Consider the following 72089-nt stretch of genomic DNA (forward strand, 5'->3'; position numbering starts at 1 on the left):
TTTTTTCAGGAAAAAAGAAAACACTCTGCAGATGCATTAAACTAGAGCTTTAGAGACAAGATCATCTGAATCATTAATCCAAGGGCAGGTGTCCTTTCAAGGGAAAGGCTGAAGAAAATTTGCCACACTGCAGAAAACAAATAGGAGAGGCCATGTAAAGACAGGCAGACATTGGAGTTATGTAGCCAATGCCATGAGCCACTTGGAACTGGAAGAGTCATCTTTCTTCATCTATTGGAGGACATCAACCCTGTTGATACCTTGACTTTAGATTTTGGTTCAATGTGGTGAGAACATACATTTCTACTGTTTGAAACTGCATAGTTTATGGTGTTATGTCAGCCCAAGAACTTACAATGGTTATTCAGCATTTCATCAAAACAGAGTGCAGCACATTAGGATTATAAATTATAAAATAATTATATTACTGCATCTTCTTCAAATTTAATATACTTGATTTTTAGTTTTCAATTAATACCAAGGACTGGATGGTTCTGCTTTGGCTTTAATTAACACTAAAGTTATCCTATCTCCCTTTCAACCTTGAAATGTTCCAGTCCCCAAAAATATCCTCATAATTTGTATCATTTAAACAACTTTGAGAGAAGAATCATATCTATGAGAATTCTAGACTTTGAAATGATGAAAAATCTATGATTTGATTCCTCTCACTTTAAACACAATAATGCAGTCTCAGAAAATATACTGACTTGATAATAGAGACAATTAAATAATATCGCAATTTGACTGCAAAGCACAATTTGAAAGAGCTAGACTATCACACTGCTGGCTCTGTACTCAAGCCCAAGTGGGTATACCCTCTTGGACTTTGGATAATGTACATTCTGATAAGCTTCACAGTGGCTTTTTAGAAGCAATGGTCCTGTTGGTATGTTTGATACTCCTTGGTTTTCAATGCCATTAAAAGTATAATCCCAAGCTTTTTCAATTTTCATTCTGTCATATTTCCTGAAACTTTGGTTAAAACACCCATTAACAAACCAAATTCCTTTCATTAAGTACAAGGTCCTCTTATCATTATTTCACGCCCTGTAATCTTTTGGTCTTATCTCACCTCAAAAAGTTAAAAAGCTACAATGGAATAATGCAGCCATCATAGTCACAAGTATTTTTAATGGCATAGGAAAATGTCCTGTGAACAAAGTAGAATTTTAAAAGCAAGAAAATTAGACATATAATCCAAATGTTAGGTGCATATGTTTACATTAAAAAGTAACTGAACTTTTTATGAAAGGGTTATCTGTTGGAATTTTATGAATTTTACTTTGTTAGCTATATTTACAAATGTGTTTCTTTATAACCAAAAGTAATGTGATATAACCCATACAATAGCTAGAAGCTAAAACTATATGTGGTACAAGAACTTTAGGGTAGTTGCTTACTTCAGAAGTGGTTTGAAAAGATATAAAATTATTCCCGCAATGTTTTCATTATATATTCATGAACACTCACTATTCTAATTTCTCTCATGTTTATTCTGGTTTTTTTTTTTTTTCCTTCTGTCTGGGATTGACGTGAAAGGCAGAAAGGTATGGTGGGTGAGAGATACACCGTGTACAAAGGGGCCAGAGAATTCTTCTGATCTCACTGTGGCTAGGAGGGCCAAAAGGCCAGGCAGCTGATATTTGCAGATTAATAGAGTACTTAAGAAGGTCTCATTTCAACAAGAGGTTTTAGAGGATGTCAGGACAATATTTCCAACCAAATTTACTAGTTCATGAACAAAAAATACATGGCAACACTACTAACTTACTAACTTATAAGTTCCTTGAGGGCAAGGACCATACCTTCATAATTTATCTATAAAAATAAAAAGCTAGGACAATGCTTCATGCAAAGTGCCTAGTTAATGCTAAAGTACAGAAGTTTAAAAAACTTGGGGGAGGGGATATCAAATGGCTAGAAATACAGTAGCTAACAAACTTTAGAACATAGAGGAATGAGTGTCAGTGTGGTAAAAGCCACCTGAGTTTGATGAAATCATCGGCCACTAGAGGATAGATAGAGAGAGCATAGCATAAGAAGGGCCAGTTAAGGGCTGGAGACATGGCTTAGAAGTTAAGCGCTTGCCTGTGAAGCCTAAGGACCCTGGTTTGAGGATCGATTCCCCAGGACCCATGTTAGCCAGATGCACAAGGGGACACAAACATCTGGAGTTCGTTTCCAGTGGCAGGAGGTTCTGGTGCACCCATTTCCTCTCTCTCTCTCTCTCTCTCTCTCTCTCTCTCTCTTGCTCTCTTGCTCTCAAATAAATAAATAAATTTTTTTAAAGGGTGGGTTAAGGGGCCCAGAAACAGTGTGTGTGGGTTAGACACCTGTGTTTATGATTTTATACCTGAAGTGAAAAGAACATGTGTGAGCTGCTTTTCAGAAACAGGTTTGGAGGTGTGGCATGAATATACTTATTGATTTTTAAAGTCTGAGAACCAATGGACTAAATAATTGGGTTTCCCACTCAAACTATCTTAAGAAGGAATTGTAATTGCCCTTTAAACTTTAATGATTATGGCATTCATTGTCTCCCAAGCTGAGCATCTCTCTAATCTGTTTATATATTTCCATCCCTGAATATTTATAAATACCATTTATTTCATCTGCCTGCAATACAATTGACATTTCTTTTGAAAAGTTTTTGCAATGCTTCTGCCTCTAGGCTCCTACAGGTCCTGGTAATAATTAGAGCACCATTTCTCCAGAAAACAGATGACAAATATACTGTTATCACTTTCAGAAAAAGAAGCTGCATCTTAATAACAGAGAAATGCTGACACAAGTCCATGGTGGGAGCATGGGAGCTGATTAACAGAGCACAAGGGAGAAAATACTTTTTCAGTAAGATAACAACCTTACCAATTTCCTCCAATTCAAACAAAGGGAAGCAAAGCAAAATCACAAAGGGCACATGTCTGTGTGCCGTGTCTGTGCCTACATGTTTCCTAAGTACCACTCTACTTCCAAGGCATATTTCTCCTAAGCTTAAACACATTACAAAGTGGAAGAAAATTAAAATACTGACCTGTATATTTGAGTATCAGGCCAGCCTTAAACAGAAGCCTCTGTTGAGTCTCAGAGCTCCAAGTGTCATGTTAGCAATAATAAGCTCATTTCTACTTCTGGGGCCTTCAGATGGCCTTCACATGTTACTCTCCTCAAGTTTTAAGTGATTTTCAAGAAAGACTGACCAAGGACAAGCAGTTCATGACTTGTTGCAATGAGTGATTAAAAACATGCATTTTACACTAAGGACTTCTATAAGACTACAGTTCTCAGAGGTTTCATAGTTAAAGATATGCAATTCCTTACGTTATCTAAGCATCAAAGTCTAGTAGAAGAGAGAATACTGAAGAAAAAAGTGTTCCTTGAGTAAGAGGCTGTGAATGTACTTCTGTAATTCTGTGGTAAGTCTTACTTTAGTTCCCAACATCCTCATAGCTAAATGAATGAATCCCGTGATGCTAATCCCCCAGAGTTGGTAAGATTCAAAGATTCAAACCATGACTGCCAAGCTACAAATCTCTTGATTTATCCACCTAATGATCTTGGATAATTGCCCCATCCATACTCTGCCTCAGTTCCCTGGGCTGGGCAACAAAAACCCTGATATAATCATAGTGCTGAAATAGTGATGAGTGCGTCACAGGGTTGGTTTCATGAGGATTAAAAGAGGCAACCCCCACAAATGCTTAGCAGAGTCTTCAGCACATCGAAGGCACCCTATAAATGTAAATAAGGCTAACATTATATAAAGCAGCCATACTGTAAATAATTTTGAAACAGACTTTAAAATTTATATGGTCAAGAGATTCCTGCACCCACTTACCACAATGAGCAGAGAGCAGTTTCTAAGATGACTTTTAAATGAAAGATGACATGATAGAAACTTGCCAACATATGCCGGTTCAAATTTCATTCATTAGAAAATAATGTTCTGATATTGATTACCATTTTCTTCTAAAATATTACCTTTTATAAGCACTAAATCTCCAAGGTCTCCAGCTGAAAAGGTAAGAGAATGAGAGGCCACCATCACTGACTAGCTTGCTTCACAGCAAAATGCCACATCAGGAACTTATGGTCATGTTTCTTATCCACAGAGTAATTCAAAACCACATCATTTCCTTTTTCTGCTTCATTTCCTTCAACGTGAAACACAATTTTTTCTTGGACTTGGAATTAACATATCTGGATTAACTAAGCAAATTGTTACCAGAAATGTGATTTTATAAAAAATACTATTTCAGGGTAGTCAAAAAACATAAAACATCTGGATGGTGTTTGTTAAGACATAAAATAAGCTGTGCTATGTGGCATCCAGCTACATGTAAAACTGGGCCTGTACCTAAAAGTGCAAATAGAAATCATCACAGATCCCATCAGTATTGTGTTTTTATTAGCCCAGAAGGGGATAGTTTAGAAACTGACACCATGGCATTATATATTCTTGGATACTAATCACAACTTACTTGTTGTAAATGTTTTTGCTTGTCCAACACAATATTGAAACATTATTGAGGTGACTTTTATTTACCTGACAAGTCCTAAAATTTCTTTCTTTCTTAAAAAATATTTTATTATTATTAATTAATTAATTTGACAGAGGAAGAGGGAGAGAGAGAAAATGGGCACACCAAGGCCTCCAGCCACTGCAAACAAACTTCAGATGCATGAGTCCCCTTGTGCATCTGGCTAACATGGGTCCTGGGGAATCAAACCTGGGTCCTTTGGCTTTGTAGGCAAACACCTTAACCATCAAGCCATCCCTCCAGTCCCTAAAATTTATTTCATTAATTTTGTTTTGCAACCCTTGTCCCAGGCCTGTCTATACAAAGAAAAATAAAATCGAAAGACAGCTAAATGAGTATCTCTTTCCCTGATGAATTCAATTTGGAAATTAAGAATACTAGTACTTACATTCAAAAACTGTATTTTTCTGATACAGGTCATGTTGTGTATGTCTTCAGTATATATCTACCATTAATTGGCTGTTTTTATTAGTACCACTGACATACCAAAAGAAGCAAGAGAGTATAGAACTTTTAAAAATATATTCATGTGGTATCAAATTTTACATTATTTATTTAAAAATTAATACTCTCAATGTTTTATTTTTCATATAAAAACTATTTTGCTCAATGCAAAAATTGAACAAGAAACTAGTTTCTACTAATGTATTTTAGTGTGAATTTACATATATATGTACACAGAGACAGCTGCACACATGCAGGTCTGCAGAGCAGTGACTGAGCCAGCAGTTGTTCTTTCCAGTACCATCAAACTTCCTGGGAAAGTTTACCCCACTTACACATTGAGCCTGAGTTCAGAGCTACATGAGGACAGTGGAATGGGTTTCCTAAAGCATCTACTCAGACATCACTCCAAGATGTTAGGTTTTAGGCACTGACAAGGCATAAGCTAACTGGCTTTAGAGTCCAAACATTACTGGTTAACGGTTGTTTATCAGCACAGAGCAATGCTTCCATTCAGATAGCCCCACTAAGTCCCTCTTTGCCTCCACCTTCTTCCTCAGAACACAAATACAAGGCACTTTGCAGTGAATTTGCTTTGGGGGATGATGCCCCGGAATTCTCTTGGGTAAGTCCTTCTTTAGGTTCCGGAGAATTCTCTCTCCAGCTGGGACTTGAGTGCTGTTGGGAGACTTCCCAGATGGAAGGACACTGAGAAGGAAAGCCCAGAGCAGACCGTGAGAGGACTTCATCTTGAAGGCTTACTTCCTGGAGGCACCTGTTGGAAAGCACTTCCTTTTCTTTGGAATTCCGCCATTTCATCCTTCTGTTCTGAAACCAAATTTTCACCTGTTGATAAAATTGTTGGGGGGAAAATCATTTATTCTGAGTTATTTTAATTTAGTATTTTACTTATTTTGAAGAGCTTGGAACTCAAATCCAAGTCCTTATGCATGGCAGGCAGGTGCTCCACTTCTACACTACGTCTCCAGCCACTTCCTTTCTCATTGTCAACTGTGGTTATTTCTGTTACCCATTCTATAGAGTATTTCATTATGAAATTCAACCTGACAAAGTCCTTGTGGCTTTTCATGTAGACTTCTTCCAAAAATACCTCAGGTGACTGGAGAGATGGCTCACTGGATAAAGCCCTTGTCCCACAAGAATAAGAATCTGAGTTCAAACACCTAGCACCCATGTAAATTCCAAGCAGGCATAGTGGCCTGCCTGTAATCCTAGCACTCATGAGGCAAAGACAAGGGATCCCAGGGCAAGCTACCTAGCTAGACTAGCCAAAGTTTTGAGCCCTAGGTTTAAATATGAGACCTTGTATGGAGAGCAATCAAAGAAGAAGCTCAAAGTCAACCTCTTGCCACTACACACATAATGAACATACATACACAATATGCAAACACACTATGTACAACACATGTAATAAATATAAATAAATAAGTAAAATAAGAATTTTACAAAAGGTTTTTATATATACTTATGAAACAAAACAGGTATAGTAAATTAGTTATATTTTTGTATGTCTAGTGCCTTTTTAAATTGATGTAAAGTTCTTGGGTATTTTAAAACACTGTTTAGTTTGAGCTAAAGTATTTAAGAAATGCATTGACTAGTATAATATCTTAGTGTTTTGTGGGGTGTGTGTGTGTGTGTGTGCATGTGTGTGTGCAGTTTTGAACTCTAGGTGGATTTCATAGTTTGACACTCACAATAATAACAAGAAATCTTCATTTCACATCTAAGAAAATCAGGATTTGGAAAGATTAGCCAACTTAAGGTCACATTGCAAATAAAATGTAAGTGCTTTAGAGCCCAACCCATCATTGTCCACTTCTGGCACACAGGCTGTTTAACATGCAGACCTCACCAGGAGCTTTCTAAGACTAAATTAGCAGTACATTTTGTAATGCTTTGATAAATTGTAGGCTTTGTAAAGCTTCCAAGTTTTGATTACTCCCAGGTCTTATCAAATTATAACAATTAGGCTCAATAAAGAACAATTGATTATAATTATGTCAGTTAATGCTTGTGATGGTGGTTCCTGATTTGAACTGCACCTTCCCCCAACACACTCAGCTTTGACTCTGTTATTGAGCACCGCCTCATCCTCTGTGAACTCAATGGTCCTTGGGCAGACTGCCCAATTTACTTCCCGCCGCCTTGAAGCCCAGTCACTTTCTTTTTCTGAGTACTTTGCATTCTTACACTAAGTTTAGACTTCTATTTTTGTTTTTGATTTTTCGAGGCAGGGTCTCACTCTAGCCAGGATGACCTGGAATTCACTCTGGAGTCTCAGGATAGCCTTGAACTCAGGATGATCCTCCTACCTCTGCCTCCCAAGTGCTGGGATTAAAGGCATGTGCCACCATGCCCAGCTAGATTTCCATCTTTAAAACAAAAACTGAACATTTTTTACTAGGAAATAATTAGTAAAAATACCATAGGCTGCAGAGATGGATCAGTAGTTGAAGGCTTCTGCTTACAAAGTCTTCTCACCCAGGTTTGATTTCCCAGTAATTAAAAGCCAGATGTATAAAGTAATGCATACACCTGGAGTTTTTACTCAGTGGCAAGAGGCCCTGGCATACCCATACACCCATTCTCTCTCTCCCTCTCTCTCTCTCTCTTTCTCTCACTCTATCTTTCTCTCTCTCACTTCTTTCTTCCCCTATCTCTCACAAATAAATCCAAATATTTTAAAAGAATAAAATACACCAACCAGGGCTGGAGTGATAACTCAGTGGTTAAGAACACTTTCTGTGCAAGCAACAGTCTGAGAAGGCTAGACAGGCTACTTACTGGAAGTTGGTCCTTAAAACCCACATAAACAACTGGGTATGGCCACATGCTCCTGTGACTCCAGCCCCATGAGGTTAGCAGAGACCAAAGAATAAGACTCGAAAATGGCAGGTGCAGGATCCATAAGAGACTCTGGCTCAAATGAGATTGGGTAGAAGAGTGATGAAGCAAGATACTTGACATCCCACTCTCGCCAATACAGACAAGCACACCCTACCACAGCCAGTGCATGAGGTTCTACAGAGGTTCATGTGTATGCATCCACCACATTGCACACATGCCACACTTAAGTAAATATATATACATACACTTAATTATATATGCATACATAAGTAAATATATATCTATACATATGCATGTATATGTTTGTATCTATATGTATGTGCATGTATAGAGATGTATGTAGGCATAGATATAAATTCCTATATATACATACAATTTTTACTAAGAAATAATTAGTAAAAGACACCATGGGCTGGGGAGATGGCTCAGTAGTTAAAGGATATCAGCCAACAATTTCTGTTAGTAAACAAAAATTTATTGGATGGTCCTTCTAGATTGACAACAATTCCTGCATTCCTTCCACTTGAATAGCTGTAAAAGAAATCTACCCTAGACAACTGAGTGAAAATGACTTCCATCTCAGCTACAATCCTGGGATTAAGGTTCTTCCTAAGAAAACAACTCTAAACTATATACACTGAAGTGTTTGATTCTGTTCATGAATTTATATTATTTGCAGTTGTCACTTATTCCTAGAAGGCAGGCCAACTATTTCTAATGGGCTTCACAGAAAGAGTTATTTGTCCCATTAATGATTCTGGCTTTGCTCATCACAATCCTTATTTCCCTATTCCCCGTGTTTGTGTGTGTGTGCAAGAGAAAAGAAAAAGGGTGTTTTAGGTACATCTTAATTTAAGAAAAACATGAAAAGTGTGTCTTCAAAATCACTGGTTTTAGAAAAGAATCTGTACACTATGATATATTTGCATATTAATGTTCATTGCTACTCTATTTATAATACCTAGGAATTAGAACCAGCTATATATCCATCCACTGATAAATGGGTAAGAAAAATGCAGGGCATAAACATAATGGAATTTGACTCAGTTGTAAAGAAAAATGAAGTTGTGAAATTTGTGGGAAAATTGATGGAATTGGAAAGAATTATATTTAAATGAGGTAATCCAAGCCCAGAAAGACAAAAATTACATTTGCAGATTTATTTAATGTTTGTATGTGTGTACATTAGGGGATCAAAGAACAGATATATGATAGGAAATGAAATAGGAGAACACAGGACAATAAGAGGTAATGAGAAGACAGGGGGACAAACAACAGAAAAAGATGTAGTATGAAAGTAGAAAGGAGGCTAAAGTAAGACGAGGTCACAGAGGGGGAGGGAGGAAGGAGGAAAGCAGAAAAGAAACAAAAATTTTGTTGGAAATTTTGTTAGAAAAATCACTATAATAAAACCTGAATATATACTAGTAATATGCTAATATAATCACACACTGATATATTTTTTTAAAGGGATGGAGAGATAGTTTAGTGGTTAAGGTGCTTGCTGACAAAGCCAAGTACCCAGGTTCAATTCCCAAGTATCCACCTAAAGCCAGACACACAAGGTAGCATATACATCTGAAGTTCGTTTGCAGAGGCTACAGACCCTGGGGTGTCTATTCTTTCTCTCTCTCTTAAAAAAAAATAAATAAATAATATTTAAAAAGCACAACTCCTTTTGGGCTGGAAGATAGCTTAGCAGTTAAGGTGCTTGCCTACAAAGTCTAAGAACTCATGTTCAAATCTCCAGGTCCCATGTAAGCCAGATGCACAGTGACAATGTCACACATACACATGCACACATTGAGCAATGTCACACATGCACACGAGGGGGCACATTGGTCTAGAGTTCATTGCAGTAGCTGAAGGCCTGGTGTACCCATTCTCTCTCTCCTTTTCTCTCTCTCTCTCTCTCTCTCTCTCTCTTTATTCCTCTTTCTCCCTCCCTCTCTCTCTCTCTTCAATAAATAAATTTGAAAATTTTTATTAAAAAAGATTCAATGAATATTTTTCCATGTCAACAAATTTTGTCATATCATTTTAAATGGCCACACTTTATTTTATATATTTTATTATATATATATAATATCTGTATATGTAACATATAATTCCACATTTTTAAAAATAATCCAATGGTGTTAGGATAAATGTGTGTATTTAGTGCAATATACAAAAGTTGCATCTTTTTCAACATATACAAAAACAAATCCCAAGTGTATTAAATAGCTAAACATGAAAATAAAACTGCAAAAGTTCTGGAAGAAAATATATTAGATCATACTGGTAGTCTTGAGCTGAATATTTTCTTAAGAAGGTATAAAATACTGAGGCCCAAAAGAAAAATGTAAAACTGACAATATAAAAGAAATTTCTGGATAAATAAACATACTATAAGCATATGAAAAAGCCCACTATTCATAGTAAACAAGAAGAAAAGTGGGCAAATTACAAATAAATACCTTTTCTCTCCAGTACCACTTGATTTCTACTATAATTTACTTATTTTTAAAAATGTTTTATTTTCATTTAATTATTTATTTATTTACTTGACAGAGAGAAAGAGGCAGAGAGGGATGGAATAGGTGCACCAGGGCCTCCAGCTGCTGTAAATGAAGTCCGGACACATGCACCACCTTGTGCATCTGGCTTTCGTGAGTTCTGGGGAATTGAACCTGGGTCCTTTGGCTTTGCAGGTAAGTGCCTTAACCACTAAGCCATCTCTCCAGGCCTCTGCTATAATGTAAAATGGTTCTTGATTCAATGTATTCAAATATTGTATACTATTTCAAAAATAAATGTATATATGGTTTGTATTACCCAAAATAGAATGCAAATGCTTGCATAATGCTCACCTTGTGCCCTTACATTTGATGTACCTAATCCTCACAAAGAGCTCAGCAGCTCTTGTTGATTTTATTACTTCTCTTTTACAAATGAAGTCAAAACTCAGAATGTGTATGTGTGTATACACACATACACATTTAAGTAAAAATGTGATCTATGTGTGTATTTTGGCTTTTCCTGAAGGACAGTAAAATCACCTGTATAACTGACACAGAGATAAGGTTGAAACCCAAAGCCCCCAATCATACCCTCCCCAGTCTATCTGCTTTCTCCAAAGATAGACACTATCTTGGCTTCTAACAATACAGATGAGCTTAACATGCTTTTATACATTCTGTGAATAGGTCCAAGAGCTCCTATAAGGGTCTGGCAGGTTCATCACCTGGCTTCCTGAGGTAAGTGTATCAAGATGACCATCACAAGCCTGTCCTTTCTAGACATGGGATTCACATGAGGTCCCAGAGAAATATCCAACTTTGAGAACCACTGGTCTAGATCCCTTACTGGGCAGAATAGCTAACCCACCAAGGTGACACTCTGTATTATTATATGGTCTCATATTGTTATCTAACTTTTTGTGAGCTTCTGGCTTATTATGTAAATTCCTATGGTACAAAGAATATGATATAGTACTTATCAATATTTCCTTTTACAACCTACCTAGCCCAATGCATTCAATAGAACAGACCATCTGTTCTATGGAACTGTTAACACACAAAATTGCTCTAAGACAGAATTCTCATTTTTCTAAGGGAGAAACTAAGTCACAGAGTAGTGTGTTAAGGTTATGGACCTTCTAGCCACAGCAAGGAAGGTAGGTTGAATAACCTAGTTCAATTACCCTCCACCACTCACATACTGTGCCTACTACTAGAAAAAGTTGGTGGGGGAGAGTAAGGAAGCAGCCTGTGGAAATAGTCCATATCTCGAGGGAAATAGAGTTATCAGGAGACTCATACAGAAACAGCTGGTGTGAATATGATCCAAAAACCCAGGATGTGGTTAAATAGAGCATCTTTTAGCTCTTTTCTTCCTTTACCTTAATTCAAAAATTCAGGTGGATATAGACCTGGACCAGAAAACCAGCTTAGACACCAGAGTACCTGCTGCATTTTAATTGTTGTTGCCTCCCCCTTTATCTAAATGCCCTTATAGAAGCACACCCTGTATAGCTGTACATGATGCCTCAAGAATGGAAACCACAAACACTAACTCAGGCTGCCTAGGATAGGACCCCAGCTTCCAAACACTTTGGCCACATGACACTAAGTCAACATTCAATTCCCTACACTGTTTCATCTAGAAATCAGACATGATGGGCTAGGAGGATGGCTAAGTGGATAAAAGTGTGTAAGAATGAGGACCTGAGTTCAACACCAACACCTACAAAAATACTAGGTGGATGTGGCAGGAAATAGAACAGCTCCTCAAGGCAAGCTGGTTTGCTAGATTAGCCAAATCAGGGAGCTCTAGGTTCACATGAGAAATCCTGTCTTAATAAAGAAGGTGGAGAGTAATTAAGGAAATCAACCTCTGGCCTCCACATGCATGTGTGCATGCACACAAACACACACATACACACTGATTGCAGTGGTGACAATTATAAGGAAATTTTAATAGAAAAATGCCAGTCTCTTATGTGCTACTTACTCATAGGTTTGTCAAACATTAGAGTATTCCACATGCTCAAAAGTCCATAAGGTCTCATTCACCACCATATGACACATTAGTGAACAAGAAAAGTATGTAGATGTTGCGGATGTGAAATGACTTGATGGCACATGACAGAAATGCAAAACATAGAATAATGAAATCCATTCAGAGGTATTCATGAATCACACTTATGTTCTGTTTTGGATTGAAAATGAAAAGAAAGACAGAAAAACGTTTGTTGCTTTTGAAATAAATTGTTTTCTCTGTTTCTCTGAATACAATGTAACAAATATATGATATGAATGAAAATCTTTTGCTTTTCTCTTCATTTCAAAGAATTAATTCAGCTTATGGCAAAAACTGAGGCATTTTGCTATATAGACCTATTCCAAGTAGGAATTCTCTCACCTTTATCTACCTACTAAAAACTCTATGAAAAGCATTTGAGAACACCTCAGGGTACAGCACCATGCCCAACACAAGACATATTTGCAAGTGGGCAGATTTCACTGCATTCCTGCAGACATTAGGAGCAGGAGGTATTTTCCTGCTCAATAGTACCTGTGACTCCTTTAGTCCCAAACTGATAGCAAGTTTCCTTCGGTCTGTTTTGCTGATGTATTTCTGCTTCTGAAACATTTTCTCCAGAGCCTTTCTCTGGTCCTCGGAGAACACTGCTCTTCTTAAAATTCCTCTACGAGCTTTGGAACTAGAGTCCTGGGTCAGCAGAGGCAGCATATGCTCTTCTCCTAGAGGGGCAGATGAGAAATACAAAAGGCCAACTTGGTTAGAGAAGAGAAATCTCCTGTCTTTCCAGGACCATAGCCCCTCCTACTTGATACCCTGGCCAGACAACCTCCCCCCGGGGCTGTACTCATAGTAATACTGCTTAACCTCTTCTGTGTACTGGATACCTTTGAGAACTGATAGATGCTGATCTTATAAAAACTGCCCCAAGGATTCATTAATATTACATAAGAAGCCAGGTGTGGTGGTGCATGCCCTTAATCCCAGCACTCGGGAGACAGAGGTAGGAGGATCGCCATGAGTTCAAGGCCACCCTGTGACTATGTAGGAATTTCAGGTGAGCCTGGACCAGAATAAGACCCTACCTCAAAAAAAAGAAAAAAGAAAAGAATATTTCTATGTCTAGTCCAACCTGTGGGTACCACAAATCTGCTTCCCCTTTGTATTTCACTTGGCCCTTACCAAAATCATATGCCAAATCTCTCCCTCAGTAGTGGAAATGCTCAGAGGGACAAAGGACACAACTCAGACATCCCCAAGACTTTCTCAACTCAGTCCTGACTCTTTCTTCTGCATTTGCATTCTGGCATCCTTACCTATAAATTCACCCAGTCTACCATCACTGTAGCTAAAAGTAATCAAACTTAGGGGAAAATGGAAAACACCCAAAGGTAAAGAACTAAATTAACTATCCAATTGGTAAAATCTTCAAAGAACCATGAAATATAAGGACTATGAAAATTAGGCAGCAGCAGAGAAAGGGCTTTCATAGAATCTTTTAAAAGCCTGACACATAAGATACAAACTATGTTTGCAACGAAGTAAAAATGCAGAGGAGAAAAAGTTGAAAACCATAAACTAAACATTCAAATAGGCTATTACAGACTTACAGACAAATAATTCATATCTACTGCCTACTGTAAAATAGTAAAATAGCTTTGGCTCTACATTCTAGTGGAAGCAAGCAAATACTGCAGAAACTTTTGGGTGATCACTTGGCAGAGTTGCTGGGTTGCTGCTGAGTGGTAAGTGAAGCTGAATCTGATCCATCCTTGGTACTCACACTAGATAGATAAGTGGAGGCTCACAGGCATGTATGGCAAGATGAGCACAATGAAACACACCACAGAGGCATTTAGAGTACCAGATGAGCACAAGAGAACTGAGAGACTAACTAAGCAGCCAATATAAATTGCCAGGCAAAAGTCTCAGAAAGATGGGAAGAGGTATGAAGCCAGGTGAGGGCAAAGTTGAAACAGTTGAGTCTTGGAATCTCGCACCATCTGGTATTTTCAGCTTGGAGGGTATAAGTGGGAAGAATATAGGATATAAACTGGAACGGTAGATTAGGAGCAAGGGTGACTGAAATGAACTTATCTTTTAATTTGATTTTCATGAAGACAAGCAGAGCAAAAGAAATGTATTTCCTGAGTTAATAAACATTTTTACACCCATATGCAAAGTCCACAACAAAGTTATATAACTATAAAGTGGCAAAATATGCATTTTTAAGTAGAGTATAGTATATGTATACCTTTGGGGTAATAATGGAAGAGTTAAGGAATCACTACTGTGGACCTAGCCTTGCTATCTGCTCCCTGTTCCAGTCCAGGCTGTATTCCCACTGTACAGCTATCTACTTCCAAGGAAAGCTATATGTAACCCATTCCCAATAAGTCCTATTGTTGACATTTTCCACATTAAAAACAAATCCATTGTCTAGTACCTCTCTGGCTTTTTTTAAAAAAAAATTATTCTACAGAGAAAGATTGAGAGCGAGAGCGAGAGCGAGAGCGAGAGCGAGAGCGAGAGAGAGAGAGAGAGAGAGAGAGAGAGAGAGTGAGGGCATGTTGGGGCCTCCAGCCACTGTAAATGAACTCCAGACACATGCACCACCTTGTGGGTGGGTACTGGGAAATCGAACCTGGGTCCTCTGGCTTTGCAGGCAAATGCTTTAACCACTAAGCCATCCCTCCAGCCCCCTCTCTGGCTTTTAAGGAAAGTGAAGGCACTAATATAGAGATATAGAGCACTAATATAGAGCACTGAATCTAAACCTACTCAGACTTTTAGTAAAAATATAAAAGATTCTTCCAGGATAATGAACCTAGAGGCTACCAACAACCCTCTCACAAAGAAATTTCTACTATCCTTCTAATGGATTCAATACCTTCTCAGAACTGAGGGTCATTTGTTTAATCCATGTCTTTCCAATGGGCCAGCTAAAAAATAACATCATCCCCCATTAACTGTTTCCACAAATGTATGTTGTTTCAAACACTATCTCCTAGGGTCAGCTTGCTTCCAATGTGGGAGACAGGTGCTGTTCTGCAGGCTTTCGTCTTCCTGTACAACTTCAGGAGTTTCTTTCCCAGGATCTGCTCTTCCATGAGAAGCTTCTTTGTCCTACTTTTCAAATATGCTTGTGAGTATATGCATATGTGCTCATGCACAAGAGTGTCTAGACAGTTTCTGCAAACTTGAAGTTTGAAAAGAGGAGACACCATTTCCCTGCCTTGTCCTACTCAAGTTGAAAACTATATCCTCTAAGTGCATATGATCTAGGGCTTGGACAGCAACATGATCATATGTAACACACAGCCTGATTGGCTATACATGTTTCCCTTTATCAAGAGCAAATTTTACTTCCTCTAAACTCTACTTATTGGCCCTAATTCTGCCCTTCACATATTGTTTCACAATAAATAATGTAACTAATTTGAAGAAAACTCTCATGTTCTCCCTGTCATTTATCTTTGTCTGGCCAAGAATAGTCAATTTCTTTGAAAAGTCCTGATAGTTGTAGAGGTCCGTCACTATTGCAATTGCTGGCTTTCTGCTAGCCTGGTCCACAGAAGAGTTTGTTCCATGTGCCTTTTTGTTTGTTTGTTTGTTCATTTTTATTTACTTATTTGAGAGTGACAAACAGAGAGAGAGAGAGAGAGAGAGAGAGAGAGAGAGAGAGAGAGAGAGAGAGAGAATGGGCATGCCCGGGCCTCCAGCCATTGCAAATGAATTCCAGACTCATGTGCCCCCTTGTGCATCTGCTTAACTTGGGTCCTGGGGAATCGAGCCGTAACTAGGGTCCTTAGGCTTCACAGGCAAGTGTTTAACCACTAAGCCATCTCCCCAGCCCCATGTGCCTTTTAAAGAGTCTTCACAGCTGAAGAGCTGCAGACAATCTGATCCTTTCAGAGTCCATGGGGCTATGATCTTCCCTGTCTGCAGCATAATCCAATGCCCTTGTATTGTTCTGTAGACACATACTTAGCTGATTGTGCAACACGTGGGAGGAAAAGGCTTATTTCAGTTTACAGTTTCCAAGGGAAGCTTCATCATGGTGGGAAAAGTATGGCAGAGCATTAGCTAACTCATGTCTTCATATCAACAGCAGGGAAGAAGTAACAAGAGTGAGTTAATAAACACTAGTAAGTGGGGCTGGCCTACAGTGACACACCTCCTCCAGTGAGGTACCACCTCTCAAAAGCTTCACCATCTGGGGATTGAGTGTGAAGTTAAATCACAGACACATGAGGCTATGGGGGAGATTTTACATTCAAACCACCACAAACTGCGTCTTACTTTGCTCTACCCTGCCTGTCCTCCCCTCCCCTATCCTTCTCTTTTACTTGGGAATTCTCAACTTGTGATTCTATAAGTAGCCCTATGTGCTTTCCTGTTATGCTTGGGTAAAGGCCTATAAAAAGGCCAGGAAAAAGAAACCCATTTCCCTTGGCACTCAGCACCATCATCTTTCAGGATTAAGACATGGGCAGAAAAGAAACTGCATTCTAGGAATGGAACTCCAATACTTTTACTGCCTCTCTAGAACTGCTGAATAGAGCCATCAACTTGGAAAGTCTATTGTGTTGAGTCTATAGCTTTTTTTGTTTTGTTTTGTTTTGTTTTGGTTTTGGAGGTAGGGTTTCACTCTAGTCCAGATTGACCTGGAATACGAGGGTGGCCTCGAACTCACAGCAACCCTCTTCCCTCTGCCTCCTGAGTGCTAGGATTAAAGGCAATCGCCACCATGCCTGGCGAGTCTGTGACATCTTTAAACATTCTTCTTGGTTGAATGGCTATTATTTATCTGTGGAAATGCTCCTTCCTTCACTTTTGAGAAGTCAGCATCTTATTGCATGAACTTGATGATATTTAGACAATATAATTAGGCTTCTTTATTAGAAAAAATGCTGCATCCCTCTGAAGATTTAACATAGTAAGTTAAGTTAAATCTTATAATACATATGTATAACATGCATTTTAAAACTTGCATGTAGTCTTTCCTAGATTTCCACAGAACTCTTACTTCCTTCCTCAGTTCTTCATTATTTCACCTAAGAGCAGCAAACCAAACAGCCAGGTCAGGTGGCAACAATAGTAATTGGAGCACATCCCATCCTGGACAGTGAAACCTACAAAGTCAAGCTACACTCACACAAGAAAAAGTTTCTTGCATGCTGCCTTCCACAAAATCCTAAATTCAAATTTTGTGAGTATATCATGTTCTCTTAAGTTTTAGCAAGTAAGGAAAGATGGCAAAATAACTCCAAATTATAAAATGTTAGTATATCTTCCAAGCAACAGAACAAGTTATCCTAGAAGCATATTGCCTTATTCAGACTTTGCTAAGCTTACTCCAAACTGAAGCTTTGTCTTTTAGGCATAAATTTCTTAGATGCTCAAAGACAAAATAAAATAATTGTTTGATTAACTCAATTAGCTAACCCACCTAATTAAGAGTCTAAGTTTTAGATAGCTTTTTCCAAGGTCATCATCTACAAAATTTCTAGAACTTCCTTCTTCATTTTAGCTGAGAAACGTGTTATTTTGAAAAGCACTTTGTGGATGTAATATCAAAGATTTTCCATGCAATGCTTTGGCAGAGGGGAAGGCTTTTACCAGTGCCTTTTAATTTTCTCCAGTGTAAAGACTGTGCTTAAACAGCCTATTAAACTATTTACTACATGTGAGAAGGGCACTGAATGAATGATTGTTTCCACATTGCAAACAAAGAGTCAAATCGAAATCTGAAATGTCAAGAAAAGCCAAATCAACATTAAACAAATGAATCATGTTAAGAGTGAAAGGATTATTTCCCTTGCTTCGTTACAAATGTGCTGGCCGGATCCTGAGCTTATGGAAAGAGTGAAGTCATGCACCACCCTTTTCATCAGTTATTAAAACTTTCAGTATAAACCTTCATTTTGGCTGTCCAAGCTGAAACTTAACACCAGTTTACTTGAATAGTACATTTTCCTTCTTTTGTTCAATGGAAAATAATTTATCAGCTTGGGCATAAACACTATTCTTATTATTTTTTTAAAAAAAGAAAATCTAGTAAATGCCTTTACTGAAAAGGATTGCGAAGACGTAAACCTCATTAGCTGTTGATGTAAAACTCTTTATGAGACAACATAATTCCACCGTTCTACTCCTGGTTGCTGCCAATATGCACGAACATGATAAACAAGAAAATAAGAAATCCACTCCAGAATCATAACTAATAATGTGAGACACAGACACTTATTAAAAGCACTTGTAGGACTCTAACGAGTCTTAAAGGGCCAACTTTAAGAAGGCAGACAAGCTAAGTACTGCATTTTTCAGCCTTGATCTGAGCAGCACTGATTTTCAGCTGGCATGTTTATTGCTTTTAAATAGATCAACACAGGGTTTTGAGCCTCTGGGGATGAACAGTGTAACTGGCACTGGTTATGCAAAAGGCACAAAGTGGGAAGGGCCAAGAAATAAAGGGAAAAAAAATGAATCCTGCTGAAAGTAATCACTCAGGAAGTTGAGAAGGAGACATTTGCTAAGGAATGTCATCAGCATTACTTTTCTGTGAGCTGTTAAACTGACCCAACTTCTTTCTTATTAAGCTTAGTGGTTCCAAGTAGCACTATAGAAAGCGTGCGCGCGTGGGGGTGCGCGCACACACACACACTCCAGCATTCACATGTGAACATCCGCCTGTTATGTATGAAGCTTTTACAACTATTTCCACATACCTGAACTGTACCACCAGAAATTTTCTAAAGCAAAAGCCCAATATTACAGTGAAGCGAAATAAGTGAAAATAAGTGTGTAACCACCTTTAATCTCCACCCAAGAATCTAACACCAAAAATTAATCTATAAAGATGCCACTATGCTATAGTACCAGAGATTTGGGGTGAAGTCTCTTCAACAGACGTCTTGGCCTGCTATTCTAGTGTCTCGTGATAAATGTCTCTTTAATTTGCACAAGTTTTCATCGCCCTCATAGCAGACCACCTTGAAGGAGCGAGTAAAAAGTTTAGTCATGGTTTCTATTTTTCTATTTGAATTCAATACATTCTCGTTAAATGGACAATTAATAGGTCACTTCCAAAATAGTAGTGTATCAGTCCTGGTCAATAAACAATCCCCACAGTTGATAATGGGCCCTATGTATTCAGCAAGTTCCTGTATACACTCAGCTCATCCACTAAATCCCCTTTCAGGTGGACAGGGTTATATGGGAAGATGAGCTAGAATGAGTCTATAAAAGTCAGTTTCATTCACTGCTTTATTTTTCAGTCAAGTGCTTTAAATTGTATCCAGAAATTCACTTGGAATGTGAGACAGGAGAAAAGACCGGCACACAGGCCCTGCTTTATGGCCATACAAAAGGGCAAATGACCCTTGCCCAAACCTTTTCCATGTGAAACCGTTGCTAAAGTTCATCTGCAGAGTGAAAAATCGTGGTGAGGTCGCGTGTGGATGAGTCAAGAGAAAGTGATGATTGGTCACGGGTCTGTCACCCATTGTGGCCCAGTGCCAGCCATGTAAAGTGCTCTGTGGGAAAGTATCAGCCCCCTAAAGAGGTGCTCAGAGGCATGCCGCTCCTTAAATGACCAGCATTAGCTGCCTCACTTGCCAGGAATCCGGGGTGCAACTGCTGCATGAAACGTTCATAAAACGCAAGCGCAGAGGCATGGGGTCTGGGCTCAGCCGTGGTGGGCTCCGCTTCCCAGTGCGTTTCAGCCTTGCTCACTCTCCACCCAACTGCTTCACCATCAACTCCAATCTCTGTCAGCTTTTTTTTTTTTTTTTTTTTTTTATGCTTTTCAAGGTAGGGTCACACTCTGGTTCAGGCTGGCCTGGAATTCACTCTGTAGTCTCAAGGTGGCCTCGAACTCACAGTGATCCTCCTACCTCTGCCTTCCGAGTGCTGGGATTAAAGGCCTGCGCCACCACGCCGGGCTCTGTCGGCTTTTTATCTGAACTAAACATCCCCAAACCAAGGTGAAAGTTACTTCCGGTTTGACAGTTGCTTTGGCTTGGGAGAGGTGTGCACCCACACTGCGGTTTACAGGTTTCTTATTCAGCCCCCAGACACAATTACATAGGTAGGTAGGTAGGTAGGTAGGTAGGTAGGTAGGTAGGTAGGTAGGTAGGTAGGTAGGTAGATAGATAGATAGATAGATAGATAGATAGATAGATAGATAGATAGATAGATAGATAGATAGATAGATAGAGATATAGATATAGCCAGCATTTATCTCTTTTTTTGTGTTCTTGGTCACTTTCACTTTTTACAGACACTAAATGACTTTCTGTGTCACCTTTCAGCTGAACAGAAATGTTTCATAGTACCTCAATTCCTTCGCCTTCTTTCCTTTTTTCTCCCTTTAAAACAGTGTCGCTACAGGTTTCAGAAACAGCCAGTCCAGCCCTCCGAGATCCTTTATATCAAATAGAAAACATGCGTCTTTCCTTAATGTCAGCTCTGGGCTCCAATGCCAGTGGGGACCACGCACAAGTGTGCACTGTGCTGAGGTCTGAGAAATCTCTGAAGCCTCCTGCATAGGGTCGCTGTGGTTTTTACTGAGGAATTATCTCCTTGCCACTGCGCTGCCAATTAGCTTCTCCGAGCACATGAACCCTGCTGCTGGGCTTCACTGAATAACCAGGGCATTGCTGATGAAGCATTAAGACTTACTTGGAAAAGCAGTGGGGGACGCAGCGCGCCGGCAGGACCCACCACAGCATGCGGAGTAGAATGGCGGAGTGCTCACAAGAAAAGGCTTGGAGGGAGCTGTAGAGAAAGCATTGATCTCTTGATTAACCATTTCCTTTACACAGCATCTAATACTCCATTTTCCTAAAAGTCACAGAGTAAAAGCAAACTCAATCCATTTTCAACCTTCCCTCATTTGTAACTTATACAGAAACTAAAGTCCTTTCAAAGTACCCCTTAATGTGTCAAAGTTCTTGTTAAATAATTTCATCAGAATTTGGAAGATGGGGTGGAAAGACTCATACTATGAGACACCAAGCTTACCAGTATGGCTGTACTTATAAATAATGAGTATCTGCTACTCCTTGGTTTAAGATATGTTGGAGTGACACTGCAGAGCACATCTGAGATGATGAAAATATCTATATCCGCCGAGGCCAACATGGTGGCTGCCAGCCACATGCAATTACTGAACTCTTAAATGTGGCTAACCTGACTAGGATCTGAATCTTTAATCCAAATTAATTTAAATTTAAAATGACTCATGTGGCTAAAGATTACAATATTAAACAGCACAGTTCTGAGTGTTCTGTTCATTGAGAAAAGTGTAAATTTTACGTGCTTAAATTTAATTTTTACATTCTGTCACATGACATTTTCTGAAGGTTATCTCAAAGTTATAGTTAGCTATAGTTAGATTCTCAAGTTGGTAACAGCTAAGTTATTGAGCACTTCCCATAACAAAAGTAGTATTTCTGATCATAACACATGATTTAAAATATTTAAGAATCATCACATTTTTATCTCAAGAGAAATCCAGTTAACCTGAAAGCTTCTATAAGTGTTTATGCTGTGGAGAGATGCTGTGAGATTCTGTTCTCTGTATCTTGATTTGACAATGTTAATCAGAAAATCATGAAATAAACAAAGGTATGTAAAGGAGACCCACCAGTGCCCAAAAAGTCCTGTTTTTTCCCCACTATTCTCAGAAGTTATTCTAATATTTTGACGGTAATATCATCATAGAAATAATAAATTACTTCAGCTGAATATAATATCTTGAGAAAAATTATGGATTTCATTTATAAAAAAAGGATATGGTAGAATCTGACTAATGGCTGTCACTTATTGAGAACTTAATAAGTGCCAAAGCTTTAGTTAGGTGCCTTAAATGTACCATGTCCTTTAATACAAAGAGTTTAATACAATACAAATGTGGGTCAAGATTTCCTAAAGGTGAGCACTTGCTTTTACCATAATACACACAGCAGCATGTATGCCTAGCACATTCTAAGTAGTCAGCTTTCAGTTAACTGCACAAAAGGTCTTTGAAACTAAGACCCAGGAAATTTCCCTGGTCTTCTAAGGAAACAATGATAAAATATTAACTCTTTTCTGCTTCCTAGCACATACTAAAAATAGTATGAATGATTGAGTTGCAATTTCTTCCCTTTTATTAATCATATAAAGGAATATTGTTTGGATTTGACTATATACCTTTTGAAGAACAGTAATTTCAGACTTGCATTCTTGTCAGTTGATAAATATATACTTCCTTTCTCCAATTTCTTTATATGGTATGTCAAAAGGAGTATATTACCCACAAAAATTTTATAGTATTTGTAGAGTCCTAATAGCCTTCAAATTGCCAACTAATTACAAGTGTAGTTTCTGTACTATCATAGAAAGGAACTGTTTCAATTTTTTTTATTTTTTATATAGCTAGATTTCTAAAAAGAAATAGAAGTGTTTTGTTTTATTGCTATTTTGAAAATATGGCAACTAAGCAAAGGTATGAAAAAGAAAACCATTTTGGTTTTCCAAAGTGCAATAAAGTTGTTTTAGCTACATCATTAGGAATTGTTCTAATACTGACCACAAAACTACTATAGAAATTATAAATTATTCCATCTGAATTCTGTATCTTACATTGTACTATAGAAGGATGGCATTATATAGGCAGATTTACTTTTCACTATCATAGCTTTATGAATACTCTGAAAAATAGAAACATTTCAAAGTATAAAATTTATATCACTGTTTTTATCCACAAGCATTTCTAATAACTCATTCATTTCCCCCCCAAAATAAACATCTTATAGACAATTAAACCATGGTCATTGTGCCAAGTTATTGATTCTAGGTAGAAGAAAAAAGATTTAACAAGGTTGCATATACATACATAAAATTAAGTATTTGCCATGGCAGCTCAAAATACCAAAAACAAAAAAAAAAAAAATGTGCTTCTTCATGTGTTTTTTGCTCAATATACAACACAGAAAGTAAGGCTACACAGTAGTGATAGCATTGAAATTATAATGTGAAGTATAATTAAAGTTCAAATTCTCATCCTCACTAAAATCTCTACCAGTCTATTTCTATGGCTCTAATGATAGAAAAATAATGAACAAAAAAATAGCTTACTTGAGACATGAGATCACTTAACTTCATTTCTGATAAAAAGTGGTTAGAAGCTGTATGATTTAATCAGAAAAATAGTTTTAAATGAGTTGTCTGTTATGTTGTTATATAATAGTCCATAAGAACTCTTAAAGTAATCACATTACAGAAATATAATCAAGATTTACTGTAACAGCTTTAGTCTGAGCCACAAAACTGTATTTCATACTGTGATATAACTGGATTCAAGCTCTGTTGTGTGGAATGCTCTCAACAACTTAAGTCATCTCTTTGACACACATATTTACACATATTTGTCAATTCCTGATTTCTATACATAGATACACCTTGTTTAAGCTAGTTTATGTGGAAATTGCTGTGAAATTCCAATTAAGTGCTCCTTTTCTTCAACATGTTCTTACTGTGACATAAGTCAAATGCTAATCCATCTGAGTGTATGATTGTAGAAGTGCTGAATGGTGACTGGAAATAAACATTAAAAATAACACAAACCATTTAAAATACACATTTCACATTTTAACATTCATAAACAGCACACTTTTTTAAAAGTAATGATTCAAGGAACTCAAGCTTGATAAAAGCAAACTGGCAAGTTGAGTTGACAGATGTGTGAAAATCTTTGTGAGCTCTTGAGAACTACTTTGGAGATAATTTGAAAAGGCAGGAAAGAAAGGAATGATCTAATTCTAGGTCACTGCATTCCAGTCAAGGTATCACCTATCATGGTGGGAATCATTCACAGTAGACTTAGTGAGCCAAAGCTACAGTGATCATATTTAAGGAGTGATAACCATATATGAGGCACTGGACTCCGTATTTATTCAATACATGCTACCTCATGCATTCATTGATGCATTCATCAACACCGAACCTCACATGGGAAGATATCTGAAATTTTATTAGTTGCTTCAGAGTATATAAAAATCAGACAAGAGAAATAACAAAGATGGCGGTATACCGGTGATAAGCCAGAAAGGGCAAAGATTTTTACAGGTTTCTGCCCATTATCAGATAAGAGCTGGAGAAATGAAATAACCCCCAAGATTTCCATGAGAGAAAAACAGATGGCCATTACTGTTTTAACAAACAACAACAAAAGCACAGGTGGTTTATTCTCAAGCATGTTCAATGGCAGGGTTATTAGAGTCTGTTAGTGGAACATTCCAGGATCCTCCATACAGTATCCAACCCCATGGGCCACTCTAACTCCCTGTGACTCTGGGAAACTTATAACCTAAATGAATTTTTAACATTTTTGAAAATTTTTAATAGATATTGTCCTTAATTTATTTTATTCATTTGAGAGAGAGAGAGGGAGAGAGAGAATGAGTATGCCAAGGTCTTTAGCTGCTACAAACAATCTCCAGATGTATTTGGCTTAGGTGGGTCCTGGAGAATCTAATATAATTTCAAACTTTTTATTGACAGCCTCCACACATATACAATATACTCTGCTAATAATCCCATTCTACCACACTCCTTATTCCCCCTCCCTTACCTCCCTCCACTGAACCTCTTCTTCTTTACAATTAGCTCCTCTTCTATTTTGTTGTCATCACAAAATGAATTAAAATTTGTGTTACTAACACAGAACTTGCTTAAATTCAAATGACAAAGTCTCACATTAATAATAAAAAAATCAAGGACTTTCCACACTTCTTATTCAGTCATAATATTGTTCAATTAATTTGAACATTCAGTTAAAAGCTTAGAGCCAATTTCATGGTAAATGGTCTTCAAAAACCTTAATTAAATACATGGTTATGTGATTAAGTATCCTGCAGCCCTCCCCCCTTCCCCAGAAAAAAAAAAAAAAAAAAAAAACAAGCCTAGCTACAGAAAATTTGTTTTCAAAATTTTATTGTATAGAAGGCAACACTTCAATTGCTTTTGTTATTTATTCTTCTTTATTGATAGAGAAGAACAATGAGAATCTGAATGGATTGAATATAGTTTACACAAAGCTATGGTACTAACATAAGGTGACTTTCAAAAAAGACTACAAAAATAGCTAAGACCTTCAAATAAACTTCAGGAGATTGGTAGTCTGAATGTATATCCTCCATAGGCTCAGGTGTTTTATTAAAGCTTATTACTTGGGTCTCTAGCCACCTGGCTGGAAAAAATGTCACTAAGGATAGATCCTGATAGCCACCCTAAGGTATGTTTGGGGGAGGCTGTGACTTCCAGCCCAAATGTGTTCAGAGCATTCTGAGCTCTAGTGGGGTCCCTGCTGCTCACTGCCTATTCATGCTTGCTGATTTTAGTTTTTAGACACTACTTGTTTGTTCCTCTCTGCTTGGATGTATGGAAGCAGCTTCTTCCACCATTGATGGAATTTTCCCCCAAATCTATAAGCTTGAAATAAACCCCTTCTTCCCATAAACCCTGTCTGATTTGGATATTTATCCCAGCAATGTGAAGCTGTCTACAACAGTAGTCCATTGCAATCCTGTGTAGATTGTGTAGCATATTTTAAGAAGAATGAGGAGAAATGAATAGAAGCTCCAAAATATTTTACTAAGATCTTACTAAGACAAAAAATAAAAACAAACAAACACACAAACAAGCAAAACTTTATAGAAAAGAATATTAGGAAGATAAAATATTTTCACAATGATAGTCTAAATGTTTTTCAAGTGCAAGTTACATAGGGACTTGAAATAAAAAATGTCTCAACTCTGACTTCAAAATAAGACATACTTGAACAGCCTACCTAGAGTAGAGTGGATCTAAAGACAAACCTTTAAGAATGAGAAATATCTATCTTCAGTAGTTAGACTTCTAAAAGTCAATTCTTGTGGATGGTTAGATGATTCAGTGGTTAAGGTACTTGCTTGCAAAGCCTAAGGACCCAGATTCAATTCCTTAGTACCCATATAAAGCCAGATGCACAAAGTGGTGCATATGCCTGGAATTCATTTACAGTGGCTAGAGGCCCTGGTACAACCATTCTCTCTCTGTCTGCCACTTTCTTTCTCTCTCTCTCAAATAAATAAGTAAAAATCAAATACTTTTTAAAATCAATTCTTTCCAGGTTTGGTGGCACATGCCTGTAATACCAGCACTCTGGAGGCAGAGGTAGAAGGATCATCAAGACTTCGAGGCCAACCTGAGGCTACATAGTAAGTTCCAGGTCAGCCTAAGGAAACTAGACCAAGACACTACTTCAATCCTCCCCGCCAAATAAAAATCAATTCTTTAATGAGAAGTGTTTTATGTCATTGTGCAGTCAATTTGGAAGTAAGTAATTTATGTCATCCAACTGCAAGCTTTGCCTTCAAGCAGCAGAGAAATAAAGTAAAAAACATGGATTCTTTACCTTTCTGTCCCTCTGAAAACAGAAATCAGTGTGTGTATGTGTTTCTGTGTGTGTGTGTGCATGTGTGTGTGCGTGTGTGTGTGTGTGGTAATTTAAAGACAGAAAAATAGAGGTTTTAATATTTCAAAACAGCTCATGAAAGGTTAATTCAAAGAAGGCCTCAATTTGTTTGATGCTGTCCTTTTAGTTCATGTTGATTACAAATTGCCATCTACCAAGTGCCAAGTATTGAATGTGAACAGATAGTTTCCACTCCATAAAGAATTTATGTTTGTTTATTTTTCACACTCATTAATTTAAAAATCTGAATCTCCTGGTTAAAAAAAAAAAATTCCAGTGATCCAAATTCAATTTTGTTTGATCAAACCTGAGGCAAGCCTTTAAAAAATGAAATTTAATAATTTCATTCATTTTACCCATGAATACATGTTAGAATTATCTAGGCTACTGTGTTTCAGAGGTACACATGCCTGAGCTTCTCAACAACTGGGCTAAATCACACTATTTGGGAGTGGGCTCTTAAGAAAACATTAAAAAAAAAAAAAACCTCCATAGGTCCACTCAAGAGGAGATAAATGAAAAGAAGGTAAAACAATGCCTAGTACACAGCAGGTGCTTAGTAGGTGTTAGCCTTTCTTCCTGTCAGGACTATATATAATTAGAGATCAATACCAAGGCAACATAGAAAAGAAACAATGTCACCCACACTTCTCCTGAACTATGCAAGCAGGTAGCTGGGCTTCATGTTGCCTGCCTGCAATCCCAGCACTAAAATACATGAGCAAGCAAAAAGGAAAGAATATAGTTAGAAAGGCTTGTTCAAAATTAGTCTTTAAACAAGACAAATTACCTTACTTTGGACCTCCATTTGGAAAGCATTCATAATAGCAAAAAAGTTAGGAAAGGTCACATGCATCAAGGTAAGGAGGTAAGGGTAGTTAGGAGTAGGTCAGGATAAGAATTCCAGTCTGGCGAATGGGAAGGTCAAAGGCATGGATGCTATACTTTCATGTGATTGTGATCAAGAAGGATACTGTGTGTGTCTGCCTATGTGGGTGATGCAAGGAAAGTTACATTTAGCAAAAGTCACTGGGCAGGGGTGGCTGGTAAGCAGCAGAATAAGAAGATCCAAAAGGACGAGGCGTGGTGGTGCACGCCTTTAATCCCAGCATTCTGGAGGCAGAAGTAGGAGGATTGCTATGAGGGTGAGGCCACCCTGAGATTACAGAATGAGCTCCAGGTCAGTCTGAGCTAGAGTGAGACCCTACCTTGGAAAAAAAGAAAAAGAGAGAGAGAGAGATCCTAAAGGAAGGCTCCCACATCATCATGCTGTAGCAATACTCAGTAGTAAGCATCTGTTTGGACACTCCCAACACCATCTCATGAACCCTCACATCAACAACTAAATAGGGTCTGGCTGCCTCTCAAACTGTAAGACACTTGCTCCTTATGACCATTCTAAAAGTCTAGGGACACTATTTTGCCTGCTTCATCCTTCAAGCAATTTCCATTAGACAACTCTGGAAAAAGTAAGTTATCTGAGGGAACATCTTGCTCCTTATTATAATATATAGAATGGATTGGTACCTAAGGCTCTCAAAACACAATGCGGATGTGGTGGTGCATGCCTTTAATCCCAGCACTCGAGAGGCAGAGGTAGGAGGATCGCCATGAGTTCAAGGCCACCCTACCAGCCTGAGCTAGAGTGAGACCCTACCTCGAAAAAAAAAAAAAAAAAAAAGCTTCACCTAAAGTCGTCTGTGGCACTTGGGAGAAGGCTCTGCTGTTAAAGGTGCTGGCCTGCAAAGCCTGCCATCCTGGGTGTGATGTCACCCCCAGTATTCATGTGAAAACAGATGTCCAAACTGGCACATGCATCTGGAGTTTGCAGCAGCAAGAGGCTCCAGTGAGCCTCTTCTCTCTTCTCTCTTTCTCTCTCTCCACGAATAAATATATAAAAATAATTTAAAAAATAAAAGCCTTTGTGAATGCTGTATAATTTATTCCTACAGTGGTCAACTCCAGAACATGGGCAGAGCAGGAACTGTGTCTGACACTGGTTACCCTGATTTCACCCCATGGTGGGTTTTAAATGGCTACAAATTATCTCTGGAATTAGGGATGGTTTTGGTGACTTGCTTATCCAAGATACATTGGCAGTAGTGACATTTGAGAACTTTTAAGTTCTAATGTCATATTTAGAAGTTACAGAATGTCTTACTTGTTTCAGACTGTCTCTGGAGTTAGATAATACACACAGTACCAAGATAGTATGGGTTTAGGTTTGTTTTTCTGGCTTCTCAGAATTCTCCCTGTCAGAACCCAGATACTCGGAGCTCAAATGCAGTTGAACAGCTTCAGGGAACAGCCAACCTCATCTTCCATGTGAGCATATCCACCCAGTGGAGCCTTAAGGTGTCTATGGTGCACACAATAAGCAAACATCTATAGCCTCCTGATAATCCATATGCTGTCACATCCAGTCAACCCACAAAAGTGAGAAAATAGTAAACTTATTTTGAAGCCCCTAAATTGTTGATTTCTTACATGTGTATTTTAATAGTGGTAAAACAATCAAAAGAAGTCTTTCATGTCTTTTTGTGTCTCTTACAGCTTTATGGGCTTTTGAGGCATGTGTTTGAAAGTCAAAGCTGATAGAACCCTCTGTTCACACTCAGAAAATAGGTGATATCAACTGTTCAGGGCCAAATTATCAGGAACATAGCATTTACCTTTGAATCTGGACCTTAAATGCACAGACATACTCCTAAAACCAGCACAGGGAAGGAATTTTTTTCCCCCAACTTGCAAGGGATGATTTGGAGGAAGAACTGACAAACTTCATTCAAAGGACCAGGATGTGAACATGTGCGACTCTGTGAACCCCACGGTACCTACAACTACTCAGTGTCTATTTGAAAAGCAAAAGCCATGCATAAAATGTGTGAGCCAATCTGTGTGACTGAGCTCCGGCTTTAAAGAGCCAGACTGCTTTCTGACCCACTCTAACTAGAGTTGGTTCAATGTACCTCAATCCACTCTTAGGTTAGTCTATTAAAAAACTTGCCAGCAGTCACAGTTTTGTTCCCTTGTTAACATGCATAAGCTTTCACAAAGAATAACTAATATATTTTAATATATAGGTATAAATATAGATATTCACATATATTATTATATAAAGTGTTAGGGATTTAAAGCTCAAAAGAACAAGAAGTTTGGAGAGTTCACTAAGACTTGTGGAATTATTTTCCATATTCTATTTCTAATGGTCAAGTAGAACTGGTAAAATGGAGGAAGTTGTGGTATGGTAGAAAAATGGAAAGTAAGCTCATCTCTGGAATATTTAAAAAACAAAAATTAAGTATTCAGCAAACACACAAAGGCTCCATTTTTCTAACTTTCTTTTCTTTCCTTTTCCTGGATGCTATAATTCTGAAAGAAAATTCTAGAAACTTATAGAAGCTTTTTGATCTTTGACTTCAGAGAGAATTTTAGTGCCTTAAGTTTACTGTTCACATAACTCACAAAAAATAGGCCCCTGAAATATTCACAACTAATAGCTAGTTGACAAAATGAATAATACTATTAAAAAGGAAATCAGTTATGGTAACTTTATAAAAAGTGATGAATCACCCAGCATTGCCAAGTTAAGTATTGACTGGAGGCTAAAACGAATGAAAGGGAGAGATTTCATTAAAAGTGGAAACCTAACTGAAAGTAAAATAAAACACTTTGGAATAAAATATACAAGGGTCCAGCAAGCATGTTATGTGTTAAGGCAAAAATCCAATTTCTTACTAAGAGTGTATAAAATAGAAACATGATCTAATGAAGTCTTAAATGAGGATTCTAACAAGCATTCCTAGATAAAAATCATATTGTTTCAGTTTAAGATTTGCCTTTTTACTCCTGGCAGATTCCAGGTGTGTTTGAATGAGAACTTATTTATACTTATTTAAAATTATGTTTTCTATATTTGTGTATATGATATGTATATCATATTTATTAATTAAGAGAAACTTTAATAAGGGTAAGTCAAATTCCCTCAGAAAAATTAAGATAGCTTCCCTAAGCCAGGTATGGTGGCTCATGCCTGCAATCCCAAAACTCAGGAGAGAGAGGCAGGAGGACAACAGGTTTGAGGTTTGTAGCAAGTTTTAAGCCATAATGTGCTGCATATTGAGATCCTATCTATAAAAAATGGGGACAAAGAAATAAAATATTTTCTAAAGTTATGAACAACATCAGCCACAAAAATTTTAAGGTTGAAAGCAGGTTAACAGAGGAATAAATACAATATTTGCCACCCACCCTAATTTAGGTATCCACTTGCTAAAATATTTTGAGATTTCAATTATGTGAAAGCTTTTACAACCAAAGAATGACAAAGAATTTGTGATAACAATTATTAAAGTGTGCACAGACAAGAGCTCTTTACTTTCAAGGTGGCATAACAATGCAATACGTTCTTACCACAAAAGAGTTTTCTGGTGGGAATAAGAATGATAAGGAGGCAGAACCCTCAAAAAGGACTACAACTGAGTTCAATGCAAAGATACAGAAGATAGGCTGGAAAGATGGCTGAGCAGTTAAGGTACTTGTCTGCAAAGCCTAAGGACCCAGGTTCAATTTCCCAGAACCCAAAGTGATGCATGCATCTGGAGTTTGTTTGCAGTGACTAGATGCTCTGAAATGGCCATTTTCTCCATCTCTCTCCCTCTCTCTCTATCTATCTAACCATCTCTCTTTTTCAGAAAAAAAAAAGTGACAGATGAAGGATTGAAGGTGTATTGCCTATCATACACAAGACTGTGGGTTCAACCTTGGAACTGAAAAAAAGAGAGAACATCACCCATCAATATCCCTTTAAGTTGCCCAGAACATACACAATCTTTTTTTTTTTTTAATTTATTTCTGAGTGACAGACACAGAGAGAAAGACAGATAGAGGGAGAGAGAGAGAATGGGCATGCCAGGGCTTCCAGCCTCTGCAAACGAACTCCAGACGCATGCACCCCTTTGTGCATCTGGCTAACGTGGGACCTGGGGAACCGAGCCTCGAGCCAGGGTCCTTAGGCTTCACAGGCAAGCGCTTAACCGCTAAGCCATCTCCCCAGCCCCATACACAATCTTTATTTAGTATAACCTTGAACCTTCTGAATCTTTTACTTAAATTCTATATAAGTCCTCTCAAGTCCCTGAAGGTAAAAGTTGCATAGAAAGTTCTAAAATGTTCATACTTGCCTGCTGGATTTATTCCTGTTTTATTATTAAATCTCAACAGCTTCAATATAAGTTACCAGATAATGATTTACTTGTTACAGAAAAGTAAAGATCTAGTCACTGGTGGGAGATAAGTAGATATTAAGGTTGGGGCCAAGTTGAATACACATATCTTGCTTCCAAAACAGACAATATTTTGCAGTCAATCAGTACTAAAAGTAAAGGGTCTGGTGCTGGAAAGATGGATCAGCAGTTAAAAGCACTTGCTTGCAAAGCCTGATGGCTGGGATTTGAGTTCCCAGAACCCCTGTGGAGCCAGATGCATAACGTGGTGCATGTTTCTGGAGTTCCATTTGCAGTGGCAGGAGGCCCTTTCCCTCTTGTTCTGTCCTCTCTTCTCTCTGTCTCTCTCAGCTTGCAAATAAATAATACATAAAATATTTTTTAAAAAGTAAAAGCTTTTATTGCTATTTATCCTAAGGATTTCTAACACCTACAGGCATTGATTAGTTTAGAAACTATAATACAATGTCTTCACAACTGGCTCATGGACCATGTAAGAGGTATTGATATATTGCCTACAAAGATAATGTTAAAACATATTGTAAAACACACACAAATATAGTAGGAATATGGCTGTGGTATTATCTACAAATCCCAGGAGAAGGGTGGGGGAGATGACCAGAGCAAAGACTGCATGAATGTTCTGACACCCTCCTTTTGTCACCCTAGTTTTGAGTCTGTACAAATATTACAGATTCCAGGATTTCAGTTCCTCAGAACTAATATCCAGAGTCTGCTTAAGAAAAAAAAAAAAAGACAACCTCTGGCTTAAGTCAGATCTTAAAGTTACTGGAATCCACTTTGAACACAGACCCACCCCCCACCCCAGAGCCTAAAATGTACAACAGGCTATTTTATTTCACACTGTCAGTGTACCTCAATGAAGGAAGTGTAAATAACCACTTCAAATGCAAAACATAAGTGCAAGTAGCTTCAGACAGAGCCAAGAGCCCAGAATTAGTAGGTAGACAGTGTGGGAACTGAGGGGAGCTAAGAATTCAGAATGCATGTCTGGTGTTGATAGGAAAAAAGAAACCAAGCTGGGTGACAGAAAAAAAAAATACCATGGATCTTATATTTCTGTGCTACACTGTATAATTTACATGCAAAACTACTTTAAAATTTAATTTAACTCTAAGTACATACACAAGCGAAAAGAAGACACACGAAAGCAGGAAGAGGATTAGCTGGGAAGAAGTAGGGGTTCAGTGGAGATGGATGGTTAAGAGAGAGTAATGGGAGTGAACAGATTCACATTTATTATATACATGCATGAATTATCAAAAATAGCAAAATAAAAAAATCCATGCATTGAAAACTGGATTTTTAATATATACTAAAATAAATTTTTTCTTTAAAAAACTTTCTACTCACTTATCCAGAGCACACATTTGCTTGTCAATCCTTTTACATAAGCAGAAGTACATTTAATAAAAAGCAAATCATTTCATGACAAATATTTCCAAAATATTTTCAATAACAAATGTTATTAGAAGCAAAATTGTGGTTGCACTAATTTGAAGAAAATTGATAGCATAATTTAATAGTCAATAGGAAAATTCATGGGATTCTCATAAATGAAAGCTAACCCAAGGAGGAGCCTGAAGATGTGGAGCAATTGTTTTTCTTTTTCAGGAGTTCACCAACACTTAAAATGATACTTTGGGCAAAATCAAAATTAATAAATGAAGTACCTTTTCACTGTAGAAGATAGGGAACAGCTACGTTACTAGTCTACTGGGTTTAAAGAAGCTCAGAGCTGTGGAACCTGTGAAGCCGTGTAGACTATGGACTCCAGGCTTCACAGAGCAAGGACAGCCATGGCTTGTTCAGTGCTTATGCCAATGGCCTAGGGGAGAGCCTTGTATATGAGAGAGAGCAGGCATTGGCTTAATGACTGAACTATATGGTATAACTAATAGTATGGTACCAAAATAATGAAGCAAAAATTCATGTGGTAGCACAAATTTAAATTTTAAATATGCTCTACTCTACCAATGTGCTTAAAAGTAACTGGGTTGAGTAATTTCTTATTCACCCATTCACTTGGAGTACTGAGAAAATTAAGGCTAGGAAAAATAGCTATAATGTTAAAGTAACAGTTTATGATTCTCTTCAAAATTAGGGTAGAAAAGGCCAGAAATGGTTCTTATGGGCTGGGGAGAGTTCAATTGTAAAGTGCTCCTCTAGGATGCATGAGGTCTTGGGCTCAATTCCCAGCACTGACCCCTTCCCCTCAAAAACTTAGCATAACTAGGCTCCTTCAGTGCATTTCTTAAAGTGATACATTGTTATCTTTCTGGGGTAAAAATAGCTCTTCCGCTTCTTTTATGCTCTCTACAGAAAATCAGTCATTATTTCATCCTCACTTAATATCCAAGTGATAGCTAAAACTGTTAGCACTCATTATAACTTCATAACTCTCCAGTGTATGAAAAAAAAAAAAACTGCTACCATGTTTAGGAAAACAAGAATCTGTCATTTAAAAATAGGGTAAGGTTCAGAGAAATACGTTCTTTTTTATAAATTATAAAAACATTAGTGTAAATTCTGGTTTTAAGCAATGCATTTGTGATTACTGGCTATTTCTTCTTAGATGCGTTTCTAGCTTTAAATACTGGATGAATTCTTCACAAAAATGCATTTTGAAGCAAAGGGTTGCTTGTTGAAAAGAAAATTAATCTAGAAGAAAATGTAATCTCAGTGAAAAGTGAATAAAATATTTGGCAAAAAAGCATTTAAACTATATTAGAATATTTCAAGGGAAGATACAAATTTTTATGCCCTCTTAATTATTCCAAAAATCATTTTTTGCATTTGAATGCTTTAATAATTGCACAAGAATGAATATGTTCTTGAAAATATAAACTGTAGTTGGTAAACACTTTCAAATGCAATCAAATGCAGCATTTGAAGTAAAATGAATGTGTCTATAAAATTATTTGTTATTGAACGATCTTACTCGGTTACAGTTGAACCTCTAGAAAATCTGCAGTAATTTTTCATGGCTGAAAATTCAATCATGAACATTTTATGAATTCTTTAAAGAAAAAACTATGAGCACAATTCCAATCAAAAAACTGGGCAAATCCCATTTCCTAGAAAAAGGTATGATAAATTATTCACTAATTATTGTTCATGCTGAACCTGCAATATACATTTCTAATTTTCATAATACTTCAAAGAGAACAGAATGGTCCACACTGTGGATGCATATAAACATAAACCTTGCCTTAAGTTTAAGGTGTTCCATTCCCAGGGTGCAAAAAGATTGCCTAACATTTAGGTTTTAGACTTTGTGAATGAGACTAAATAATTATATTTGTATTTGTACCATTCTGTTAGCAACCATTTCATGCTGAAAGACCAGGCAGGTTCTAAACATGTTAAATTCTGTAGAGCCATTAGCAATAAATTTGCTCCGGCAGTTTGTTGGGACAATGGAAACTATAGGAAAAACATCTATTAGTCATTCCAGACAAACTCACCAGGATTAACAAGAGTTCAGATCGCCTAAGGTTGCAGAAAATCATCATCGTCATCATCATCATCATCCAATTGGATCTTGGTTTCTGAGCATCTCAGAGAACTTCACAATGGCTAATTTCAACAGCTCCATCAGCTTTATTTAACATCTTTTGCATCCTCCTTCCCAATCCCATTATTAGGTTTTATATGGTAAAATACTGCCCTTCTTTCGGTAATTTTTTATTTTTGTCGTTATCATTACTACTATTTGGTGAACTTCCTACTTGAGTTGCCAATTCAACTATTTTTCAACTCAACACGAGGTAAAAGTCAGCCTTGATTCCTTTGTGTCTTAAGTGATCCAGAATGGAGAGTAAAGCAAACCAAAGCTTTGCGCGTTTCCTTCCAACGCCCCACGTGCGGTACTACCTCAAGCCCGGGCCGCCGGCCCCACAGCGGCCGCGGGATGCTCTCCGTGCCAAGTCCTTCCCGGATGGCCCGAGCCCGACGGGCTGGAAACGCTGAACTTGGGAACCCCCACGCGAAACGCATCCATACACCCTAGGCGTCTCCTGAGGCTACCCTGGCTGACCCGAGGCGCCTTCAGGCTTTCCCCGTGGAAGTCACCAAGCCCAGGTAGCCCGACCACCTGTTGCAAGAGTTCAGGACCAAGGGAACTGGTGCTTCCTCCTCGCTACCAAAGTGGCCTCGCCACCCCGCAGCCTGTCCACGGGCCTCGGGCAGGCCCCAAGGCCCCCGCTCCTGGTGCAGCGCACTGAGCACCGCGGGCCACTCCAGATGGTTCGGGGGTCGCGGGCGCGGCTGGGAGGGACAGCGGCTCACCTGGGGCTGAAGGCTGGAAGGCACCGTCCCGGTTCCCCGGAGCCGGGCCCGGCAGCCGCGCGCTGTCCGCCGAGGGGCCGAGCATTTGGAATGCCCACCGCGGGCCGTAGGGCGCGCCCGCTGGGCTGAGCTGCTCGGCGGCAGCGGGGCACAGCTTGAGAGGAACCGGGCTGGCGGGCAGCTGTCGCAACTGCGCCCCGGCGACTGCGGGGCCGAGGGCGGCGGCCAGGGGCCCGGGCGGCGGGGCCGGAGGCAGCGGGTGCGCTGGGGCCCCCCCGGCCCGCAGCAAGTTCTCGATCAGGAAACTCTTGCCCAGGTTGCCAAAGCCCGGGGCGGCCGGGAGGTTGAGCAGCGCCGAGGACGCCACCACGTCCCAGTAGGCGCCGGCTTGGGTCGCCACGGCGCTGGGGAGCATGGTGCGCCTCCGCCGGGGACCCCGAGCGCCGCTGGCCGCGGGGGGCCCGGGACGCCGCGCTCTTGGAGCCCTGTTATGGATACTGATGGGATGCGTGTCCCTTGGAAGGGATGGGAGGTGGGAGGGTGACGGGCCCCGGTGCGGTTCCCTGACCCGCGGTGATGGCTCTGGGAGCGTAGGGGAACTCTATGCAGATCCCGGCGGGTTTTTTCTACCAGGACGGAAGGTGTGTCCAGCCCATCCATTCATGTCACCCAACCCACAAAGTGACAGACATAGCCTACAATAAGGGCAACCCGAGAGTCCGCGCGCTGACAAGGGGAGGGGACTCTAGCCAGAGGAGGTGGGCGTGGAGGCAATGTGAAGCGGGCGCCCTCATCCAGCCCTCTCTGGGCGGGCTGAGCTGGAGCCCCGCAGCCTTGGATGCGAGGTCCTGTGGACGTGGACGTCTGGTGGAGCTCCCCAAGGGCAGACAGCGCGTGGTTCCACCAAGAGGGTGGCAGAAGGTGATCTCAGAAATTTCTCAGTTTACAGAGATTTATTTCCGGTCACCTTTTAATAAGATTTGTTGTAAGAACTCTGCAGAGAGGTTCCTATAGTTTTTTTCGTTCTAGGAGATATCTGAGGTAATTAGTTTTATCTAAACATTTTAGTCAAAATTGATTTTGCCTAACAGATGGTTAGGTCCAAAACCTAGGGAAGAAAACTACCACGACGCCCCCTTAGCCATGTGCAGTGGGTGGCTTCTCTACAGAGAGATAGGCATTAAAGCGTTACATTATTCGTAATCACACCTTTTTTCCTGAAATTTTAACTGTTTTAATGTACTACTAGGTTATGGAGATTAGTCAGATGAAAAGCGTGGGGGGGTGTCATGCTTGTGTATGATTGAGGTTTTTATCTACAGGACAACTTACGTTGTAAACTATTAATGTAGTGTGAAAATTATCACTTGTCAATTAATACCAACTCTGTGTCCTTAATTTGCATTAAATTAATAATATAATATTAAGGGCTGGATCTATGGTTCAGTGGTTAAGGTGCTTGCCTGCAAAGCCTAACTACCCTGTATAGATTCCCTAGTACCCACATACAGCCAGATGCACAAAATGGTGCATGAGTCTGTAGTTCCTTTGCAGTGACTAAAGGCTCTTGGCATGCCCATTATCTGTCTCTATCCCATTCTTTCTCTCTGCTTGCAAATAAATGAATATATTTAAAATAAATAATATAATATAATAATAAAATTTTCTAAATAAATTATTTAGAATAAGATTTCTAACAGATGCCTGCCAACGTTGAAGTCACATGTATCCTTTTACTCTTTACCCTAGAAATAATTTGGTTGTTGGCTTCAACTTACTTAAAAATTTGAATGAGAAGAATAAACTTGGTTGATTTATTTTTCATTTGCATAGCTATGCCCAATGCATTATAAAGATCTACCCTTCTCAGACCAGCATATGTAGCTAAATTCATAAAGTTGCAAATAGTTTTCTAATCTGATGGACAATTTTATCACTTAGTAGTAAAAGGGGGTGAAAAGATTGGCAAGACTAATATACATTACCAAGATTCACTCATTGGTTTAGTCAACAGATCTTTTGAACTTGTATTTACTGAGAAGAAGAAAAATCTGGCTCTTGTCTTTAGAAATTCTGAGCTTTAGTGGCAGGAGAAAAGCAAGTAATGTCTGAGAAAAGGCTTTACATTTGTAAGGAAACATGTGGAAGAAAATTCTGTAGAAGTGTAGCAGTTACCTTCTCATTGCTGGTACTAAACACTTGACCAGAAGCAGCCCATAGAAGGAAAATGTTCATTTCCAACTTATAGTTTCAAGGGGAAATTTCATCATGTCTTAAGGGAAGCAGGGTATGGCAGGAGCATAAATCTGGGCACCACATGTCCATATCAGTAGGGAAGAAGGAGAGAGAGTGAACTAAGTGTGGCCAGAAGAGCTGGGCTATAATACATTAATATCCATCCTCCCTCTTCCCCCCCCCCCAGCAACACACCTCCTCCAGCAAGGCTCCACCTCCCAAGGGCTCTACCAGCTGAGGGTTAAGTATGAGCTTAATCACAAACACATGATGCTATGAGAGACATATCACATCAAACCACCACAAGAATTTTCACCAGAACTAAGTCTCAAAAGGTGAATACAGTAGTAGCTGGGTATAGAATATATAAAGCTTCATGAACAATTGAGTTTAATTTGTGTTACTAGCAAGAACACAATCAACTTGCAAGAAGCTACATGGCCAAAGAAAAATGCCTATCCCCCCACCCCCGCCCAATAACTGTTGACCATATATATCCTTGGAAGGATTAAGGCTTGCACTCTGTCTAAGATACCTAATAGGACCATTTTATGAATTATTCACAAGCCCTCTTTTTCATGAGCTTCTCATGCCCTGCCTTGTGGGCCCTCCTAGTGAGCCCTCCATCCCCAAAGGAATATTAATAGGCTCAATCTTGTGAAGGTGTGTGGAAAACCGTAGCTGTTCTGATTTCATAATGGCAATGGCCATGTCATACCCCAGGACTGAGATACACGACAGAGAGTTTTGTAGTAAAAGGTAGAGATAAATATATTTAAATGAAGAAAGCAAATCAGTTCTTCAGAGGGAACTGAAGGTAAAGGAGAAATGGAGTATCTACATAGATCAAGCAAGACCATTTAAATTAAACAGAAATGGAACAAATTTTTCCCCACATGAGATAAAATGGGGATTCATAGATGGATTGCTAGAAGTTTGTTGATGATGAGAAAAAAAATTGTTAGTTTTTGCTTTTGACTCTAATTTTCTTAGTGAATAAACTATACAGAAAAGAGGACCCTATGTTGAGATATATGAGTTTGAACTCCAGATAGATAAATAGATGATAGATAGATAGATAGATAGATAGATAGATAGATAGATAGATAGATACATGTAAGTAGTGAATTTTATTCATAGTCTAAACTAATGGGTGCTCTTGGCTATACGAGTTATTCTCTCCTCTCTTCTGAGTTTAGTAACAGTTATATGATTTGCTTTTGTCCACAGGACAGAAAGTGGATACTTCACAGGAAAGGAAGTACTCTTGAAAAGGCACTTGAGTGCTTCCCCTTTCTTTCTTGGTGTTACACACTTTTGGTTAGAATAAACATGGGAGATGATGAAATGTTGTCACCTGGTATAAAACTAAACTGTTTCAGGATCTCAGCTGATATCTACTTAAGTCACCAGCACACAACAGTAAATTCAACCAATGGACTCAAACTCATGAGAAACAGTAAACGGTTATTATTCTAAGCTAGTAAGTTGGAATAGCTTTTCATTCAAAATGTACTGATCTTTCATGGAGTCCTTACCAATAAAATGAGAACATTTATCCTGAACTCTTAAAGTATTGTGATATTCAAATGAAGTTATACCTTCAAAGTATCTTGTTCAGTTCATTAGTTGTTTTATTCATTGCTTGATAAAATACCTGTATCAGGGCTGCAGAGATGGCTTAGCAGTTAAGGTATTTGCCTACAAAGCTAAAGGACCCAGGTTCGATTGCCCAGAACCCACATTAGCCAGATGCACAAGGGGGCCCAGGCATCGAGTTCATTTGCAATGGCTGGAGGCCCTGGTATGCCCATTCTCTCTCCCCCCCTTTCTGTGTCAAATAAATAAATAAATAATATTTTTAAGATACCTGTATCAGTTACATAATCATTGTTGGGACAAAATCAGAAAGAGCTTAAGGAAGGAAAGGGTTGATTTTTGACTTACAGTTTTTTTTTTAAATTTATTTATTTATTTATTTACTTGAGAGCTACAGACACAGAGAGAAAGACAGGTAGAGGGAGAGAGAGAGAATGGGCGCGCCAGGGCTTCCAGCCACTGCAAAGGAAATCCAGACGCGTGCGCCCCCTTGTGCATCTGGCTAACCTGGGACCTGGGGAAGCGAGCCTCGAACCGGGGTCCTTAGGCTTCACAGGCAAGCGCTTAACCACTAAGCCATCTCTCCAGCCCTTGACTTACAGTTTTAAGAAGTCTATCATGAGGAAAGCACAGCAAGAACAGTCAACTGGCATCATATCCTCAAATCAGCAAGAAGTAGAACAAAAGAAAACAGGAAGTAGGGTCGCCCACTAGCGACACATCTCTTCCAGCAAGGCTCCACCTCCCAAAAGTTCTACAACCTTCTCAAACAGCATCACCATATTCAAATACATAAGTCTATGGAAGACATTTTTTATTCAAATGAACACAATACCTGACCAGAAGCAACTTAAGGAAAGAAAGCATGTATTCTGGTCTGTAGTTTCAAAGAGATACATTCTGGCTTCATGAGGAAGGTAAGATAGGAGGAAGATAGCTTGTCACATGCAACTAGAGTCAGGAAGCAGAGAGTGATGAGGAAATGAAGCTAGACTATAAAACCTCAAGGCCTACCCTCTCCCCCAGGGACACCCTCAATAACCACTTATTGCCCTTCCCATACCATTAATACACATATTCTTCCCCACTAATTCCTGTTTTACTTGCATGCCTTTATATTAGTCCACCGAGTTAAATTAGGTTAGCTTTCAGGATCATGGGTAGAAGGTTATTTTCTATGGAATGGCAATTTACTAGTGTCTATATCAGTGATGAAACTTGCTGCCTCTTTCCCAGCAACTCTTAGCTGCCATTAGATAGTCTAGGAGATCTAAGGTCCCATATATCCTTCCCCCACTGAAGGTAAAGTATTGGCAGGCACAATCTTGCACTAGAAACCACAGCTGCTGAGTTTATAAGTATAATGACCATGTCATAGCCAGATGATAGCATTTTTCAGACCTTCCCCACATTTTCCTGCTCTTTCTGCCCCCTCACTGATGAGGTTATTTGAGCCTTAGAGGCATGGTTTAGATGTCCTGTTTGAAGCTGACTGCATATTAGTCATTTATTCTTGACAATTTCACTGGCTATGTATCTCTGCATTTACCATTGCCAATTGTAGTTAAAAAAAGAAAAAACCCTTTGGTGATGAAGTCTTCAAGCAGTACTAATCTGTGGGAACAAATATAGGTATTTACAAGGCAGTTTTACATCTGTACATTTAGTATAACCACAGTAATACCTCAGCCCCAGGGTCTATGTCTCGAATCATAAGAATTTTTGCCAGGTTTACAGTAGCAGGCATGAAATATGCCTGTAGTGTGAGCCTCAAATTCCATCAGAAAGCAGTAGATTACTCCCATAATTTTCATGCCATTATTTCATCAAAGGATATTTCTTGCCTGGTAGGTTGGTTGTGGAAGGCACAGTGTCCACAGCTGGGTAGGACTGTTGACAGCTTTTTTCTCCAGTTTGTATAACACCATCTAGTGAAGTTGACCAACCTGGAGGAAGCTTACAGCTCTATGGAACATTTCACATTCAAATCACAGCATCCAAAATTTTCACTTAGAAGAGAACCATTGTTAGCATGAAGTTCAAAATGAGTATATTTGCTGAGCATGATGGAATTAGTATATCATCATTATATCAATGACAGATGATAGATGAAGCAGGTAACACTTTAATTCATGGGTCTATTTTACATCTGCCTGATGAAGGCCAGAGTTACTGAACATCCTGCTTTTAGGCATTGCACTCTGAATTCAGTGATGTGACTTGAGAGGCTACAATCTTGAACATGTGAAAGCACTCTAGAGTTGCCTTGACCTTCCTTGGATCCATACAGTCTATGGCAAGAAACACAAGGTGACCCAGAGATAAAGACACACACCATGTGTAACAAAGAGGAACTGATCTGGTCAAGGTCATGCTGGACCAACCAGATCCCAGATTCTGAAGTATGCTTGCTGAAAATTGAAGTAACACTTGAATCTATCATGCCTCTATAGGAACTGCAGAGAGTAAAGATGCATATTAACTAATTCCTTAGGGATACAATCTCAAAACATTAAATGTCAGGCATTCAAGGCAAAAAAAAAAAGATTTTTTGACAAATGCTAAGAAAAATAAAAGATGGAGCCATTATATATTAAAGATATCTGACTACTGGGGATATTCAGAGCTAAATTAGATATGTGTATCACCCATTCCAAGACTCAGGGACTAGTTTAGAAAAGGGGGATAAAGCCAGGTGTGGTGGTACACGCCTTTAAATCCTGCCCTCAGGAGGCAGAGGTAGGAGGATTGCCATGAGTTCAAGGCCACACTGAGACAACGTAGTGAATTCCAGGTCAGCCTGGGCTAGAGTGAGACCCTATGTGGAAAAAAACAAAACAACAAGAAAAGGGGGGGGGGATAAATAATATAAGAGCCAGAGAATGGGGAGAGGTGCTATAGAATGCTATCTTTGAGAAACTATATTGCTGTAGTATTCATAACCTCACAGCAACTGTCATTACCTGAACATGATCTGCACAATATTGACCCTATTAACACTTCATCATGAATAGTAGAGGAGGGCAAAAAAATAGCAGTCAGATATCACAAGAGGGATTAGTGAAGAAAAAGAGTAGGCTCAGTGAAGGGTTAGGGAAGAAGAGACAACAGAAGGTAACAGGAGGGGATTATTGTCTAAAATATATTTCTATATAATGAAAATTGACAATAAGAAAAGTCTATTTTTGAGATAAGATAACTGAAGAGTCTCACCAAAGAAATCCAGAGAAACAAAAGAGGCAAAATACACACAATTCATGTTTTTCAAAGAGACAAGATCTCTAAGTGAGCTTATTAGGCCAGATGAAGTCCGGTAGCAGTTAGCTTCTCATTGCTGGGGGAAAACATCTGACTAGAAGCAGCTTATGGAAGGAAAGTGATTATTTCAGATGTACAGTTTTGAGGGGAAGTTTCCTCATTGTGTGGAAAGAAAGGCAAGAGCAGACAGCCCGTGTCAAATCTCCACATTAGCCGGGAGAAATGTGAGGGCATAAGCTCCGGAACACCCAGGGGGCTGAGTTAATAATCCTCAAGGCCCACCTGCAGTGACATCCCTCCAGCCATGCTGCACTTCCCAAAGGCTACACAAGCTAGGATAACCACAAACACGTGTGACTTACGGGGGGACATTTTGTATTAAAACTAGTCTGAGGCCAGCCTGGGACTACAGAGTGAGATCCAGGTCAGCCTGAGTTACAGTGAGACACTACCTTGAAAACACCAAAATAATAATAATTTAAATTAAATTAAACTACCACAGTTCAGACACAGAAAAGCCTTCCCTGTCAGATAGAGTAATGGAGAAAAGGGCTTCTCCCCACATACAGCAGCCTCAAGATCAGAAAACATCAAGGAGGGGACCAGTCTTGCTAAACTTCATAAAAACACCACCAGTCAACATTCCACAACCTCCACCCCCCAACACACCAGCACCAGCAACACCTAGACTAAAAAATAAAAAAAGAAAAGAAAGAAAAAGAAAAAATCAAAGCCTCTGCCAATTACCTCACCCACACAGAACAAAGACCAGATGAACTAGAGACCTGCCCCCAAAAGACAGTCAATACATCCAAGCCAACAGTGTCCTACTGACAGAGCCATCTTCATAAATCCACATAGGTGAAATATAAACTCATTCTAAAAGATGACTGCACTGATCTCCACCTAGGCAATGCATACCCCAAAATCTGATTCTATAAACTTGAACTGAAAGTGCTAAATGTGCTTACCAAATCAGGACAAGTAATTAAAGAAAAATATCATAGAAAGACAAAGAATTAAAAAATTATCACACAAAGTCAGGGATACTTTTTAGATTGGATCATATTTAGCACACTTTATCTTTTTTGATTGCTTGTTAATGTCTGTTCTTGTTTGCAAGGCAGGGTCACACTCTAGCCCAGACTTATTGGGAATTCATTCTGTAGTCCCAGATTAGTATCACACTCACAGCAGTCCTTCAACTTCATTCCCTCAGGGCTGGGACTAAAGGTGTGCCACCATGTCTGGCTCTAGAATTAACATTTAATCTTCTTTTTTATTTTTTAGTGCATATTTCTTAAACATCTACTTTTTAATATATTACATAATGGGTTTGGTTGTGCTTATATATTCTTAGTTGACTTTTACAAGTGTTTATTATTTTTATTCTCCTAGTTTACTATACTGATTTCTCTACTGCTTTACCCATACACAACTCAGATATGTTCCCTTTCTTTGAAACCACCTCTCCACATTTTCTTCTCCTAAGCTCACTCTTTTTTTAGAATATTTTTTCATTAATTAGTTTTGTACTCAGTGAAGACAGTCAAGTTGGTACCATTGTTAGCCTTCTCCCTGTCCTCCTTCCTCCTCCTGGCCCCTCCTTGTTCGGGTATATGGATCATGCATTGTGGGGTTAGCCCTCAGTTATGGGTTTGAGGAAATGTCTCTGTGGATGAACCAATGTGTGGCTCTAACATTCTTTCCACCCCCTCTTCTGCAAAATTTCCCTGAACCATATTAGGTTCATTTTAGGTCTGCTTCAATGATGACGTCTTGGGAGCCCATGTGTCTCTGAATATCTGATTTTGTTGGAGTTGATTTTTCTATGTGTCCATCTCCTTCACACTTGTGGTGGTACCAAGTTCACCAAGAAAACAGCACCCTTGCTTGTTTTGCCAATTATTCTTAGTTTCAGCTGGGGCCCTTTTGAGGTATGATGGGTGGTTCTCTCCTTAGGATCTGTGTCTATCTGAAAAAGAGAAGCAGATTCACCCATGGAAAGTAAAGGTAGCACCAGATAAATGGGATAACTATTTTTTATAGAGAATTTAATAGGTGTAGGCCCTCTTGTAGCCTAGGATTTGTGGTAGCTTGATAATGGAGAGAGGACTCATTTTTGGGTCTGGTTATGACTTGTTTTCCAGCTATAGCTATGGGTTCCATTCCACTGAGCATATCAGTTAGCCAAATCAAGAGCAGTTTGTTTCCCACCATGACTGCACCACTATTGAATTTGTGTGGGCATCCTGACAGGTTCTTTGCTGCTAAGTAGGTTAGACGATGAGTTGCTTGGACAGATAGTTGTCATTTTCCCCCAGTCACCCATGTAGCACCTTCTGGTGCTGGATGTGCTGACTGTCTGGGTGCTGACTCTCTTCCAGCTTCCAGCCATGTCACTCCAGGTTATGTGCCACCTGCATATGTTTTCTTCAGCAGTGGAGTCTTACCTCTAACCTTTGGCAGGTCATCAAGTAATCTGAAAGAAATCTATCATTCTTTTAAGAAACCTTGTAGGTCTCTCTGATCAAAAGCTCATTGTCGATGATAGCCACCTGCTGGTACTGGGAGTTACAGGTCAGTGCCCACGAAGAGAAGGAAGAAAAGATAAGAAATATAAAAGAATTAAAGAGAAGGGGGAGAGAGAGACAGAAGGAGAGAGATAGGGAGGGAGGGAGGGAGGGAGGAAGAGGGAGAGAAAGAGAGAGAGGCAGTAGAAGATTAATGTCAGTGTTCATCATACCCTCTCCAGGGCCTTATGACTCAGGTGTTCCCTCTAAGGGCCTGGTGCAGGTCCATCCATATAGTTTGTCTTTTAGGATGTAGAATTTTATGGTACCATTGCTATTTTGGTAAATATTGTGTCCCACACCCCCTGCATTACTGTCACCACCCACCAAACCCACCCTGTTGTCTGGTCCACAAGATGCTTACTGGGTATGTTGGCATCTTGGGTAGGTTCAGGTTAGGTGCTATAGATGAGTGAAAAAATGTGCCAATTATCTTTCTGTGATTGGGTAAGTTCACTGAGAATGATCTGTTTCAGGTTTGACCATTTTTCTTCAAAATTCATTGTGTCATTTTTTCTAACTGCTGTATAAAATTCCATCATGTAGATATACCATATCTTAGTCATCCATTCAGCCAGTCATGGACATCTGAGATGATTTCAGCTCTTAGCTATTATAAATTGATCAGCTATAAACATCTCCCTGGACTGAGGTTTGGAGGTTTTAGGGTACGTGCCCAGTAAGAGAATAACTGGGTCTGTTGGTAACTCTATAGTCAGCTTTTTTAGGAGTCTCCGTATTGCTTTCCAAAGTGGTTGTACCATCTTACATTCCCACCAACAGTGGATGAGGGCTCATATTTCTCCACATACTCACCAGCATTATTTTCATTTGATTTTTACTGATTGCTATCCTTTCTGGGATAAGGTGGAATCTCATTGTTGTTTTCATTTGCATTTCCCTGATGATTAGTGATGATAAACATTTTCTTCAGTGTGTATTTGCCATTTGTATGTCTTCCTCTGTGAACTGCCTGTCTAGCTCTTTGCCCCATTTTGTGAGTGGGGTGTTTGACTTTTTATTGTTTAGGCTTTTGAGTTCTTTGTAGATTCTAGAGATTAGACCTCTGTTAGTTGGATAGTCAGCAAAAATTTTCTCCCATTCTGTGGAATATCTATTGGCTTTGCTTATTGTATGTTTGTCTGTGAAGAAGCTCTTCAGCTTCATGTGATCCCATTGGTTGAGTGATTGTTTAAAATCCTGTGCTATTAGTATTTTGTTCAGGAAGTCTTTTTTCCATTCCTCTATCATGGAAAGTTCTTCCTATATTTTCTTCCTGTAGTAGCCAAGTTTCTGCTCTCATATTGAGGTCTTTGATCCATGTGGACCTGAGTTTTGTGTGTGGTGAGATGTGTGGATAAAGTTTCAATTTCCTGCATATGGTTATCCAGTTTGTCTAGCAATATTTGTTGGAGATGCTGTCTTTTTTTCCAGCCTATCTTGTTAGGGCCTTTATCAAATATCAAGTAGCTGTACTTGTTTGACGCAAAGTCCAGGTCCTCAATTCTATTTCATGGGTCTATACTCCTTTTTGTTGTTGTTGTTGTTTGCTTGTTTGTTTGTTTTACTATGGCTTTGTAATATACCTTTAGATCAGGTATGTTGATGCTTCCAGAGCTATTTCTGTTGTAGAGGATATCCAAGGCCTTCTGCGTTTCCATATGAATTTTGAGATTTTTCTATCTCTGTTGTTAATTTCTAGCCATATAACATTGTGATCTGATATTATGCAGGGAATTATGGTGTTACAGTCCGGTTCACATTGCTGGTAGAAATCACCCAACCAAGAGCAGCTTCTGGGAAAAAGAGATTTATTTTGGCTTACAGGCTCGAGGGGAAGCTCCACGATGGCAGGGGAAAACAATGGCATGAGCAGAAGGTGGATATCACCCCCTGGCCAACATAAGATGGACAACAGCAACAGGAGGGTGTGCCAAACACTGGCATGGGGAAACTGGCTATAAAGCCCATAAGCCCACCCCCAACAACACACTCCCTCCAGGAGGCATTAATTCCCAAATATCCATCAACTGGGAACCTAGAATTCAGAACACCTAAGTTTATGGGGGACAGCTGTATCAAGCCACACATTCCGCCCCTGGCCCCCATAAACTGATATCCATGCATGATGTAAAATACAATGCATTCAGTCTGACTTTAAAAGTCCCCATAGTTTTTTATCAATCCCAATGATGTTCATACATCCCCATAGTTCAAGATCTCTTAACTGAGCCATAATACCAAAATATAACCTCAAAAAACCCACAATGGCACAGAATAAGTATTCACACTGCAAAAGATGGCATTGGGCATAGCAAAGAAACATTCAACCAATACAAGATTTAAAACAACCGGGGCAAATATCAAACTCTGTAGCTTCAAGTCCAGCAACTCCAGCCAGTGACAAATCTTCAAGTCCGATAATTGTAACCAGCAACAAGTCTCTGGCATTCCAATTCCGCTACTCCAGCTAGGCTACTCACAGTCGTGGGAAACTTCATCGGGGCCAGCAGCTCCTCGGTAGCCATCTCATGGTCCTGGCATCTCCACTGGGTCTCCACTGCAAGCCACGGTTCATCCTCATGGCCCCATGGGGTCTCCATGCAGGAAACCAGCAAACCTGCTTCACACTGCCCATGGCCATTTCCAAAACACAAGACCGTGTTGCAAATTCAATGACCCTCTTTCCAGCATTTCTTATACTCCACGATACCAGGTAGGGTGCCAATTTGTTAATCCAGGGGGAAATAAAGCAGACTTTGAAGAACAGGACACTCCTTGAGCACTCAGGCCCCTTCAAAAGAGTTGACATTCTTCTTGTTGCCCCAGCGCAGGTCAGCTAGCCCAGTCTCATAGATTGTAATCTTTCAGTTGCAGCTGAACAGGCAACAGTTCACCCAAAGATTTTTCTTTCTGTGCCATATCCCTCTGCACATACCAGTTCATTTCTACGCAAAGCAACCCTGCACAACTTCTCAGGACATGGGCACAAGAGCAAGCTTCTCACACAAACTGCTAGCCCAGTCCAAGCAAAGCTCTTTCTCACCCTCATAAGCCAAATCTCACAATCCATAGTTCTTACTGCATTGAAGTCTTGCAGCTCAGACCAGAACAGTCCATCAAGCTGTACTTACAGCACTGCAAGGCATCTCTTAGGCCAAGGTTTCAAATCCTCCCACATTCCTCTTGAAAATCAGCTCCAAAAGGCCAAAGCCACACAGTCAGGTGTCTAGCAGCAACCCAACTCCTGGTACCACTTTACTGTTGCAGTCCGGTTCGCATTGTTGGTAGAAATCACCCAACCAAGAGCAGCTTCTGGGAAAAAGAGATTTATTTTGGCTTATAGGCTCGAGGGGAAGCTCCACAATGGCAGGGGAAAATGATGGCATGAGCAGAAGGTAGACATCACCCCCTGGCCAACATAAGATGGACAACAGCAACAGGAGGGTGTGCCAAACACTGGCATGGGGAAACTGGCTATAAAGCCTATAAGCCCACCCCCAACAATACACTCCCTCCAGGAGGCATTAATTCCCAAATATCCATCAGCTGGGAACCTAGCATTCAGAACACCTAAGTTTATGGGGGACACCTGTATCAAGCCACCACATATGGCAATCTTCCTAAATATATGGAGGCAGGGTTTGTGAACCAGAGTATAATCTATTTTAGAGAATGTCTCATGGGCTGCTGAGAAGAATGTGTAGTCTGTGGATTTGGGATGCAATGTTGTGTAGATGTCCATTAGGTCTAAGTGAGCTATGGTTTTGTTGAGCTCTCCCACTAGCCTTTTGAGTTTCTGTTTGGGTGATCTATCTATTACTGATACTGGTGTATTGAAGGCCCCAACTACAATGGTGTTGGTGATTATTTCAAGTAGGTTTTGTTTTATGAAGTGTGGTGCTCCTGTGTTTGGTGCATAAAGATTTATGCTTATGATATCCTCTTGACTAATCGTTCCCTTGATAAGTAGGAAATGGCCTTCCTTGTCTTTTTATTATTTTTGGCTTGAAGTCTATTATATCCAATATTAATATGGCTATACCTGTTGTTTTTTTAAATTTATTTATTTATTTATTTGAGAGCGACAGACACAGAGAGAAAGACAGATAGAGGGAGAGAGAGAGAATGGGCGCGCCAGGACTTCCAGCCTCTGCAAACGAACTCCAGACGCGTGCGCCCCCTTGTGCATCTGGCTAACGTGGGACCTGGGGAAGCGAGCCTCGAACCGGGGTCCTTAGGCTTCACAGGCAAGCGCTTAACTGCTAAGCCATCTCTCCAGCCCTTGTTTTTTATTCCCACTTGCTTGGAATATTGTTTTCTACCCTTTCACCCTGATGAAGTGTCTGTCTTTAGTGGTGAGGTGGGTTTCATGAATAAAACAGATGGAGGGCTCTAATTTGATCCATCCTGTTAGCTTGTGTCTCTTGAGGGGTGAATTAAGGCCATTACTATTTAGGGTAATGACTGTGAGGTTTGATTTCATCCTTGCCATATTGTGTTGGATTATCTGGTTTGCTGTTTTCATGGATGTTGAAGTTTTTGTGCCTTCTCTGAGTTTGATTATAGTGATCTGCTTCTTGTAGGCAATTGAGGTTGATTACTTGATGCTTCTGTGTGGAGAATTTCCTGAAATACTCTCTGTAGATTTGGTTTTGTGTTCATATAATTGTAAAGCTGAGTCCTGTCATGGAAAGTTTTTCTTTCACCATCTATTATGAGGGATACTTTTGCTGGGGAAACTAGTTTGCATTGGAAGCCATAGGTTCCTAGACTTTGCTGTGTTCTATTCCAGACCTGTCTGGCTTTCAGGGTTTCCATTGAGAAGTCTGAAGTAAGTCTGATGGGGTTACCTTTAAAAGTGATGTGTTGTTTTTTCCTAGCTGCTTTTAGGATTTTCTCTTAGGTGTCAATGTTTAGAGTCTTAATGACATTATATCTTGGAGATATAATGTCAAATCTGTTTGGAGTTCTGTTAGCTTCTAGTATTGATGGGCCTTTCTTTTGAGAGAATGGGAAAGTTTCCTTTGATTGTTTTGTTAAATAAGTTCTCCATGCCTTTGGTCTGAATTTCTTCCCCTTCTGGTATTCCCAAGATATGAATGTTAGGATATTTGAGGTTATCCCACAATTCTGTCTTGTTCTGTTCACAGAAAGTTTTGAATTTTTCTTTGAAAGTTTTGAATTTATTGAAACTTTTGAACTCTCAAACTGTTTCTTTTGTCTTGTCTTCCAGATCAGAATTTCTATCCTCCACATGGCTGACTCTATTTCTTGAGTGATTCTAAAGAGTTTTGGACTTGTTCAATTAGGTTTGCATTTTCTACTACTTTTCTATGTGTAGTTTCCATACCTCTGTCTAGCTCCCCTTTCACATCATTTTCTGATTTTCTTTATGCTTCTTAGAATTCATCCTTGCATTTCTTTATGTCTTTATTTGGCATCGCTAGCTGATTTTTGAGGTCCTCTTTTTTTTCACTCTTCTTCATATCTCTTACCTTTCTTTGAACTCCTTACATTTTCTTATCTATTAGGTCTAGTCTGGTGATGGCAGCATCCACACAATTATTGGGCCTTTGTTGCTTTTCTACAAGTTCTACCAGTAGCTTGGTCAGGGTTGCATTGCTCAAGCTTCATTTTGGTGTTTTGATCCTAATGCCTCTTCTATGTTTTGATTAGAGGAATTCATTGTAGGAATTGGTGATCTTACTGGATTTACTTGCATGTGATTTTTCATTTTATTTCTTTTTTATATGGTCTTACCATCACAGTGTATGGGCAGGGAGAGTAGGACTCTGGTTTTGTGGGGCGGGGGAAGGGGTGCCTCTTGGTGTAGCAGGCCTGAGCTTGCATGCAGGCTAGCAGACATGCAGAGCAGTCCTGAGCTCATGCATGGGTGGCAGATCATCCTGAAATCTTGCAGGCGGCAGGTAGACAGCAGTGAGTCTAAGCTCACATGAGCAGAGAGGAAAAGCTGGCCTGATCTTGCACTGAGGATGGGCAGAGTGGGCAGATGGATGGATCAAGCCTGAGCTCACATGGGCCTGCAGGATGAGCTGGCCTGAGGTCATGAGTAGATGGTGATAGCCGGTCGATCTCCCCTGCACAGTGAGGCAAATGGAACTATGCTGGCCTGGGTCCCTTTTCCTGCAGTAAGTGTGGAAGTATCCTGAGGCTGTGGCTAGGGCAGCTGCTTTGAGGGACTGGGAGGCTGGTGGGCTACCTGATAGAGAGGGAATCAGCTGATTCCCTTCCCCCCCCCCCGCACCCTCCAACTGGCTATCTATTAGAGATTCCTCTCCCCTAAAAGACCCAGTGAACCTTTAATTGTGGGATAACCTCAAATATCCTAACATTCATATCTTGGGAATACCAGAAGGGGAAGAAATTCAGACCAAAGGCATGGAGAACTTATTTAACAAAACAATCAAAGGAAACTTTCCCATTCTCTCAAAAGAAAGGCCCATCAATACTAGAAGCTAACAGAACTCCAAACAGATTTGGCATTATATCTCCAAGATATAATGTCATTAAGATTCTAAACATTGACACCAAAGAGAAAATCCTAAAAGCAGCTAGGGAAAAACAACACATCACTTTTAAAGGTAACCCCATCAGACTGGTTCCTGGAAACTGAACAGCACACTTTTAAACAATAAATGGATAGTGAGCAAAATAAAAAATGAAGTTGTAAAATTTTTAGAAATGCATGATGATGAGAACACATCATACCAAAATGTATGGGACATAATGAAAGCAGTCCTCAGGGGAAAATTCAAAACACTAAATACCTTCATAACAAAGACAGAGAGACCCCAAATAAATAACCTAACCATCCACCTTAAGGCACTGGAAAAGCCAGAAAAATTCAACCCAAAAAGCTACAGATGGAAAGATATAACTGAGATCAGAGCAAAAATTAATAAATTGGAAACAAAGAAAACAATTTTAAAAATTGACAGAGTTCATTCTTTGAAAAAAATAAACAAGATTGACAAACCCCTGGACTATTTGATCAAGAAAAAAAAAAAGAGATGATTCAAATTAACAAAATTCGATATGAAAAAGGAGAGATCGTAACAGACATAAGTGAAATTGGGAGAATCATCAGGACTTGTTTCAAAAACCTCTACCCCACAAAACTGGATAATATGGAGGAAATGAACAAATTCCTGGACACATACTATCTAACAAAGCTAAACTCAGCAGATTAATCTCCTAAACATAACTATCACACTCATCAAGATTAAAAAAGTAATAAAAAAAAAAGCTTCCCCAAAAAGAAGAGTCCAGGACCAGATGGCTTCTCAGCTGAATTCTACCAAATCTTCCTTGAAGAACTCAAACCAATCTTTCTCAAACTGTGCCACACAATTGGAGAATAGGGAAAGCTCCCCAACTACTTCTATGAAACTAGTATCACCCTAATTCCAAAACCAGGCAGAAATGCCACAAGAAAACAAAACTACTGGCCCATTTCCCTAATGTACTTAGATGCAACGGTCCTGAACAAAATCCATGCAAACTGAATCCAATAACACATCAAAAGCATTATCCACCTTGATCAAGTGGGATTCATCCCAGGAACACAGGGGTGGTTCAATGTATGGAAATTTGTCAATGTAATGCACCATATACATAAGGTTAAACACAAAAACCACATGATCATTTCAACAGATGTAGAAAAGGCCTTGGACAAGATACAACATCACTTCATGATCAAAACATTGGATAGAATTGGCATGTTTGATTCATATCTCAACATAATAAAGGCAATATACAAAGCTCTGAAGGACCAAATAATACTTAATGGAGAAAGACTGGAGGAATTCTCATTGAGATCAGGAACAAACCAGGGATGTCTACTCTCACCTCTGCTCTTCAATATAGTACTGGAAGTCCTAGCTCAAGCAATAAGACAGGAGAAAGAAATAAAAGGGATACAATTTGGAAAGGAAGAAGTTAACTTAGCACAATTTGCTGATGACATGATTCTATATGTAAGAGACCTAAGAGATTCCATCCCAAAACACTTGAATATAATTAATTCCTATAGTAAAGCAGCAGGATACAAAATCAATACACAAAAATCTGTAGCCTTTCTATATGCAAATGACAAAGATACAGAGAAAGAAATAAGGGATATGGCCCAATTTTCAATAGCAACAACAACAACAACAAATGCCTTGGAATAATGTTAACCAAGGAAGTGAAAGATCTATACAATGATAACATCAAAACACCCAAAAAAGAAGTTGAGGAGGACTTGAGATAATGGAAAGATCTCCCATGCTCCTGGCTAGGTAGTATTAACATTGTGAAGATGGCAATCCTACCAAAGGCAAAATACAGATTTAATGCAATTCCAATTAAAATCCCAACATTGTTCTTCACAGAGATAGAAAAAAAATGATCTCAGATTTCCTATGGAAAGGGAGAAGGTCTCACATGTCCAAAAACATCCTCAGCAAAAGAAATACTTCTGGAGGCATCACCATACCTGATCTAAAGCTATCTTACAAAACCATAGTAATAAAAACAGCATGGCACTGGCATATAAACAGGAGTATAGACCAATGGAATAGAATTGAGGACCCAGACTTTCATTCAAGAAACTACAGCTACTTGATATTTGACAAAGGCCCTAACAATATATGCTGGAAAAAAGACAGCATCTTCAACAAAAGGTGCTGGACAAACTGGATAACCATATGCACGAAATTGAAACTTGATCCACACATCTCACCATGTACAACACTCAAGTCCAAATGGATCAAAGACCTCAATATAAGAGCAGAAACTTGGCTACTACTGGAAGAAAATTTAGGAGGAACTTTCCATAATAGTAGGAATGGAAAAAGACTTCCTGAACAAAACCCCAGTAGCACAGGATCTTAAACAATCACTCAACCAATGGGATTACATGAAGCTGAAGAGTTTCTTCACAGACAAGCATACAATAAGCAAAGCCAATAGATTACCCACAGAATGGGAGAAAATATTTGCTGAATATCCAAGTAGCAGAGGCCTAATCTCTAGAATCTACAAAGAACTCAAAAACAATAAAAAGTCAAACAACCCACTCACAAAATGGGGCAAAGAGCTGGACAGGCAGTTCACAGAGGAAAAAATATAAACAGCAAACATGTATTTAATAAAATTTTAATCATCCCTAATTATCAGGGAAATGCAAATTACAACAACTATGAGATTCTACCTTACCCCAGTAAGGATAGCAAACATCAAAAAATCAAATGAAAATAAAGGCTGGCAAGGATGTGGAGAAGTAGGAACCCTCATCCAATGTTGGTATGAATGTAAGATTGTTCAACCACCTTGGAAAGTAATATGGAGCCTCCTAAAAAAGCTGACTATAGAGTTATGAACAGACCCAGTTATTCCCTTACTGGGAATGTTCCCTCAAACCTTCAAGCCTCAGTCTAGGGAGATTTGCTCAACCATGTATAGCAGCTCAATTTGCAATAGCTAAGAGCTGGAATTAACCCAGTTGTCCATCACTAGAAGAATGGACAACTAAGATATGGTATATCTACACAATGGGATTCTACACAGCAGTAAGAAAAAAATAACACAATGAAATTTGAAGAAAAATCGTTAAACCTGGAACAGTGAACTCAGTGATCTTACCCAATCACAGAAAGATAATCACTGCATAGTCTCACTCATCTATAGCACCTAACCTGAATCTACCCAAGATGCCAACATACCTAGCAACCATCTCAAGGACTAGACAATAGGTTGGTTGGGGAGGGAGGGATGGGGGAAGGAGGGAGTGGGAGACACAAAACTAGACCCAAATGGCAATAGTACCATAAAATTCTACATCCTAAAATGCAGACCAAATGGTTGAACCTTCACCAGGCCCTTAGAGGGAACACCTGAGCCACAAAACACTGGAAAGGGTATGATGAAGACTGACCTTAATCTTTTACACCTTCTCTCTCTCTCATCTCTCTAACTCTTTTACATCGGTTATCTTTTTCTTCCTTCTCTTAGTGGGCACTGACCTGTAACTCCCAGTACCAGCAGGTGGCTATCATCCACAATGAACTTTTGATCAGAGAGACCTACAAAGTTTCCTAAAAGAATGACAGATTTCTGTCAGAGTACTTGATGACCCACCAAAGGTTAGAGGTAAGACCCTACTGCTGAAGACACCATATGCGTTTGACGTGTAAACTGCAGTGACATGGCTGGAAGGTGGAAGAGAGTCAGTCCCCAGATAGTCAGCATATCTAATGCCAGAAGGTGCTACATGGGTGACTGGGGGAAAGTGACCAATATCTGTCCAAGCAACTCATGGTGTAACTCACTTAATAGCAAACAACCTGTTAATATGATCATACAAGTGCAATAGTGGCCCATAGCCATGGTGGGAACGGGACCCATAGCTCGAGCTGGGAAACATGTCAGAACCATATCCAAACATGAGCCTGCTTTGTATTATCAAGCAACTACCAACCGTGGGCTACAAGACAGCCTACACCTATTAAATACTCTATTAAAAAAAAATAAGGGTTATCCCATTTATCTGGTGCTAACTTTACTCCCTGTTGGAGAATCTGCTTCTCTTTTTCAGACAGACGCAGATCCTAAGGAGAGAACCACCCCATCATACCTCAAAAGGGCCCCAGCTGAAACTTAAGAATATTTGGCTGTTTTCTTGATGAGCCTGGTACATCACATGGGTGAAGTAGATCGACACAGAGAACAATCAACTCCGACCAAATATCCAGAGACAGACACAGAGAATCCCAAGACCTCATCACTGAAGCAGGCCCAAAATGGCTCAGGAAAATTTTGCAGAAGAGGGGATGGAAAGAATGTCAGAGCCACACGTTGGGCCATGATATGCAGAGATGTTTTCTCCTACCCATAACTGAGGGCTAACTCCACAATGTATGACCCATATACCCCAACAAGGAGGGGCCAGGGGAAGGGGTATGACATGGAGGAGGCTAACAATGGTACCAACTTGACTGTATTCACTGAGTACAAAGATAATTAATTTTAAAAAAATAAAAAATAAGTAAATAAAAGGCCAGCACCTTGGCACTGGGGTGATGTCTCAGTTGGTAAAGCATTCGTCACACAAGCTTGAGGATGTGTGAACAGATCCCAGAATCCACATGAAATAGTGGTGCAATCCTATATCCCCAGCACTGGGGACGTAGAAACAGAAGGACGCCTGAGGCTTGCTAGCTAGGTAGGTACTTCAGATAAAGCAGTGAGCTCTGGATTTAGAAAGAAATCCTGTCTCAAAAATAAAGTAGATAAACTGTGTGTGGTGGTTCACTTCTTTAACCCCAGCACTCGGGAGGCAGAGGTAGGAGGATAGCTGTGAGTTCGAGGCTACCCTGAGACTACATAGTGAATTCCAGGTCAGCCTGCACTAGAGTGAAACCCTACCTCTACAAACCAAAAAAATAAAATAAAATAAAAAATGTAAAAAAAGAAATAAAGTAGAAATAGATTGAAGAAAATACCTAACATTAGCCTCTGGCCTCCACATGCACATACACACATGTGAACCTACATAGGAACATGTGTACACATATGCATGTATACCTTTCACACACACAAGTCACATCCTTCAAGCCATATATCCAAGCATGAAAATAATTAGGAATGTGAAGTGGCTGCTAGAGGGGAAAGACAGAATGGTTGCCAAGCAAAGCAGTGGCCTACACACATCTCATCTTCAGGCTGCAGAAGTAGGCTAGGACTGGAACAAGTGACACCTAGTATGCAGCACTCAAGATTTTGAACTTTGTCCTTAAAGCAATGAGGTGATGATAACTTCTGTGAATTTAACATCTGAGAAGACCTTCTATCTCCTAAAAAATGACAATAAGCAGTTGTGTCATATCACAGGAACTGAACCGCATGTTGTGTCCCCTGGTGTGTTTTGGCTACCAGTTTAGCACTCACTTGTAGAAACATTGTAAGTATGCATTACTCCCATTTCTGTCCTCTTCTTACTTAATGTCACTTGTGTGATTTTATTGTATGTTTATCTGTTTGGTGTTGCTCAAGTCCAATAAGCAGTAAACAAATACAACAGAAATGAAATTTTCCTTTGTTGTGGTTTTTGGCAGCGTGTGCTTTTTCCACTTGGGTTCAGGACTCCAGCCATGAAGCCTGAAGAAACTCTGTTTCTCTACCTGAATTCTTTATTTGAGGCATGAGACTCACCTTTGCTGGAGAGGAGAGAAGCTTCTTGTGGCCTCTGTCACAAGGACTATCATTGACAACCTCTGAGCACCTGCTTCCACAGTTAGGGGTCTTCACAACTGAGATGAGATCACAAGGAACTAGCTTTTGTCTTGAACTGAAAAAAAAAATAAAGAATCATTATACTAACCTTTTCAGTAACGTGCTGGAAATTTAGCTGACGCACAGTTACATAGGGCAAATATTTCCCATTAACTTTTCTGCAGATTCTCCTCACAGCCCCACACCTACAACTGAGAACATTGGACACATTTTTCCCCAATTCTTAAGTTATTTTCTTTCCAAACTACTTCAATAGTCAATAAATTATACAATTCTATATTATATATCCTTCTATTCCCTACATTCCATCTTCTGTCCCCCAAATACGTGTGTGTGTGTGTGTGTGTGTGTGTGTGTGTGTGTGTGTGTGTGTGTGTGTAAAATAAATTCTAACAAGCTGGCTTGCTGCTGAAAGAATATTTCTCATTTTGATCTGTCAGGACTTGTGTTCTTAAGTCCTGCTTTTCCTGCACATGTCCTCTCTGGCTGGCCCTCTTTGCATTTTTTTGTGCTTTATTTTGCCAAACTGGGGCGTTGTGCATCTCCGTGCCCTGCATTCTACCTTCAAGCTCCATTTTACTGACTCTTTTCTGGAACTGGGATACTTCCCAGTTTCTTTCCAGGCCATTCAATTCCTTTGGCATTCCTTTCTTGTTGATCATTTCTAACCACTTTTCCAATCCTGCTGCTTGGCTCACAGTGAAATGTGGGGCTCCTGGAAGGTTTTGAGGAAATGACTAGATGCCGCTGAGCAGCAGGCTTTTCAACCATTTGTTGTTAACCCTGTCCTCAAAGTCACAGGTGCCTCCCATTCATATGAAAATCCACAAAATGGATTCATTTGACCCAAATTACTGCTTTGGACAAAATAAGGGATAGTCATTACATGTGAATTTTCTCATATTTATAACAATATAGTCTCTTCAGAGGAACATTGAATGGTTTACATTTACTTTGTTTTGACCTTTAATTAATTCAAAATAACCTTCCCATAGCCAGCCCCCCATCACTATAAAACTTTATTGTATTTGTTTGAAAGACAGAGATAAAGCAGATGATGCTCTTGTAATACATGATGCAATAACAGAATTGGCCTTCTGGGATAAGTTATGTCCATCTTGGTCAGCTAAAATTTTCCTACAAGGAAATTTATTATTGGGCTAAGGCTGGTGGAATAACTTCTTTCTGAAGTATTTCTGGCATTTGGGCAGATGGGAAGAAAGAAAACCAAATGACTCATGAACTCTTAAGGTTTCTGACTAGATATTGCCCATATCTTTTCTGCTCACATTTCATGGGTCAAAGCAGATATGTATATGTATGTGTATGTACATATGCTCTATCATATAAATTGAATATTAATTAAAAATTACAATATCAATATGCACTACTAGATTGTGAAATCAAAGGAAAGTATAATGGTTTAAAACAAATTTAGATTTATCATATACATATATATATATGTGTGTGTGTGTGTGTGTGTGTGTGTGTGTGTGTATTTGATCTGGGTGATATGATAATTAAATAGCTTACTATGATGCAAATATTTTCCAGTTATTTCTATTAATTATTTGAATCATCTATACTTGACTAATATAACTACTGAAATAAGGTAGTGTTGAAAGCTATCAGACTCCTTAATACTTACATTTCTCTACTTTGTAAGCTATGGCTTATGTTATTCTTCATAAACCAGTCTTCATTTTTCTCAATCATTAAAACAACATAATGAAAATTTTTGTAAATAAAATATTTGCAAGGAGTGTGTAGGAATACCCTTAGGCATGATCCCCCCCAACTCCACAGGTACTGACTGAGGCCTCATGACCTCACAGTTATTGCCATAACCCCACTGAGGAGGACTTCCTGGGGTGACCAGAGGTGGGGCAAGGGAATAAAAGAGTATAGCTTGTTATTGTGTGTGTGTGTGTGTGTGTGTGTGTGTGTGTGTGTGTGTGTATACATATATACATATAGTTTTAAAACATACTTGCAAAACAAGGACAGGTGAAGGCAGCCAGGCAAGCCTGTGTGTGTAAAGAGAGCAAAATGTCTCTACATTTCCTCATACCTATCTTAGAGAAAAATAGAACTCACTTCCTTATAGGAGCTCATAAAAAAAATGGAGGAAAACACTTGTGTAAGCAGATGGGGATGGTAGATAAACAGGAGGCTCTGCTAATGACAGGATAAATCAGAGGCTGTGTGGTCTGAATAGCATTACCCAGGGCCTGCATTGTTGAGCAAACTTCTTAAGGTCAGATAAACAGGAGACTCCTGATCACAGGCCTACCTCACACTCTCCAGTTACTGTCTGTAACTGACCAACAGACCTGTTTACATGTTCCTTCTTTTTTTTCTTTCTTTCTTCCCTATCATCTTCTAAGATGTACCAAATTCCCCACTATGTTTAAAATTACTTTTATGGCTGTAGCTGTCACATGTGAATTGTGATTTATGGTTTAACTCCCATCCTGCTTGTTTTCTATAAGCATCTTGTGGTTATTTCCAATAAAATCTGACACTCCAAACAGTTCAGGGCTGCACCCTGAGATTCCAACCTCTAGGGTGCAGACCTGATATTTCAGACTTTCTTCTTTTTTCTTTTATTTCTTTTTTTACCCAGTTAAACTTTGCCCCACATTCCATGAGTTGATGGTCATGCTTGTGTGACACTGGACCCCATAACAGTGTCCTTTACATACAGATATCCTGGACCCCAGCCCTCCAGTGCAGTGGGCACAGCACTCCAGCCTGTGCATATGAAAAGGCAGAACACAGGCCTCAGCTAACAACATGCCAGCAGAAGGAAGACTCTGGCACTCAGCCCACCCACCTGGCCTACATGGGAGAACTGCAGCCACTGTACTAGCATCTTCTATGGGCAAGCTTCACCTAGGGTCACAAACTACAGCTAAGCATAGCCAGATTGACCAATGATTGAGAAATGAGCACTAAAATCACAAGGGAAGTGGCCTTTAAAAGGATCAAGTGGAAGAAACAAACAACAAAAATATGAGGGTTCAACCCACCTCAACATGTTCTTAGCCTATTAACACCCACCCCTACAAGGGAAATCATAACCACAGAGACAGTAGAAATGTCAGAGAAAATAATTCAATACTATTTCTATCAAAATATCCATGACCACATAAAAGGCTCAAAGAGCCAGATGAATGAACTAAGGAACTCCATCCAAAATCTTCAAAGATAATTTCTAAAGTAAATACAACTATAAGCAAGTTGGAGGAGAAAGTCCAAAACATGAACAATACATTCAGAAATGAAATTGAAACACAGTAAAAGAAGCAAACATGTGCTCTAGAAATGAAAGAAATAGCCACTCAAAGAAAAATCACAATAGAAGCAATACCAAGACAAGAACATGCAGAAGAACAAATTTCAGAGATGAAAGACAATATGACTTAAGGTCCTAGAAAAACAAAAAGTGCACAGTCCCAAGCCCAGTAAATACCAAGAAATAATTAAGATTATGGTAGAAGTTAATGAAATAAAAACTAAAAGAACAATGAACAAAATCCAAGACTTAGTTCTTTGAAAAAGAGATTAACAAACCCTAGCCAAGAAAAGAGAAAGAGAGACGAGACAACTGAATAAAATTACAGATGAAAAAAGAGTTATGTTGACAAACTGCAATGAAATCCAGAAGATCATTAGGGAGTACTATGAAACCATATATTCCAAAACATTTGAAAACCTAGATGAAATGGGTAAATTTCAAAATGTACATGACCTATCAAAACTGAAGCCAAAACATACTTAAGATACCCAAAGACTCCACTTGAAAACTCTTAGTGCTGATCAACACTCTCAGCAAGGTGACAGGATATAAAATTAATATACAAAAATTAATATCCTTCTGGTATCCGAATAATAAACTTGCCAAAGAGGCTAATAATTCCATGTACAAATGCTTTAAAAGTAAAATACCCAGGAATAACTCTAACCAAGAAAATGAAAAACCTCTACAATGAAAACTTTAAAATACTGAAGGAAGAAATAGATGAATACAGTAAAAAAATGAAAGATTTCCCATGCTCATAGATTGGATGAATCAATATTGTAAAAAAAAGATTAGACTGCCAGAAACAACGTACAGATTCATTGTGATCCACATCAAATTCTAATGTCATTCCTCACAGAAACAGAAAACACAATTACAATTAATATGGAAGCATAAAAGGCCCTTCATAGCCAATTCAATTCTGATCATAAAGAATATTTTGGGATGTATCATCAAACTGGATTTCAAGCTGTACCATAGTAACTATGCTATGAGCCACAGTACCCACCATGATATTGGCACAAAAGCTGATATATGGATCAAGTGAACAAAATAGAGGACCAAGATAAAAAGCCATAGAGCTATAGTCACCTGATTTTAAACAAAGATATCAAAAATACATATTAAGGGATGGAGATGTGGCTTAGCTCTTAAGGTGCTTGCCTGGGAAGCCTAAGAACTCATGTTGGACTCTCCAGGTCCCACTAGCCAGACTCACAGTGATACAAGCATGCAATGTCACAGGCCACAAGGAGGCACATGTGTCTAGAGTTCAATCACAGTGGCTAAAGGCCCTGGCATGCCTATTCTCTCCACCTCCCTCTCTTTCTTTTTCTCGCTTTCAAAAGAAAAAAAAAAAAAATACACATTAGGGAAAAGACAACTTCTTCAGCAAATGTACCAGCAAAACTCTGTATCTGCATGTAGAAGAATGAAAATAGATTCTTAAATCTCATCCTGTAAAAAACTCAATGCCAGATGGATCACAGACCTAAATCTAAGCCTGAAACTTTGACACTGTTAGGGGAAGCAGTAGGGAAAACACTTCAAGACATCAATATACATAGGTATAGACAAGGCTTTTCAAAATAGGATTCCAAATGTCAACAATTGACAAATAGGACAGCAAAAGTTTAAAAAGCTTCTATACAGCACAGGAAATAGTTAATTGAGTGAAGAGAAAACCAAAAGAACTGAAGAAAATTTTGCAATATATACAATTGACAAAAGATGAATATCTAGAATATAGAAAGGACTCAAAAACTACACAAAAAAAATTAAACAACTCAATTAAAAAAATACACTAATGGGGCTGGTGAGTCAGCTTAGAGGTTAAGGCACTTGCCTACAAAGCCAAAGGTCGCACATTCGATTCCCCAGGGCCTACATAAGCCAGATGCAAAAGGTGGCACATGTGTCTGGAGTTCATTTGCAGAGGCTGGAGGCCCTGGTGCATCTATTCTCTCTCTCTCTTACTCTCTCTCAAATAAATAGGTAAATAAAATGTTTTTAAATGCACTAATGGGATAAACAGTCCTAAAAAAATGATGAAATGCAAATAACCAATAAAGACAGTGTCACTGGCTCACCTACAATCCCAGCACTTGGGAAGATGACAGAATTAGATCACCATGAGTTCAAGGCCAGCTTGGGCTACAGAATGAGTTCCAGTCAACCTCAGGTACTGGAAGACACTGTCTCAAAACCAAAAGAATAAGAAAAATTATATAGATAGATAGATAGACAGAGAGAGAGAGAGAGAGAATATATATATATGAAATCTCCAATAAACATGAAAAAATGTCCAATCTTACAAACCACCAAAGAAATGCAAATTAAAATTACATTGAGAGTCTGGAGAGATGGTTCAAAGGTAAAGTGCATTTCCTAGGCAAGCACAAGGCCTGAAGAAGCCTGAGATTACTACAGTTTGAATTTCCAGATCTTACATTAAACAGCTGGGCATCACCACATGCACCTGCCTGTAACTCCAGTCCCATAGGGAAGCAGAGACCCAGAAATTGCCAGAGCTCATAAAATGGCAAGCTCCTGGGTCAGTATGAGACTGTGGCTTCAACATGAATGGGCAGAAGAGCAATAGAGCAGTATACCTATCTTTCCTCTCTGGGCACCACAGCTGAGCATGCCCTACTGCAGGCAAGGGCATGGAGCCCCACAAGGGTCCATACACAACTTACAGCATTCCCCACTCACACACACAAAAAGTACAAATAAAAAAACAGAAAACTACACTGAGATTTCATCACACTCTAATCAGAATTTCTATCATTAATAAAACAAGTAACAAATATTGGTGAAGGTATAGGAAGAAAAAGAACCTTTACACACTGTTAGTGGGGCTCCAAGCTTGTCCAACCACTGTGCAAATCAGTGTGTATATTCCTCAAATTAAAAAAAAAGTTCTACCATGTAACCCAGCTATACCACTTCCATGTAATTACCCAAAGGACTGCAAGTCAGAATAGCACAGAGATAGTTGCACATCAGTGATTAATGCATCACTATAGCTAAGTTATGGAACCAACCTTGGACTCCAACAGAAGAAATAATAAGAACATGGGAAATGGAATTTTTTCAGCCTTAAAGAACAATGAGGTTATGTTTGCAGAAAAATGGATACAATTGGTGATAATCCTATTAAGTGATTTAAGCCAGCCTAAAAAACATGTTTTCCTCTATTTGTAGTTCCTAGATTATATACATATGCATACATAAATCCATGCATGTCTATACAACATGAAAGTAGTAGTGAAACTATCTGTGGGACAAGAGACTAATGACAGGGGAAACAGAGGAGAGGGTAGAGTAATGTAGAGGAATACGCTCAATGTGTAACACATACTAGTATGACAATGTCTTTATGCAACAGTGCCATGTCCATGGATATACACAATGGGAAATTTTAAAAATAAACAAGTTTATTCCTCAGAAATATGTAATTTAATAAACTATGCCAGTTAAAAATAGAAGGATTAATTTCTCCACTCATACATGATTAAAAATTAAGATATTTTCTTATATTAGATGCTTTTATAAATATGCTAAAGGTAAATAGATTTAAAAGTAAGATAATGCCTTCTGAGTTAATAGCTGCTACTTCTCAAGCATTCATCAGGTATATTGATTTAAAAATAGTTACTAACTGCTCATTCTGTACTTAGGGAACAAATCACTGAGGATTCTGTGAAAAATAACAGAATGACTCTTGTCCACCTAGAGTTTAAATTTTAACTAAAATATAGAAAATATGATTATTAACTTAAACAACTTTGGAAAGTGTCAAGCAACAAGAAATAATGAAATGGGTGCTGCTTATGGGTAAATGAGATTGACTATATATATTCCAAGATGCAGTTTGGAAATAAAATATATTGGTCATATTGGTATATTATACATAAAGAATAAGCAATAAGAAGAAATTAAGAATAATTCTATTTCTGGCTTCATCAACTGGGTAGACTGTGGAGAAAAGTAGAAGAAAGCCATGTTGGAAAAGTATCAGAAAGCAGACTAGTTTATTTTTTTTAATTTTGTGTGATGCCACGGATCTAATCCATAGCCTTGAACATGCTAGGCAATCACTCTACCACTGAGCTAAAATAAATCTGAAGTCTCAAGGTCTTCTGTTCTTGACATGTTAAGCTTGAGATTATTAGATATAGTAGTACAATTATCAAAAAGAGAAATATTTAATGACTAATATTTAAAATATGCAATGTGCTTTATGATGTAATGTATGCTTGCTATATACAAATGCATTTGTATATAGAGACATCCAAACCACAGCCACATTTCTGAATGCCAGCTGTATGTATATACACATGCAGTGAAGTCATTGAGAGCCTAGAACAAAACTTTAAGATTAACACATTTAGATTTATCATGAAATGGAGCCATCTAAGAAGGTGGAGAAGTGGAAATAATTCTAGAGTCAGGTATTTTAGGCTGTGAAAGCCTTTAATCCTAGCACTTGGGAGGCTGAGGTAGGAGGATTACCATGAATTTATGGCCAGCCTGGGACTACAGTATGCATTCCAGGTCAGCCTGGACTAGAGATAGGTCCTGCTTCCAAACAAAAAAAGCAGAAGGACATTTTGAATGAGTTAACCATATCTGCTTTTGTTACATCTCATTCCAGGTATAGTTGCTTTATAATGATATAATTTAATAGTATGTATATAAGTTTATGTACATAGTGAAGTGAACATGTGTCCATTTCACTATTTAAACACATTGTCCTTGCATAAGTATAGCTTACTCTTTTAACACTATTGAAAGATTTAAGATGTGCCCATTTTATTTCTTAAATATGTCTATTTTGTGTTTCTTTTTCTAAAGATCATTCTAGTTGTTATTATTTATTCTCATTATATTTTTCTTTCTTTTATTTTTCTTGCTTCAAGTGACCAATAAGTGTCCTTCTCTTTTATCCTGAAGGACTTTCTTTTTTATTATTATTTTTTATTAATTAGTTTTGTACTCAGTGAATAGAGTCAATTTCGTACCATTATTAGGCTCATCCATGACCTACCCCCTCCTCTTGCCCCCTCCTTGTTGAGGTATATGTATGGGTCATGCATTCTGGAGTTAGCCCACAGTTATGGATGGGATGAATGTCTCTGCATATCATGACCCAACATGTGGCTCTGATATTCTTTCCATCCCCTCTTCTGCAAAATTTCCCTGAGCCATGTTGCGTTTATTTTTTTGTCTGCTTCAGTGATGAGGTGTTGGGGGCCTCTGGGTCTCTGGATCTGTGATTTGGTAGGAGTTGATTTCTCTCTGTGTTGATCTCCTTCACCCTTGTGCTGGTACCCAGTTCACCAAGAAAACATCACCCTTGCTTCTTCTGCCAATTGTTCTATAGTTTCAGCCAGGGCCTTTTTGAGGTATGATGGGGTAGCTCTCTCCTTAGGATCTACATCTATCTGAAAAAGAGAAGCAGATTCTCCAACAAAGAGTAAGTTAGCACCAGACAAATAAGATAACCCTTACTTTTTTATAGAGAATTTAATAGGTGTAGGCCCTCTTGTAGCCCACGATTGGTAGTAGCTTGATAACAGAGAGTGGGCTTATGTTTGGATATGGTTCTGACTTGTTTCCCAGCTCCAGCTATGGGTCCTGTACCACTGAGGGGATCAGTTAGCAAAATCAAGAGCAGTTGGTTCCCCACCATGACTGTGTGCCACTATTGCACTTATGTGAGCATCATAACAGGTTATTTGCTGCTAAGTAGGTTATACCATGAGTTGCTTGGACAGATATTAGTCATTTTCCCCCAGTCACCCATGTGGCACCTTCTGGCACTAGACGCACTGACTGTCTGGGGACTGACTCTCTATAGCTTCCAGCCATGTCATTCCATTTTATGTTTCAATCACATAAGGTGTCTTCAGCAGTAGGGTCTTACCACTCACCTTTGGTGGGTCATCAAGTAGTCTGACTGAAATCTGTCATTCTTTTAGTAAACCTTGTAGGTCTCTGATCAAAAGCTCATTGTGGATGATAGCCACCTGCTGGTACTGGGAGTTACAGGTCAGTGCCCACTAAGAAAAGGAATAAAAAGATAAATAATATAAAAGAGTTAGAGAGAACAGAGTGCGAGAGAGAGAGAGAGAGAGAGAGAGAGAGAGATGCTGTAGAATTAAGGTCAGTCTTCATCATCCCCTCTCCAGTGTCTTGTGACTCAGGTGTTCCCTCCAAGGGCCTGGTGAAGGTTCACCCATTTGGTCTTCCTTTTAGGATGTAGAATTTTATGGTACCATTGCCATTTAGGTCTAGATTTGTGCTTCCCACCCTCTCTGTTATCCTCCCCTCCCCCACACACATCCTATTGTCTAGTCCATGGGATGCTTGCTGGGTATATAAGGCATCTTGGGTAGATTCAGGTTAGGTGCTATAGATGAGTGAGACTATGTGGTGATTTTTTTTCTGTGATTGGGTAAGTTCACTGAGAATGATCTGTTCCAGGTTCAGACATTTTTCCTTAAATATCATTGTGTCATTTTTCCTTACTACTGTATAGAATTCCATTGTGTAGATATACCACATCTTAGTTATCCATTCTACTGATGGACATCTGGGTTGATTCCAGCTCTTAGCTACTACAAATTGAGCTGCTACAAAACATGGTTGAGCAAATCTCTCTGGCCTGTGGTTTGATGGTTTTAGAGTAGATGCCCAGTAAGGGAATAACTAGGTCTGTTGGTATCTCTGTACTCAGCCTTTTCAGGAGTCCCCATATTGCTTTCCAAAGTGGTTGTACCATCCTACATTCCCACCAACAGTGGATGATGGTTCCTACTTCTCTACATCCTCTCAAGCATTTATTATTATTTGATTTTTTTTTGATGTTTTCTATCCTTACTAGGGGTAAGGTGGAATCTCAAAGTTGTTTTCATTTGCATTTCCTTGATAATTAGGGATTATGAACAGTTTCTTAAGTGTGTGTTTGCCATTTGTATTTCTTCCTCTGTGAACTGCTTTTTCAGCTCTTTGCCCCATTTTGTGAGTGGGGTCTTTGACTTTTTAATGTTTAGTTTTTTGAGTTCTTTGTAGACTCTAGAGATTAGGCCTCTGTCAGTTGGATAAACAGCAAATATTTTCTCCCATTCTGTGGGTAATCCATTGGGTTTGCTTATTGTATGCTTGTCTGTAAAGAAACTCTTCAGTTTCATGTGATCCCATTGGTTGAGTGATTGTTTAAGATCCTGTGCTACTGGGGTTTTGTTCAGGAAGTCTTTTACCACTCCTATATCTTGGAAAGTACTTCCTATATTTTCTTCCAATGGTACTCAAGTTTCTGGTCTTATATTGAGGTCTTTGATCCACTTGGACTTGAGTGTAGTGCATGGCAAAATGTGTGGAAGTTTCAATTTCCTACATATGGTTATCCAGTTTGTCCAGCACCATTTCTTGAAGATGCTATGTTTCTTACAGCCTATATTGCTAGGGACTTTGTCAAGTATCAAGTAGCTATAGTTGCTTGACACAAAGTCCAGGTCCTCAAGTCTATTCCATTGGTCTATACTTCTGTGTTTATGCCAGCACCATGCTGTTTTTAGTACTATGGCTTTGTAATATAGCTTTAGATCAGAAGTATGCCACCAGAGGTATTTCTTTTGCTGAGGATATGTTTGGATATGTGAGGCCTTCTGCCTTTCCATATGAACTTTGAGATCATTTTTTCTAACTCTGTGATGAAAACTGTTGAGATTTTATTTGGAATTGTATTAAATCTGTATATTGCCTTTGGTAGGACTGCCATCTTCACAATGTTAATTCTGCCTATCCAGGAGCATGAGAGGTCTTTCCATTTTCTATAGTCCTTCTCAATTTCTTTTTTGAGTGTTTTTATGTTTTCATTGTATAGATATTTCACTTCCTTGGTTAACCTTATTCTGTTGTTGTTGGTATTGAAAATGGTACCATGTCCCTTATTTCTTTCTCTGTATCTTTGTCATTTGCATATAGAAAGGCTACTGATTTTTGTGCATTGATTTTGTATCCTGCTACTTTGCTATAGGACTTAATCACCTTTAGGCGTTTTGGGATGGGGTCTCTCAGGTCTCTTACATATACAATCATGTCATCAGAGAATAGAGCTAAGTTAACTTCTTCCTTTCCAACTTGTATCCCTTTTATTTCCTTCTCCTTTCTTATTGCTTGAGCTAGGATTTCCAGTACTATATTGAAGAGCAGAGGTGAGAGTAGTCAACCCTGTCATGTTCCTGATCTTAATGGGAATTCTTCCAGTATCTCTCCATTAAATATTATTTGGGCCTTCGGAGCTTTGTGATGCTAAGATATGAACCAACCATGATGCCAATTCATTCCAATGTTTTGATCATAAAGTGATGTTGTATCTTGTAAAAGGCCTTTTCTGCATCTATCAAAATGATCATGTGGTTTTTGTGTTTAACCTTGTTTATGTGGTGTATTACATTGGCAGATTTCCATATGTTGAACCACCCCTGTGTTCCTGGGATGAATGCCACTTGGTCAAGGTGGATAATGCTTTTGATGTGTTGTTGGATTCGGTTTGTGAGGATTTTGTTCAGGATCTTTGCATCTACGTTCATCAGGGAAATAGGCAGGTAGTTTTATTTTCTTGTGGCATCTATGCCTGATTTTGGAATTAGGGCGAGACTAGCTTCATAAAAGGAGTTGGGTAGCTTTCCCCTTTCTTCAATTGTGTGGCACAGTTTGAGGAAGATTGGTTTGAGTTCTTCCATGAAGGTTTGATAGAATTCAGCTGAGAAGCCATCTGGTCCTGGACTCTTCTTTGGGGGGAATTTTTTTTTTCTTTTTATTACTTTTTCAATCTCCATGAGTGTGATGGGTTCATTGAATTGAGGTGATGAATCTGCTCTGAGTTTAGCTTTGATAGATGGTATGCGTCCAAGAATTTATCCATCTCTTCCACATTATCCAGTTTTGTGGAGTAGAGGTTTTTGAAATAAGTCCTGATGATTCTCCCAATTTCACTTATGTCTGTTGTGACCTCTCCTTTTTCATTTTGAATTTTGTTAATTTGAAGCTTCTCTCTCTCAGTCTCTCTCTCTCTCTTTTTTTTTTTTGCTTGATCAAATTGGCCAGGGGTTTGTAAATCTTGTTTATATTTTCAAAGAACCAGCTCTTTGTTTTGTCAATTGTCTTAATTGTTTCCTTGGTTTCCAATTCATTAATTTCTGCTCTGATTTTAATTATTAGTTTCCTTCTGGAGCTCTTTGGGTTGGATTTTTCTTGCTTTTCCAGTTCCTTTAGGTGGATGGTTAGGTTATTGATTTGGGATCTCTCTGTCTTTTGAACTTACTGAAATTTTTGAACTCTCGAACTGATTCTTCCATCTTGTCTTCCAGATCAGAGTTTCTATCCTCCACATGGCTGACTCTATTCTTGAGAGCTTCCAGAAAGTTTTGGAGTTGTTCAATTAGGTTTTCATTTTTTACTACTTTTCTATGTATAATTTCCATCCCTCTGTCAAGCTCCTTTTTCACATCATTTTTTGATTTTCTTGATGCTTTTTGGAATTCATCCTTGCATTTCTTTATGTCTTTATTTAGCATTGACAGCTGAGTTTTAAGTTCCTCTTTTTTTTTTTCACTTTCCTTCATATCTCTTAACTGTCTTCGAACTCTTTCCATTTTCTTATCTATTAGATCTAGTCTAGTGATGGCAGCATCCACACAATTATTGATCCTTTGTTGCTTTTCTGCAAGTTCTACCAGTAACTTGGTCAGGGTTGCATTGCTCATAGCTTCACTTTGGTGTTCTGACCCTAATTACTCTTCTATGTTTTGATTAGATGTTCATTGTAGGACTGGGTGATCTATCCAGATTTTCTTGCATTTGATTTTTCATGTTATTTCTTTTGTGCTGTGGTCTGCCCATCGCAGAGTATGGGCATGTAGGTGAGTGGATCAGCCTGGGCTCAAGCACAATGGGAATCTCCAGTAGCCTGAGGCAGTTGATAAGCAGCTTGGTCTTAAAGCTGCCTGAGTTCCTGCCTGGCTGGGGCACCAAAGTTGCCTGAGCTATCACACGGTAATGAGTCATAGCTGCCTGCACTCACACTAGGAGGGACACTGAGGCACCAAGCACTGAAGCAGCCCTAACTCTGGCTTGGTGGAACACTGGGTCCTAGAAGCAGTCTGTGCTTCCCCACAACAGGACAATGGCAGTTGGCTGCCATGGCAGACAGGGAGGTGATGGCACCTGAGCTGGCACAAGCAACAGACACAGTCTGAACTTACGGGTGTTGCAATGGGCCTGGGCTCACAGGTGTATGTGTTGCTGCCAGAGCAATAAGTAAGCAAGTGGATGGAGCAGGAATTGGTGCTGGGGCTCCATTTGGTGGGCAAATTGATCAAGGAA

The 72089-nt window shown here is 39.0% G+C and overlaps 1 protein-coding gene across 1 annotated transcript; it reads right to left on the bottom strand.

Annotated features, from left to right (window-relative positions):
* Window positions 1-5204: 5204 nt before the first annotated feature.
* Window positions 5205-37085, bottom strand: Dbx2 (developing brain homeobox 2). Its single transcript, XM_004668507.2, is given in 5 exon segments — window positions 5205-5834; window positions 12918-13105; window positions 21069-21164; window positions 36426-37043; window positions 37046-37085. Coding segments are annotated over 5 exon segments (1275 nt in total). The 3' UTR covers window positions 5205-5501.
* Window positions 37086-72089: the final 35004 nt, after the last annotated feature.

This window comes from Jaculus jaculus, chromosome 6 (genome assembly GCF_020740685.1).
Source record: "Jaculus jaculus isolate mJacJac1 chromosome 6, mJacJac1.mat.Y.cur, whole genome shotgun sequence".
In the NCBI taxonomy this organism is placed as follows: domain Eukaryota; kingdom Metazoa; phylum Chordata; class Mammalia; order Rodentia; family Dipodidae; genus Jaculus; species Jaculus jaculus.